The following is a 61,470-nucleotide window of genomic DNA, read 5'->3' on the forward strand; positions in this document are numbered from 1 at the left end:
TTGTTTTAGTGTGCTTACACTCTACACAGCATCCAGTGGAGCTGAATTTAGAAATAAAGGAAACTTTAAAACCATTTAAATGACAAACGTTTTGACTATGAGTCTTTTTTCAATGTCTTTAACCGACGGCATTTTGAAAGACTTCTGGTCGGAAACGTTTCTCGTCGAATCTGTTTCATTTCAGTAGTAGTGAAGCCGTGTGTTTGGTGTTTGACAGAGAGATACGAGAGACAGATACACGGCTGTTCTCAAGGTAATAAAAATCGGTTACACCCCAGCCTGAGTTGTATTTATTATTATTATTTATTTATTTTTTTGCCTGTGATGCAGCCGACCGCTTTTTGAAACAAACGCGGAGCTGGAGTCTCAGCAGAGTGACGAGCCCGAGGCGAAGGTAAGAGAGTAAGCGACGTCATCATTCATCCATCCATCTATCTATCTATCTCTCTATCTATCTATCTATCTATCTATCTATCTATCTATCTATCTATCTATCTATCTATCTATCTATCTATCTATCTTTACATCCCTTTTGTGTTGACGTCCTTTTCCAGGGGGGTATGTGGTTGTCACCGCGGTGTGGTTCAGGGGGCAGGAGCAGCACGTCCCCTCCTCCCTTTTCAAATCTTCAAGCAGCTTGCTATTTAAATCCCTAGTCAAGCCCCCTATCCCCGCCCACCTGACGAGAGAGACAGAGGGGACCCCCCCCCCCCCCCCCACTCATACAAACCCCTCTCTTCGCAGGCAAAATGATCCCCCATTGCTATAGCCAGCTTCCCTAGAATGAACCCTGTAAAGGGGCTGAACAGCAGTTCAGTCAAACTCATGCAGTGGATGATGTATTAAACACACGAAACAACATTGCTGCATTGGACATATTTTACTCAGCATTCTTTGGCCTAAATGAACTCATAGATAAGTGGAGAGGCTGAAAGTAGGGAAGTACTGGTACCTTTAATGAGCAATGAACTGTGTAACCACAATAGTAACGAGATATGCAACTTTTCAGTGTGGTTGTTATGGCAATGGCTGTGAAAGATGCAGCCGGTAGCATAGGTAACGGCAGCTGCACGGGGAGCAGTATGGGGGCACTATCTGGCTTCAGCAACCCTGCTTCTGTGATTCTTCCTTCAGCCCACACTCTGCTTGTAACTGAGGTGACAATAAGGCCTATCTGCTCACATGTATTGTAATCTGATTACTGCCTCCCTAGCAGCAGCTCAAGGGAATATGAGCAACAGCACAGAGGTAAGACTCACACTGTAGCTCTCACACACACACACACACACTTTCTCTCTCACACACACACACACACTCACACACACACTCTCACACAAACATTCACACACACTCACATACCCTCACACAAACACATACCCTCACACATACTCACACTCACACACACACTCTCTCTCTCACACTCACAGACACACCCTCTCTCACACACACACTGTCTCACACACACTCACACTCACACACACACACACACACTCTCACACACACTCACATACCCTCACACAAACACATACCCTCACACATACTCACACTCACACACTCACACACACACTCTCTCTCTCACACTCACAGACACACCCTCTCTCACACACACACTGTCTCACACACACTCACACTCACACACACACACACACTCTCACACACACTCACATACCCTCACACAAACACATACCCTCACACATACTCACACTCACACACACACTCTCTCTCTCTCACACTCACAGACACACCCTCTCTCACACACACACTGTCTCACACACACTCACACTCACACACACACACACACACTCTCACACACACTCACATACCCTCACACAAACACATACCCTCACACACACTCACACTCACACACACACTCTCTCTCTCTCACACTCACAGACACACCCTCTCTCACACACACACTGTCTCACACACACTCTCTCACACACACACACTCACACTCTCACACACACTGTCTCACACACACACACACACACTGTCTCACACACTCTCTCTCACACACACACACACACTCTGCACTGCAGAATCTCATCACATCGAAGGTGAAAGGCGCTTCGGCTTCTGCCCTCCTTTAACCCTCCTTTGTTTTCTCTTTTTTTTTTTTATCGAACTCTTTCTCTCAGACACGACTTTAAGTTGACCCCTGAAACGAACATATCAGCAATGGGAGGGTGTTGAGAAGTCTGATATGCCCGGAACAATTTCATGTATTTATTCTGCAGCTTGGGGCATTATACTCCCCTGTCGGTAACTATAGTTGTTCCCTTGGGGGCCATAGTTTCCCACTAGGAGCCTCCTCTCCAGTCCATATTTACTATATAAAAAGCTTTTGAGTGAATAGGGAGAAAAAGCAGTCTCTACAGAATTATGGGTAATCGGGATATGCAAATTCAAGCATTACAAGAGCCAATCAAATATATGTCCTTCAGGGGTTAAAAAAATTCAAGCTCCCAGTGTAATGCTGCATCTACAGTCCCAGAGAAAGAGTTAATCCCCAGGCTGCATGCTGGAAGGGGGGTGGGGTGCAGCAGATATGTTTACCTCACAGGTTATTTACAGTAGCAGATTGCTCTTGTTAAAATCTTGCTGTTTGCCTGTTAATTATCACCATGGATTGCAAACAGGAACATCTGCATCGCTAAAGAGAAAGAAAAGAAAAGGCTGGCCCAACCCAGGGGCTCCGTTTAGCACCGGCAGAACTAGCTGATCATTTTATTTCTCTAATTGCCTCAGCTGCCGAGGTGGAGAGAGGGAGGAGGGAGGAGGGAGGAGAGGTGGAGAGAGGGAGGAGGGAGGAGGGAGGAGAGGTGGAGAGAAGGAGGAGGGATACAGTCAGTCCCTAGCATTCGAAATCAAAGCCCTGGCAATGAGCATGAAGTGATTGCAGAGAACAACACACCTTTTCGAATCACTGTTTAACTCATTCAAGTAAATGTAGCTAACAAAACAGATCCAGATCCTTTCTTAAGAGTCATTTTCTGCTTCCCCTAATGACTGAAATGCTTTTAGCCAGTAACATGCAATGACCCTGAAGAATCTACTAACGCAGAAATGACCCAGGAAGCGTCACAGATATTCTGAAAGCAAGGCATAGAAACTGATAACTTAATATAAAGTAATACCAGATCTCGTGTTTTAAATATTGAAATGTATTCAAATGAAGAAAAGAGCATGGAATTTGGCGGGCGCAAACATTCTAATGAGATGTAAGGATTTTGTCTTGCACTTCGGCAATTGCTGACCCCTCCAAAAACTTTGCTCCTCCTCTGACAAGGTGCAAACCATTGTAGAAGCAAGTAATTCAGTCTTGAACAAAGAAGATGACGCGGCGATCTGATTCAAGCATTCGAAATTCTAAAAGGTATTGACAATGTCGACCCAGGGGACTTTTTCGACCTGAAAAAAGAAACAAGGACCAGGGGTCACAAATGGAGATTCGATAAAGGGGCATTCAGAACAGAAAATAGGAGGCACTTTTTTTACATAGAGAATTGTGAGGGTCTGGAACCAACTCCCCAGTTATGTTGTTGAAGCCGACACCCTGGGATCCTTCAAGAAGCTGCTTGATGAGATTCTGGGATCAATAAGCTACTAACAACCAGATGGGCCTCCTCTCGTTTGTAAACTTTCTTATGTTCTTCTTATGTTCTTAATTAAGAGCTGTGTAAAAGCACACACCTTCAGAGACCTGTCATTGGCTTCAGGATGGTTTCTGTGGGACACTTCCTGATGCGGCGACGCTTGGCTCTGGTTGAGGAGAGGCAGAAAAACTTTTGGAGGAGAAAGACAAGACAGAGAAGACCCTGCATATTCAAACCCAGGGTCACTTTGTTTGGGATGCCGGAGGAGGCGGTGGTAAGGCGTCATCGTCTAACTCCGTAGGTCATGCTAGACCGAATAGTTGAATTTCACCTTTTCATCACCTGCTTGACCTCCTGGTAACACCGCCAGCATTGACTCTCTCCACTATAGAGGACCACATGGCCTCTTTGGTAGCATAACTGATGTTGGCTGAGGCTTTTCCAAATAACTCAGCTTCATGCTGAGTGACCTCAGCCGTAAGGACTCTCAGCTCATCCTCAGAAAACGTTTCTTTCCCATGCGTCAAGAGGACTTTGCAGCCCTTCCTCGGACATATTTGACTGGTTTGGTTTGATTCTTGTGCTCCACAAATCTCTGCACTCCTAACTCGCCTCACCTTTGGGCTGTAAGTGCATGCACAGACGGCCCTCATTATCATGATGGCAGCTCATTATATCTGTGTGTTTGAGTAATTTGCATGGCTCTTCTGCTTACATAGGGCGCAGTGCAAAATAATTGCCTGGCCACTAAGCAATTTGGATTTTGCAGCCGCAGTCGTTTGCACTGCTCCTATCCTTACATCAGCAGAAGAAGGATATCTCGGCTTTTATGTATTAAATTTCAGCTCCTGTGACAGTTAAGGAAATTCTGTAAGGATCTGCAGCTTTCAAGTGAAGGCAGGAACAAAACGACTCCACAGCAAGCGAGAAAATGAACGTTTGAGCACAGAGAACAGATGCGTAAAATTTTTTAAAAAAAAACTCAATAAAACTTTTAAAAACTGGTCCTGGTAGGCAGATATCAGCTTACTTCTTGGTTATGGTTATGACAAAAGTTAAAGAGCAAATACAACATTTAAAAATCAAGAAATACAAATTCCCTGAGGAAATAAGGAATAATTCAAAGCCGAGTTAATTTTCACACACAGCTCCAGTGCCTAGACGGATCACGGAAGGTCGCTGAAACATACCCAGCCATTAAACACCTCCTACTGCATGTAGCTATCATTCAGAACCATCATTAACCTCTTTCACCAACCAGCTTCCTCCAACACCCCAAACACAGCCAATCAGAGAGGGGATATTTAACAGGTGATCAGCTATGGCCAAAAGTTCTGCATCACCTAGAATTTTAGAATTGAGACACAATAAAAATAAAAAATAAAACTATATGAACATAATTGAGATATTTTATTCAACATCATGTAATCCAAGAAACTACAAAATGATGTCGCAAAAGTCTATCATAGTAGTACGGTAGTATTTCATGTGAGATTTCGAAATCTTTCAATTTTAAGTATGTGGGAAAACTCCAAAGCGGTGTGCAGTTCAATATGTTAGCGTAGCATTATTCAGCAGGTTTCAGTCGACTTTGTGAAGCTCAGTTAGTTAATTCTAGAGGGTGAGGCAAAGCTTTTTGCCCGCAGCTGTACTTCCGTCAGACGTTAGTTTATCCAAACTGTCCTGCCTTGTTTTTATCGCAGGATCACTTGGATTCCCAGTGAAAGGGAACAGCAGAGAGATTGTCATATAATGTGTGTTTAAACCGCTGGTATGCATGAAAATGACAATGAACTGCAGCCCTCTTAGCAATGGCTCACATCACTGTAGCTCCCCTTAATACAGACCCGCGAGTAATAACCTGAATAAACGTCTTTATAGAGACTGTGAGCACAGCGGAAAAGTTTTAGATCAAAACAGCAGCTCTTTGCACAAACTGTCCTCGTTGTTTGTGAAGAAGCTGTGTGATCAAACAGCCATGTCATTTTGAATTTGTACATGTCCAGTTTTTGTCCGGCGTTGCTTCAGTGTGACAGCTGTCCCATCAGGAGCCCTTCATGTGCCAATAGAATTGCAGGGCTTTGTATTATAACAGCTTCATCGCAACTAAATCTATTGGTGTTTCTGAAAGGAAGCTAGGTCACACTTTCCATTGTGTCTCTAAGTACTGTGTATTTACATGGTAGTTACATATTAAATCCATGTTCACTTACACAGAATTACAATGTTATTATTATTATTTATTTCTTGGCAGACGCCCTTATCCAGGGCGACTTACAATTGTTACAAGATATCACATTATTTGTACATACAATTACCCATTTATACAGTTGGGTTTTTACTGGAGCAATCTAGGTAAAGTACCTTGCTCAAGGGTACAGCAGCAGAGTCCCCCACCTGAGATTGAACCCACGACCCTCCGGTCAAGAGTCCAGAGCCCTAACCACTACTCCACACTGCTGCCTATGTTATTATGCATAGTTACAATGTACTTAAAGTGTGAATCTTTTTGTAAATGTAAAACGTTAAGCATGCCATACCTACAGTGCATACCGTTGTAAAAGTTTATCACACTCATTTTGAAGTTTTCCCCTGCTTTTCCCATTGCTATACTGTGCATTTATCATAGTTTGCCATGTTTTTAATATGCTTTATCATTCCTCTCTGGGCTTTACAGTGCTTATCAATGCTTTTCTATGCTTTCACTGTGATTTAATACACTTTGCAATGCTTTTTTTATGGGAAACTTTTATAAGGTACATCCCAAACTGGGGGTACAGAATTATAGCAGCTGATTAAGAAATATTTCAAAAGCCTTTACCAGGTTTGCTATGCATTATTTTCCCTACAAAATTCAGCCTTAAAAACACATCTATTCAAATATGTCCATGTAATGCAACAGATGTGAAAAACGACAGTAGCTCCATAACTTTTCTGCAGCCGTCAAGTTAAATTACTCCCACAAAATCTGGTCAGTAATTTGAATGTTATTTTTGAACTGTTTGGAATGCATTAATTAGTACATTTCCAGGCCTCGTTCCATGTTCCAACCATCGTTGCTATCAGAGTCCATTTTGTCATGGAAACCATCTGCAGTCAACCAATCAAAATCCTGCATCACTTTGCGGTGCAAATATGCTGCTGAACATCTAACTGATCTGCGTGTGAATGTGTGAATGCACACAGTGATGCTGGGTAGAGGCAATTCCTTCTCTAACCAGACACAGACCCTGTGTATCCTTCATGCTATTTATTAACGCTGTCTCTATATATTGCTTTAACTATTTTAAATAAGTCAAGCTCTTCTTTTCCACTGGAATGTAAAGCTGTGCAAGTTTCAGATAGGAAACTCTCCTGTTCTGTTGTGTCGATCTGAGAGCCAGCTAATTCAATACAGTCTAGTATAGAGAACTCAGTGCTGTACTGTGGATCTGAGAGCCAGCTAATTCAATACAGTCTAGTATAGAGAACTCAGTGCTGTACTGTGGATCTGAGAGCCAGCTAATTCAATACAGTCTAGTATAGAGAACTCAGTGCTGTACTGTGGATCTGAGAGCCAGCTAATTCAATACAGTCTAGTATAGAGAACTCAGTGCTGTACTGGGGATCTGAGAGCCAGCTAATTCAATACAGTCTAGTATAGAGAACTCAGTGCTGTACTGGGGATCTGAGAGCCAGCTAATTCAATACAGTCTAGTATAGAGAACTCAGTGCTGTACTGGGGATCTGAGAGCCAGCTAATTCAATACAGTCTAGTATAGAGAACTCACTGCTGTACTGGGGATCTGAGAGCCAGCTAATTCAATACAGTCTAGTATAGAGAACTCAGTGCTGTACTGTGGATCTGAGAGCCAGCTAATTCAATACAGTCTAGTATAGAGAACTCAGTGCTGTACTGGGGATCTGAGAGCCAGCTAATTCAATACAGTCTAGTATAGGGAACTCAGTGCTGTACTGGGGATCTGAGAGCCAGCTAATTCAATACAGTCTAGTATAGAGAACTCAGTGCTGTACTGGGGATCTGAGAGTCAGCTAATTCAATACAGTCTAGTATAGAGAACTCAGTGCTGTACTGGGGATCTGAGAGCCAGCTAATTCAATACAGTCTAGTATAGAGAACTCAGTGCTGTACTGGGGATCTGAGAGCCAGCTAATTCAATACAGTCTAGTGTAGAGAACTCAGTGCTGTACTGGGGATCTGAGAGCCAGCTAATTCAATACAGTCTAGTATAGAGAACTCAGTGCTGTACTGGGGATCTGAGAGCCAGCTAATTCAATACAGTCTAGTATAGAGAACTCAGTGCTGTACTGGGGATCTGAGAGCCAGCTAATTCAATACAGACTAGTATAGAGAACTCAGTGCTGTACTGGAGATCGGAGAGCCAGCTAATTCAATACAGTCTAGTATAGAGAACTCAGTGCTGTACTGGGGATCTGAGAGCCAGCTAATTCAATACAGTCTAGTATAGAGAACTCAGTGCTGTACTGGGGATCTGAGAGCCAGCTAATTCAATACAGTCTAGTATAGAGAACTCAGTGCTGTACTGGGGATCTGAGAGCCAGCTAATTCAATACCGTCTAGTATAGAGAACTCAGTGCTGTACTGGGGATCTGAGAGCCAGCTAATTCAATACAGTCTAGTATAGAGAACTCAGTGCTGTACTGGGGATCTGAGAGCCAGCTAATTCAATACAGTCTAGTATAGAGAACTCAGTGCTGTACTGGAGATCTGAGAGCCAGCTAATTCAATACAGTCTAGTATAGAGAACTCAGTGCTGTACTGGGGATCTGAGAGCAGCTAATTCAATACAGTCTAGTATAGAGAACTCAGTGCTGTACTGGGGATCTGAGAGCCAGCTAATTCAATACAGTCTAGTATAGAGAACTCAGTGCTGTACTGGGGATCTGAGAGCCAGCTAATTCAATACAGTCTAGTATAGAGAACTCAGTGCTGTACTGGGGATCTGAGAGCCAGCTAATTCAATACAGTCTAGTATAGAGAACTCAGTGCTGTACTGTGGATCTGAGAGCCAGCTAATTCAATAAAGTCTAGTGTAGAGAACTCAGTGCTGTACTGGGGATCTGAGAGCCAGCTAATTCAATACAGTCTAGTATAGAGAACTCAGTGCTGTACTGTGGATCTGAGAGCCAGCTAATTCAATACAGTCTAGTGTAGAGAACTCAGTGCTGTACTGGGGATCTGAGAGCCAGCTAATTCAATACAGTCTAGTGTAGAGAACTCAGTGCTGTACTGTGGATCTGAGAGCCAGCTAATTCAATACAGTCTAGTATAGAGAACTCAGTGCTGTACTGTGGATCTGAGAGCCAGCTAATTCAATAAAGTCTAGTATAGAGAACTCAGTGCTGTACTGGGGATCTGAGAGCCAGCTAATTCAATACAGTCTAGTATAGAGAACTCGGTGCTGTACTGGAGATCTGAGAGTCAGCTAATTCAATACAGTCTAGTATAGAGAACTCAGTGCTGTACTGGGGATCTGAGAGCCAGCTAATTCAATACAGTCTAGTGTAGAGAACTCAGTGCTGTACTGGGGATCTGAGAGCCAGCTAATTCAATACAGTCTAGTATAGAGAACTCGGTGCTGTACTGGAGATCTGAGAGTCAGCTAATTCAATACAGTCTAGTATAGAGAACTCAGTGCTGTACTGGGGATCTGAGAGCCAGCTAATTCAATACAGTCTAGTATAGAGAACTCAGTGCTGTACTGTGGATCTGAGAGCCAGCTAATTCAATACAGTCTAGTATAGAGAACTCAGTGCTGTGCTGTGGATCTGAGAGCAGCTAATTCAATAAAGTCTAGTGTAGAGAACTCAGTGCTGTACTGGGGATCTGAGAGCCAGCTAATTCAATATAGTCCAGAGTACAGAGAACTCAGTTTTGAATTTGCTTTACCATACATTGCTTGCTTATGCTTTCTTTCACTATGCTTTATTACACTTTGCCATGCTTTTACTGTGGTAAACTTTTATAAGGGTGGTGCGGCAGCATAAACAGGTAACAAAAGCAGCCCTAGGCCTGGGAAGCACACGAGCGCGCAGTCCGTGATGGCGCAGTAATTGGCGCTTTGACAGATGGGAATATATTTCTCCCAGTCTGCGATATTACATGAGCAGATTGAAGCAATGTGAGTGCAGATTCTCTCCCCTGTCGCTGGCGTGCTGCCTGAAATCTGCCAGACCATATGATGGCTTTCTTATTTTACACATTCCCAGTGAAGCGAAGGCACAGAGACATCACGCACACAGCCAGGCAGGGCAGACTTGGCTCGGTCAGCCTTTGTGTGGAGTTTTTGATACAGCATTTGAAATGTGTGCAGTCTGTACTGACTGGTGTGTCCACAGCAACGAGGATTCAACGGGACAGTGTGAGGGACCAAGAGCAACCAATTAATCACTCTTTAACTCATTAAAGTCATTGTAGCGAACAAACTATACCCATTCAGTTTTCTCCGCAATGCACATCCATTCAATATTTAAGTCTCACACATGTGCTGTTTTGAAAAAGACTTTCATTTTAAAACATTGTACAACACCAGGTCAAAAAGACATGCTTTTAGACCGCCTTTAAACTTCCTGGAGGATGAAACTGTCCCCACCCCTTCACTGGATTTTTCCTATCAGTAACCAATCAGCTGCTTCCCCTATTGACTGACATGCTTTCAGCCAATAACATGCTTTGACCCAGACCCAGATCCGGTACCATTTTCTCTGAGGTGAGAATTATACAGTATTGCAAATTAACTCAATACATAACATGTACAATAAAGAAAAATGTTTCTTGTTCCATGGATTCAATGACAAAAGTGCACTGTGACGATTGTAAGCTGCAAAGTCTCTGAGTAAGAAATGTATCTGTTCATCAGATTAGTTGGTATTGTTCAAACCTGAAGATTATGTTAAAGCACATGTTAAAGCATGCAGCTACCTACACCAGCCATAAGAAACCCCGATCCACAAACATGAAGTACGTATGGGCGCTAAATCAAGGTCACTACATTATAAACAACACTGATAAGCATAAGTATCAATAAACACTGTAGCCCGCCTGTTCAGTTCAGTCTTCAAGTCTAAGCAAGCTTGTGAGCCTGCAGCTGAATCTACCTGCAGGGAATAGAAACCGCACCTCCACGCAGTGCGCTTGGGTTTCTCATGAAGCTGTTTGCACAGAAGGGGACAGCTGTGGAGCGTGTAGGAAACATTGACCCAGAGGTCTTCATGTAATCAGCTGGATTAGGACATGTATTAATTGCTTGAGATGTTTGAGGAGATGCCAGTGGCAGTGCTGAACTGTCCAGGTTAATGCCGGGTGATATTCGGTTCTGGTGTTTAAGAAATATTGTTAGGGATTGCAATAGGATCCCATTGGTATTTTTTTTAACTGTGATAACAGTCATTTATTTTATAACTCAGCAGGAAAACTCTACGGCCAGGTTTCACAGATCCCTGTTAGCTCTAATCGTGGGCCACGTGGTCTAAGGTAACATTCGGTAACCCATGGTTAGGGCTAATCAGGGTCTGAGTTATAGCTCTGAGCGGGTAGAATGAGCAATGAATGCCCCATCTTAGTCGCATGTCCAGTGGCACCAAAAAATGATTCAGACAGTTACCCACGTTTTAATGTTGATAGTTTTGTACAAAAGAAAATGTCAGATTACATCACTAAACGTGATTGCTTGTAATTACCTTTCAATAGCTTTCGATCCAGGGGACTTTTTTGACCTGAAAAAAAGAAACAAGGACCAGGGGTCACAAATGGAGATTAGATAAAGGGGCATTCAGAACAGAAAATAAGAGGCACTTTTTTACACAGAGAACTGTGAGGGTCTGGAGCCAACTCCCCAGTAATGTTGTTAAAGCTGACACCCTGGGATCCTTCAAGAAGCTGCTTGATGAGATTCTGGGATCAATAAGCGACTAACAACCAAACGAGCAAGATGGGGTGAATGGCCTCCTCTCGTTTGTAAACTTTATTATGTTCTTATGTTCTTAATACAATTTCATAGCAAACAGGCGTGATTAATCGATCGTAAATTGGATGATTAATCGATCAATAGAAAATGTCAAGATTAAAACCCCTAATTTATATAGATAGATAGAATGATAGATAGATAGATAGATAGATAGATAGATAGATAGATAGATAGATAGATAGATAGATAGAGTCTTTGCTCAAAAGAGCTAACTTCCCAACGCTCAGGATTTCAGCGGTGTCTGATTAATTTGCAGCAGTTCTGATTAACAGCTGTGCGTTGCTCCTGCCTGTTTCGTGCTGGCATCCCAGCTGGTGAGCCTCTCCACAGTGAAGACGGAGAGCTCCTCTTCACACATTCTCTCACACAGCCGCGCTTCCAACGGCCATCTGTCACAGCGCACAGTAATTGCAACCAACACCATCCGTGCACTGCAGACAGGCTCCAGGGACCGGCTTTATATTTATATTTATATATATATATATATATATTTTTGCTTTGCTAATTTATATAATCGTGTTTATTTGTTTTGCAGTATAGCCAGGCACACGCTTGTGAGCAAAGATATGAGGCAGACAGAAAACAGTTTAGCGGCTACTGTTTCTCATATCCTGCTTGTAGTCTTAGTAGGAGAATATGCTTCAGTTTTGTGTTTTTATGATTAAATAATTAAAGTAAAGCTTTTTTTAATGAATCCAAAGCTATAAATGCACATCTCTTTTAAATGCATGTTATTTGGACTGATGAGAGCCGCCTTGGCCATGACAGGAAGTAGCGTCAGTGCTAGTGTGACATCACTTCCTTTTTTACAAACCCTTTGCCAAGGGCCCTGTCTGCCTAGTTTTTTTCTTGCCCGTCTTTGGCGAGTGTAAAATAAGGGTGAGATTCCAGCTGGCTGTTGTGATCACAGTCTGGGGGTGGAGAGGTGGATCATTTCGTGGTGCTGGTTTTAAATATGTTTCACGAAAATCAACTCTGACAGCGAAGTGTCTTGGACCCTTCCCTCGACAAAGGCTGGTGGGAGACAAAGCCACAGGGCTGTTCTTCTGTCAATGGAGCGAGGTGTTTAAAATGTTAAAATGTGTTTAAGGTCTGTTTCGGTGCAGCCCAGGGTCCGTTGAGGAAATTGATCACTCTGTATGATTTATACGGAAAACTCCAGAGCCGTTGCATCCTGTAGGATCACCTGTGAAGATTGTTCACTTCGCACAGCCAGGATGTGAACCTGCGCTCCCCTGACTGTACGACTCACCCTGCACACCACGCGGCTGTGCTTTTACCAGGAGGGCCATCAATAGCTTTGCGTTTTTATTTGATAAAAGGCAAATTAGCTTTAAAATGCGCATCGAAAAAGGATCCTTATGAATAAGTTGAGACTTAACAAATTTGACGGAGAACCACATTGATAATCAAGGGGGTCTGGAGAACTTTGAATCCGAGTCAGTTTAGAAGGTCGATGCGAACGTTTTGACTAGAAGTCATTCTCAAGGAGCTCTCTTGAAGACACAGAGAAAGACTTATTATTATTATTATTATTATTATTATTATTATTATTATTATTATTATTATTATTTATTTCTTAGCAGACACCCTTATCCAGGGCGACTTACAATTGTTACAAGATATCACATTATTTTTACATACAATTACCCATGTATACAGTTGGGTTTTTACTGGAGCAATCTAGGTAAAGTACCTTACTCAAGGGTACAGCAGCAGCGTCCCCCACCTGGGATTGAACCCACGACCCTCTGGTCAAGAGTCCAGAGCCCTAACCACTACTCCACACTGCTGCCCTCTCATACTATTGAGTATGAGAAACAAAGCCTGACCAGTCCTGTGGTCACACTATACGCACTAGATGTGTAGCACCATATAAAGAGTACAAGTGCACAGCAGGTAAGGTTCATAGAATTATAATGTTAGCTAATGTTAATGCTGATTTCATTACTGCCTACTCTGTGAACTATGATTAACAGCCCTGCTTCTCAGCTGAAAGGTTCTGAAAGGATTACGTTGTGAACTGCCTTGCATCAGCCTTGCATCTATAGATAATAACATTGTAATAAGTGCACGTGTATCTGCTTTGTTCATGTAAAGTGTGATGTAATAGCAACATGACCTGCAACTGAATGAAGTGAATGTGTGCATGATCAATGAAGTCTGAAGGGAGTGTGTGTCTGTGTGAATCAGCGCCTGTGTAAATGCTTGTCAATATAACCCATGCACAGCGGCTTGCCCATCCTGACTTCACTGTTTAAATCATTAGACAATCCGGCTCTATTTGTTTTCTGTTCATAACTGAACTTTATTCAGTCCATTGTCATTGTCATTAATAAGAGGGAGAAGGGTGAGGAAGAGGCTGCTTATTATAAACCCGGATCTCGCTGGTGTCATGAAGGACGTTTGCTGTCAGGTAACAGCGTGGTTATTATCGGCTGATGAACAAATTCAAGAATTGAATTCAAATCAAATACCTGCTGTGTTTTTTTTTCTCTTTTTTAAAAAAGGTAAAACTACCAAAAAAAAAACAAAACACATTTCAGCTCGTGTCTTCTTTATTGCTCTGTATCTCATAAATTTTTTACCAGATTCTTATCGAGCATTTTAAAGCTGTGCATCTTAAAAAAAAAAAAAAAAAAAAAAAAAACACATCAATGATTTACTTTTTGGAATAATAATTAAAAAAAGAAAATCATTTTCATTTTTATTTGAATTGTAATGCTGGTGCTGCAGCTAGGAAAGCTGAGAGCTGGCAATGGCATTGAGATTCTTGGCTGTTTATCTTGCATATAAAGGATAGCTGATTCCTGTCCATTACATTTGAATCTAATAAGAGACAGTAGTGCAGAATCCCTAGGACAAGCACAGCATGCAGCGTGGCTATCCAGTAATGATGGAACAAATCGCATAAGTATTGTACCTTTTGCCCTGCAATTAGCTACCCTATTTATAGAGAATTTTATAGATATCAAAAATGTTTTAATATATTTTGCAGCCGTTATGATTAACTGTAACTTAGCAACCACCAAGAGATCTCACTGATGAGGTGAAGTTGAGGAAGAAACGAATACAAAAAATAGTTTCATGGAAGGAGCCCGGCTCCTTTGCACAGTGGTTAAGGTGTTCGTTTGCACAGTGGTTAAGGTGCTGGTTTGCACAGTGGTTAAGATGCTCGTTTACACAGTGGTTAAGATGCTGGTTTGCACCAGTTCAGTCTCCAGCTTTGACCCGGATCTCATAGATCGCCAGGGTTAAAGAGGGAAGAGTATTGTCTGATGTTGTGATTCTCTCTTCATTTCCGTTGTAGCGATTTCTTGAAATATCCCGGTCCTGCAGGTCAAAGTTCACATCCATCGTGTAAATGTAAAACAAGTAACGTTAAAAAAAAAAACACTGCTGCTAATCTAACGAGTGTTTAGCAACACTTAGATAACATATTAGATAACATCTTTAGCTAAGCTATCAAGCGGTGTGAGGTATTCCCCACCCCTTCCAGACTCACACAAGCAGAAGCCCATTGAGATAACAGCCAAGCTGTCTAACCCATTGAACCAGATTTACAGCTCTCAAGATGAATGTCGAGCACTGTGCCGGTTCATTCTTATAAGCACGGTATCTCAAAGCCGGGTCCCCGTCTCAGGGCAGTAAATCTCGACACGGCGCTCTTACGAAAGCGCTTCGATCTTCTGAATGTGTTCCGGCATCCGGAGATATTGCTGGCAAACAAAGACGGAGCTCCTCTTCCATTGAAGACGGGTTGCGTCACTGCGTTTGCTGTTATCTGTTCCAGAGGGGGCTGTCTCACCTTGGATGTCTTAGTGATGTTATTCGTGAGTGAATGGAAGGGATCCTGGGGAGGGACGGGGAGGGGAGGGGAGGGGGGTAATCCTGATGGCCTAACTCTGCTTGGCCTGAGATCTGACCATTGTAGATCACAGTGGTTTATTTTAACAATACAGACTGATAAATTCATCTAAAGTCATTCCTTTAAGACTCAGAGACACTGACTAGCTGTACCGCAAACCTTGATCAAGGTGATTTATTCAGGCTCTAAACAACATGGTGTAAGTGGCAAGCCTGGCAAACCAGATAACGATCCAGACTTCCTGGCCCCTAATAGGTTCTGGAAGGACTGATATAAGAGTGAAAAAAAACAAACACATAATGAATCATAAAAATGTAACCCGATTTAGCAGGCACGGGTGTCAGTTAGCAATGAGTCGACCCTACGGCTCAAAGCAACCTCAGATATGAACCGTTTTGGGGTTCCCGAGTGGCGCATCCAGTAAAGGCGCTCCGCGCGGAGTGCAGGATGTGCCCTATAGCCTGGAAATCCAGGCTATGTCACAGCCGACCTTGACAGGGAGTTCCTAGGGGGCGGCGCACAATTGGCTGAGCGCTGCCCGGGTAGGGAGGGCTTAGGGCGGCAGGGGAATCCACGGCTTACCCCGTTTTAATTTGAAACTCATTCCAGTCACTGGCTGCAGCAAACTGAAACGAGCGACGACCGAAAAACCGACGCTACCCACGGGGAACAAGCAGTTTAATAAAATAAACGAAATCTTATCCTGAAGTGCAGTATTGGAAGCAGACGATTCCTGAGGTAGTGACGTGAGCAAATCGGAAGCAGAGAGGTTAAAAGAAAAAATTCCAAAGAAAGCTCTTTTAATAGCCTCTCTCTGCCCGAGACAGGAGGGATGAAGGCTGCGTCTCGCGGGAGAGTGGGCAGCAGTGTAGCAGAGGTTACAGCGGGAACAGTAATTGAATCCTGTCTGTTAAAAGCCGGCCCATCTGATCCTGTGATTAAATGAAGTGGAAATGTCATTTTCTGTGTTGTTCTGACATTAGCAGAGACAGCCGCTGTCATCGCTTTTGGAAGTGACCTCTGACCCCCCCATCCCGTTTGACCTGCACTGTGTTAAGGGGGCACCCTGCCGATTAGATTCTTAAGAAAGAAGCCCCCCCTTTCCCCCCGCCTCTCTTCACAGCTAATGACAGAAAAGGCTGTCAGCGTGCAGTTGAAATAATCATTTGTAACAAATCCAGATTGGAGATGATGTTGCAGTCGCCGCAAGCAGTCTCTTTCTTTTGAGACGTGATTCTTGAACGGTTTAAACTACTGGGTTTTAAAAGTCCCTATTCCAACCCCTCTATAAAATAAAACCTCAACAGTACAGCCCAGGGCCACTTGTTTATAACACTGCAGCCAGGAACCATTGATAAGAGATGAGTGCTCTGTATTACAAGGAGACTTCAAGTGCTACTGGCATTGTGGAGCCATGACTAGGGAAATCTGCAGGAAAATATGCAAAAAATAAACTGTGGAGATTTTCATCTGCGGAGTGTTCTGTTGAGCATCTCGTGTGTTTAGTGTTTGTATAAATGATGTCTTATAAAAAGTAAACATAATCATATCACACAATGCACGGGTTAAATAGTTTCAGTTTAATATCTCAAGCATTTCTGTCAGTTAAATCATTAGAAACATCACATCACATGACACAAGGCTCCTTATTGGGTCGCATTTTCAAAGCCTCGACTCCAGTCTTTGATTAGCTCCTACTCTGAATGGTGAGGTACCCTCTACAATCCAGAACCTGTCTCACCTGGAATCCAGGCCTGGTTTCTCATCAGAAACAATAATTCCAATGAAATCCTTGTGTCAGGACTGTGTCACTTTTACACAAGACTCAGATCTCACATGATTATAAATCGCGTTTCAGAAACCCTTAATGATTTGTCAGAACTCCAGAACCTCTCGTCTCGCTTGTTGAATTGTAATTTGGCGTACTGAACAAAATCCAACGGAACAAAAAATGGACAAATAAATTGAAACACGCGGCAGACGTCAACTGCTGTCAATTTGCAGAATCAGTCCTGGGCATGCATGATTAACTGGGTAAGACAGGTCTCACGAAACCGTACTGAAAACTCACTCGCTGAGCAATGAACAGCATTCTTCCACTTAAAGGGAGTGTGGTGGTATGGGAACTACCTTCTTAAAGAGAGAGTGCCTCATTTTCCCAGCAATTTATACTAACGCCGCAGCATTATGCAGTAAATGAGGTTTCAAATAATCCTTTTACCTCTCAGTAGAACCTGTCTTTTCAAAATCTAGAAGTATGGTACGCGGACGGTATGACGGCATCAGAATTCTAGAAGAGGAACGTTCCGTTCTAGATGCCAAAAGACGTTCTCCAGTTTTATTGTTTACAGACAGCTTATGTTTGTCCTGTCATTAATTTGCCTTGTTTCAGATAAGGGTCAAAAACAAAACGATAAGAGGCTTGTGAGAAAGATGCTACCAGGTAAGAACATGTTTTTTTTTTTATTTAAAATTAAACATTACATCTTTAAAAGCTATTTGGCATCCAGACACCTCCCTTGTACATGACCACAGGGCAGCAGTGTGGAGTAGTGGTCAGGGCTCTGGACTCTTGACCGGAGGGTCGTGGGTTCAATCCCAGGTGGGGGACACTGCTGCTGTACCCTTGAGCAAGGTACTTTACACCTAGATTGCTCCAGTAAAAACCCAACTGTATAAATGGGTAATTGTATGTAAAAAATAATGTGATATCTGTATAATGTGAAATAATGTATAATGTGATATCTTGTAACAATTGTAAGTCACCCTGGATAAGAAACAAATAATAATAACAGTGTGCATACTATTAAGAATTTGCAGCTCTTGTCTCCCTGTGCTTATTGAATTATATATTCATTTGTCAATGTTGTTTAGTTCCTAAGTTGAGCTTGTGAAATTTCTCGTGGAGATGAAGCTGACTCATTTTCAGTGTGACCTTGGGGCTGCAGGTAAAGATAGTCTTGTAAAAACAAGCACACATTAGCTTCAACACCATTGCACATAATTCATGTGTCATTACTGTCTAGTTTAAGCTTGTCTGATTCTGTGAAAAGCTCTGTGCTGCTGGATCACAATAAGAAAGTAAAAGGGAGGCTCTTCTACTCTCTGAACAGCCTCCCTCTGCTCTGTGCTGGTGGATCACAATAAGAAAGTGAAAGGGAGGCTCTTCTACTCTCTGAACAGCCTCCCTCTGCTCTGTGCTGGTGGAGCAGAGTAAGAAAGTGAAAGGGAGGCTCTTATACTCTCTGAACAGCCTCCCTCTGCTCGGTGCTGGTGGAGCAGAGAAAGTGAAAGGGAGGCTCTTCTACTCTCTGAACAGCCTCCCTCTGCTCCGTGCTGGTGGAGCAGAGTAAGAAAGTGAAAGGGAGGCTCTTCTACTCTCTGAACAGCCTCCCTCTGCTCTGTGCTGGTGGAGCAGAGAAAGAAAGTGAAAGGGAGGCTCTTATACTCTCTGAACAGCCTCCCTCTGCTCTGTGCTGATGGAGCAGAGAAAGAGAAAGGGAGGCTCTTATACTCTCTGAACAGCCTCCCTCTGCTCTGTGCTGATGGAGCAGAGAAAGAGAAAGGGAGGCTCTTATACTCTCTGAACAGCCTCCCTCTGCTCTGTGCTGGTGGAGCAGAGAAAGAGAAAGAGAAAGGGAGGCTCTTATACTCTCTGAACAGCCTCCCTCTGCTCTGTGCTGATGGAGCAGAGAAAGAGAAAGGGAGGCTCTTATACTCTCTGAACAGCCTCCCTCTGCTCTGTGCTGATGGAGCAGAGAAAGAGAAAGGGAGGCTCTTATACTCTCTGAACAGGAGATGTAGAACAGAGTAGAATGCATCTTTTAAGACTTCTCATCCTTCTATTTTTAACAGCGCCTCACACCCACACAGAGAGAGAGAGAGAGAGAGAGAGAGAGAGAGAGAGAGAGAGAGAGAGAGAGATGGGGGCTCACGGGACCACACTGCCAGCAAAAAGCATGGAGCCCGGAGTGACATTACAGCAACAAAATCTGATTACCGACAGCTTGACAAGACCCTCTTCTTACCCGCTGACATGAGTGTAAACTGTCTTACAGACTCCACGCTGCTTGCAACGAATGGCTTAAAGAAAGCATTGCCTAAGGATGTCCGTGACTTACTGTACACATTGCTCAATTACAATGCCTTCTAACTAAAATGTTCACTTAGTTCTAGGCAAAGTTCCTTCAACTGTACTTGGAAATCCATATTCTGCGTTATCATTTGCATTAGTATATATTGCATTTGCATGGGCAGTCCAATGTAGCCTCCGCCTATTACACTGGTACATCCTGTACAGCTGTGGGCAAAAGTTTTGCATCCCATCCCCCTATAGAATGAACACATTTTGCTTCATAAAGTCGAATGAAACCTGCGTTAACATATTGAATTGCACAACGCTTTGTAGTTTTCCCCAGATACTTAACGAAAAATGCGACATGGGATGCTAAACTTTTGACCGTAGCTGTACAAACAGTTGTTACACCCCAAGAACAAACCCATGTTCCCAGCAGATGCTGAAAATAGCCCCTACAAATGCCTCTTGGATGTTCTATGCCATCTCTCGGCTGCTATAAGGTTACTATAGTGACTGTCTTTGTATTGTGGTTTGCGAGGGAGAGCGTCCAACCTAAAGGCTTATCCCATGAAAGATGCTTTTGCAAATGCGTAATTCCAATCATTTAGGGTACAGCTGGAATAAAAATCCAGGAGGGACAGCGGCCCCCCAGGAACAGGACTGGAGACCCCTGGTCTAGAGTACGGCGTCGGGTGCGCCCACGTCGACAGGGAGCCCCGGTTTCAGCGGTGTGAGCTGCGTGAGAGGGTGGGTGGAGGGGAAGGCACCTGACGATTTATCAGCCTCAGAGCAGGGCCCTGTTCGCAAAACAAACGCTGGCTGGGCAATTAAACCCTGAAAGCTGTTCCCCTGCCTGTCTGTCACCACGCAGAGATAAGGATGAAGGGGCAACACAAAACAAAGCGAAAGGGCTTCTGTTGAAGGAATAATTCATGTTTTGTTTTTTTTTGTTTTTATCTGTATAGGGTTTGTTAGTAAGCTGTGCTTTTTTTTGTGATTTATATTTTCAGTGGGGAGGGGCAGTTTGTTTCTGTGTAAAAATACACAGCCCAGTTAGAAGAAATTGTAACTGAGAAATGTGTACAGTAAGTCATGGACCTCCTTAGGCAATGCTTTCTTTAAGCCTCTCTCTCTCTCTCTCTCTCTCTCTCTCTCTCTCTCTCTCTCTCTCTCTCTCTCTTCCTCCCGCTCTCTCTCTCTCTCTCTCTCTCTCTCTCTCCCTCTCTCTCTCTCTCTCTCTCTCTCTGTTCCTCTCTCTCTCTCTCTCTCTCTCTCTCTCTCTCTCTCTCTCTCTCTCTCTCTCTCTCTCTCTCTCTCTCTCAGGATATGTTCCTGAGGGTGTATCAGATTTGAGCTCCGTGACAATCCACCCTCGAAATACTAATCGCAGTGTTACAGAGGTTGGACAGTGCATCAGGTAAAGACATATTTTTCCAAATCGTCCGTTTCCCTCCTCGTGATGCTTGAGTCACTCTCAAATGTGTTGTAAGAAGAAAGCTTTTCAACAAAGCGCTCAATCCCTCGTGTTCCTCCAGGGGTTAAATCAACGCCACCTGGGTGGATTGTCATTATTTTGTCTCCACAAATCCTCTTGAAAATCTACACATTAGCTGGAAGCTGCGTTTCTGGGCTGGCCTACTCTGCCTGTATCAGTTCTGTGCAGGAAGCCCTGGAAGGCACAGTTTGACAGGTAGAGCGCATTTCCAAACACATCGTGTACAGAACCCCCCCAGAGAAACTCCTCTGGAGAACTATGATCCTTTTTCTTCATGAAATCTTTGAATTGCAACGACTCCCTGCCAGCTGCACATGTAATGGCTCGGCGTCGCAGCCTATTAAATTGAACGGAGAGCCGTGAGCTGGACGCGAACCGCTAACCTCACGGTTCACGTCTTGCCACTCCACTGAAGCTCATTTTAATCCCAATCTTCCCCGTTTCTTTAACCCAGTTTGAAATGCCCGCTTTGCTCTCTCATCGATGCAACTTATTTATTAACCATGAGGCCGCACAGACCCGCCTTCCCAATTCCATTCAGATCACGTGACGGCGTGGGCGTTGCACTCTGCAAGCCCCGCCTACTCTGCATGTCTATCAACAGGGAGGTGGGTGGGGCTGGCAGGGTTGCAGGTCACATTAGCACAGGTCAGTTCTGTTCCGCCAGGATTCTAGAAGCACTGAGAATGAGATCTGAACCTAGAGCAGTATAGGGAAATGTAACAAACCAATTTCAATGAGATCTGAAGCTACTTCAACATAAGGGAGGATTTAATGTCAACAAATTAATCACCTTGGCAACTGCTGTCCAAGCATTATTATTATTATTTCTTAGCAGATGCCCTTATCCAGGGCGACTTACAATTGTTACAAGATATCACATTATTTTTACATACAATTACCCATTTATACAGTTAGGTTTTTACTGGAGCAATCTAGGTAAAGTACCTTGCTCAAGGGTACAGCAGCAGTGTCCCCCACCTGGGATTGAACCCACGACCCTTCGGTCAAGAGTCCAGAGCCCTAACCACTACTCCACACTGCTGTCCGTAAATATAACCCGCAGCTGTACGTGCCAAAAAAAAAAAAAAATTCTCACCTTCAGTCGAAAGCAGAATTCAAAACGCTCTGATACAGATTAAAATAATAGACACAATTATGATAATTTGAAAGCTGTAATTACTCTTGATGCGTGGCTGAGCTAATTATTCCAGATTCTGGGTATAAATACTCCTGTCAGTCACAGCAGGTGCCTGGTTCACGCACAGCTGAAGGTACAGTAGCCAGCTCGGCTGCAAGGCTGTCTTTGTAATTGAATACAACTTTGTTTAATTATGCTAAATGAATTCCATGCGGCTCTCAATTCCAAAGTAAAGTGATCCAATTTGTTTCAGTAATTGGGTAATTCCACAGTGAGTGAAATCCATCGTGCTTCGGAGTTCAGAGCAGTTGAGCGTTTTAAACCCTGCCTGAAAGCATGTGCGATATCTACCCAAATTACCGTTCAGGTTAGGATTGTAGGTTAAAAGGTTGAATCTTAGTAATAGACAGTATCTGGACAGTTTTACCAAGCCTGAGCTGTTCAGTATATATATGTTTTTATATGGCAGGTGCAGTTAGGCATTCTTCATGTATTGTGTTTTTAAATGTATGCCATCCCTTTTCAGCCTGACAAAGGATTTCTCAGTAAACACAAACAACGTCAAGTCCACAGAATTCTCCATAGGTCACGAAAACTGGTAGGTGTCTTTATATATATATATATATATATATATATATATATATATAGTTATATTAATAACATATAATATAATACAAACATATTCTCAAATATATAACTTTAACATTCCTACATATATAAAACCTTCAGTGATAATTATTACATCATAATAAGAATAATTTGATAGCAAATGTTACAACATTTTTTAAAAGTCACTATATTAAGCCGACAGTAATATATGTATATCATAGATCTGTTTTTAGAATTAATATATAAATGCCCCCCCCCCCCCATTTTAAGAAGTCATTACATTTTCCTGCCTCTCCAGCTGTAATAAATATAGCATTAGATGTTTTTCTGTCTAAATAGGATTTAATTCAAGACTGGAGTAATCGCTATACAATTTTTGCTTTGGTAATGTAGCATCTTTGAATAAACCTGACCTTGTGTTTTTTTGTGCACCTTCACAGATTAACCCCACCACAGATAATGCAAACTGCAAGTCTTGTCAGAAAGTGAACAGCATTTCAGTGTTTGGAGTTTCTGTGGACGGGACTCTAGACCCCTGGTATAATGGGAAAGGCAGAGCGATAGTGAAACCTCACGGAGAGAGGCAGCTTCAGCCTCAATCTCAGAGAGCTTCATCACGTTGCACACGGAGCAGCTGAACCTGAGGCAGGGCCGAGGAGTTAGAGACGTATTTTAGCAGGCTTGTTTCACCCCCAGAGATGAGAAGCCAGGAGCAGAGCCCCCAGGCGGGTGAAGCGTCTCAGCCGAGCCCTAGAGGGGCATCTTCATGTACGTACTGATCTGCAGCCCAGAAACAGAGAGGCAATCTGAGTGGGAAACTCTCGCAGAGATCCAGGGATTCACAGCATCCCAGGGCTAATCAGGGCACATTTTAGCAACATTTTAATCAGGGATGAGTTTAGGTGCAACGTGTTGGAAATAAATTGTAATTGTTTTTTCGTATGAAAGATGGTCCAGTACAGTGGTTTAATGCAATTGGCCGGTGGTTGCCTTCAAGTATAGTCTACTGTTTTTGTTTCTATCATATCCAACAGTATTTTGTAACTCTCCCTCAATCTGTACCCCTCTATACTGTAACACAGCCCCCAACTCTCCCTCAATCTGTACCCCTCTATACTGTAACACAGCACCCGACTCTCCCTCAATCTATAGCCCTCTATACTGTAACAGAGCCCCCAACTCTCCCTCAATCTGTACCCCTCTATACTGTAACAGAGCCCCCAACTCTCCCTCAATCTGTACCCCTCTATACTGTAACAGAGCCCCCAACTCTCCCTCAATCTGTACCCCTCTATACTGTAACAGAGCCCCCAACTCTCCCTCAATCTGTACCCCTCTATACTGTAACACAGCCCCCAACTCTCCCTCAATCTGTACCCCTCTATACTGTAACACAGCACCCGACTCTCCCTCAATCTATAGCCCTCTATACTGTAACAGAGCCCCCAACTCTCCCTCAATCTGTACCCCTCTATACTGTAACAGAGCCCCCAACTCTCCCTCAATCTGTACCCCTCTATACTGTAACAGAGCCCCCAACTCTCCCTCAATCTGTACCCCTCTATACTGTAACAGAGCCCCCAACTCTCCCTCAATCTGCACCCCTCTATACTGTAACACAGCCCCCAACTCTCCCTCAATCTGTACCCCTCTATACTGTAACACAGCCCCCAACTCTCCCTCAAGATGTACCCCTCTATACTGTAACACAGCCCCCAACTCTCCCTCAATCTGTACCCCTCTATACTGTAACAGAGCCCCCAACACTCCCTCAATCTGTACCCCTCTATACTGTAACAGAGCCCCCAACTCTCCCTCAATCTGTACCCCTCTATACTGTAACAGAGCCCCCAACTCTCCCTCAATCTGTACCCCTCTATACTGTAACAGAGCCCCAACTCTCCCTCAATCTGTACCTCTCTATACTGTAACACAGCCCCTGACTCTCCCTCAATCTGTACCCCTCTATACTGTAACAGAGCCCCCAACTCTCCCTCAATCTGTACCCCTCTATACTGTAACAGAGCCCCCAACTCTCCCTCAATCTGTACCCCTCTATACTGTAACAGAGCCCCCAACACTCCCTCAATCTGTACCCCTCTATACTGTAACAGAGCCCCCAACTCTCCCTCAATCTGTACCCCTCTATACTGTAACAGAGCCCCCAACTCTCCCTCAATCTGTACCCCTCTATACTGTAACAGAGCCCCCAACTCTCCCTCAATCTGTACCCCTCTATACTGTAACAGAGCCCCCAACTCTCCCTCAATCTGCACCCCTCTATACTGTAACACAGCCCCCAACTCTCCCTCAATCTGTACCCCTCTATACTGTAACACAGCCCCCAACTCTCCCTCAAGATGTACCCCTCTATACTGTAACACAGCCCCCAACTCTCCCTCAATCTGTACCCCTCTATACTGTAACAGAGCCCCCAACACTCCCTCAATCTGTACCCCTCTATACTGTAACAGAGCCCCCAACTCTCCCTCAATCTGTACCCCTCTATACTGTAACAGAGCCCCCAACTCTCCCTCAATCTGTACCCCTCTATACTGTAACAGAGCCCCCAACACTCCCTCAATCTGTACCCCTCTATACTGTAACAGAGCCCCCAACTCTCCCTCAATCTGTACCCCTCTATACTGTAACAGAGCCCCCAACTCTCCCTCAATCTGTACCCCTCTATACTGTAACAGAGCCCCAACTCTCCCTCAATCTGTACCTCTCTATACTGTAACACAGCCCCTGACTCTCCCTCAATCTGTACCCCTCTATACTGTAACAGAGCCCCCAACTCTCCCTCAATCTGTACCCCTCTATACTGTAACAGAGCCCCAACTCTCCCTCAATCTGTACCTCTCTATACTGTAACAGAGCCCCCAACTCTCCCTCAATCTGTACCCCTCTATACTGTAACACAGCCCCCGACTCTCCCTCAATCTGTACCCCTCTATACTGTAACACAGCCCCCAACTCTCCCTCAATCTGTACCCCTCTATACTGTAACAGAGCCCCCAACTCTCCCTCAATCTGTACCCCTCTATACTGTAACACAGCCCCCGACTCTCCCTCAATCTGTACCCCTCTATACTGTAACACAGCCCCCGACTCTCCCTCAATCTGTACCCCTCTATACTGTAACACAGCCCCCGACTCTCCCTCAATCTGTACCCCTCTATACTGTAACACAGCCCCCAACTCTCCCTCAATCTGTACCCCTCTATACTGTAACACAGCCCCCAACTCTCCCTCAATCTGTACCCCTCTATACTGTAACAGAGCCCCCAACTCTCCCTCAATCTGTACCCCTCTATACTGTAACACAGCCCCCAACTCTCCCTCAATATGTACCCCTCTATACTGTAACACAGCCCCCAACCCTCAATCTGTACCCCTCTATACTGTAACACAGCCCCCAACTCTCCCTCAATCTGTACCCCTCTATACTGTAACAGAGCCCCCAACTCTCCCTCAATCTGTACCCCTCTATACTGTAACAGAACCCCCAACTCTCCCTCAATAGGTACCCCTCTATACTGTAACAGAGCCCCCAACTCTCCCTCAATCTGTACCCCTCTATACTGTAACAGAACCCCCAACTCTCCCTCAATCTGTACCCTTATATAGCTCACTGTAACACTGTTTTAAAATTGCTAAACTTTTTTTTTCTGTCAGTGTAGAAATCCTTACAAATATTTAAAAGAAAGAAAAGTAATGGAGAATACTCCTCTATGAATATGAAGGCTTGGGTTAATCTTGTGCAAATTTTTGAGGTTGGATTTGAGTTGTAATAAAGTGGTTGGAGACTGCTGTGCACCCAGTCCAATATCCAGACACACACACACGCACACGCACGCACACGCCTTAATAAAACAGACTGCACCATCTTCACTGCCCCCTATTCCTAAACCACAGCGTGACGAAGTTTAATTTCTGTGGCTGTTTTTATCCCTTAGCAGTCTACTGCGTGGCCCTCCTTGGATGAGCATTTCAGCTCGCTTTTATGAGCTGGGACTATGCCAGGGAGAACACGGCTACATTTTTAATGAATATTATAATTGACAGTGTTCTGTGATAATCAGGATTTCTTTTGATTCTTGCAATTTCATTGTAATCTTCAGAGTGCAGAGTGCAATGCAGTGAAAGAGAGATACACATAGATCCCAAGTTTCATCAAATTGAATGCTGGTCCAGTCTGCAGTCCTTTATTGATGCATCTGTTTTTCTTCTCCAGGATAGATCTCTTGTGTAGAAGACCCATGAGAGATGCGGACAGTTTGTTACACATTCAGGATGTTTGTTGAACAGCTCTGGCCAACATTTTTGCATTACATAAGAACATCAGAAAGTTTACAGACGAGAGGAGGCCATTCGGCCCATCTTGCTCGTTTGGTTGTTAGTAGCTTATTGATCCCAGAATCTCATCAAGCAGCTTCTTGAAGGATCCCAGGGTGTCAGCTTCAACAACATTACTGGGGAGTTGGTTCCAGACCCTCACAATTCTCTGTGTAAAAAAGCGCCTCCTATTTTCTGTTCTGAATGCCCCTTTATCTAATCTCCATTTGCGACCCCTGGTCCTTGTTTCTTTTTTCAGGTCGAAAAAGTCCCCTGGGTCGACATTGTCAGTACCTTTTAGGATTTTGAATGCTTGAATCAAATTACCTAAAATTTTAGGATTGAGACACCATTTTAAAAAAGAAAACTATATGAACATAATTGAGATATTTTAATCAAAGAAACTACAAAATGATGTCGCTAAAATTCTACCGGAAGCCATAATAGCAGTACAGTAGTATTCAGTGTTAGATTTCGAATGGTCACATTGTCCGTTTAGTATATGGAAAACTACAAAGCGGTGTGCAATTCAATATGTTAACATAGTCAGATCTCTTTACAGCTAACATCACTCTCAGTGTCTCTTAACTATTACACCTGTGTCGTGCATTAGGGAGCTGATGAAATATCCATGGTGTAAACAGTCAGGTGATCTATTTGTCTCAGGTCTGGGCCAAAGCCTGTCTTCCAAAGAGCCCAGTTTTCTCAGCATGCCACGATGATCTTGTTGAACACATCAGAGCAAATCTGAAGAAGAGATTGGTTAATAACACCTGCAACTTATTTAAAAGAGTACCTGATCCAGTCTTCAACCGGACATTACCCAAAAGTCAAACAATCGCCCAAATGCATCTTTTTCTTTTTTTCAATTCCTGTTTTAAAATGTATTCACTGACCCCCATTATTTCCTTGACAGTATAAATAATTCTACAGACTGACTCCAGCGATCCTCGGACAGGACACTCATTAAGATTCTCTATCAGCGCGACTTGGACAGACGATCTAGCCGTGATCTTAAAATAATAACAGGTATAAAAAATAATAACAAGACGATTTCAAAGACAAAGGAAAAAATCATTCTGAATTAAGTGTGAAAAGTCTTAATGAGTTACATTTTCATCAACTGCTTACCTTTTTTTGTATATCAAATTTGTGCTTTTCCTGTCCCGTTTCTGAAAATATTTTGAATTTTTCACATCTTTGTCTCTTTTGCAATTAATCGCTTGCTTTGTTTTTGTCAAGACTGTATCTAAAACCTTCAAACGGTGTTTCCATGGTAGCAGTGTGCAACATAGAGGGCTTGAGTAGCTCAGTGGTTAGAGTGCTGGGCTGCAGTGTGGAAGACAGTGGGTTTGAGTAGCTCAGTGGTTAGAGTCCTGGGCTGCAGTGTGGAAGGCAGTAGGTTTGAGTAGCTCAGTGGTTAGAGTGCTGGGCTGCAGCGTGGAAGGCAGTGGGTTTGAGTAGCTCAGTAGTTAGAGTGCTGGGCTGCAGTGTGGAAGGCAGTGGGTTTGAGTAGCTCAGTAGTTAGAGTGCTGGGCTGCAGTGTGGAAGGCAGTGGGTTTGAGTAGCTCAGTGGTTAGAGTGCTGGGCTGCAGTGTGGAAGGCAGTGGGTTTGATTAGCTCAGTGGTTAGAGTGTTGGGCTGCAGCGTGGAAGGCAGTGGGTTTGAGTAGCTCAGTAGTTAGAGTGCTGGGCTGCAGTGTGGAAGGCAGTGGGTTTGAGTAGCTCAGTAGTTAGAGTGCTGGGCTGCAGTGTGGAAGGCAGTGGGTTTGAGTAGCTCAGTGGTTAGAGTGCTGGGCTGCAGTGTGGAAGGCAGTGGGTTTGATTAGCTCAGTGGTTAGAGTGTTGGGCTGCAGTGTGGAAGGCAGTGGGTTCGAGTAGCTCAGTGGTTAATTCCAGGACAGCAAAGATATCGCAAAAGTCTACCGGAAGCCATAATATAGTATTTCATGTTAGATTTTTAAATGTCACATTTTTCAATTTTTGTCAGGTTTTTGTGAAGTATATGGAAAACTACAAAGCGGTGTGTAATTCAATATTTTTCTCAGCATATTCAATATTCAAGGTAGCACACACACACACAATCTCTCTCTCTCACACACACACAGACGCTCATGGGAAAACAGACTGCAGTAAATTGAAACAGGAGAGCGTCGAACCCAGGCCCCTCCCTCAGGGGGCGCAGGGAATCCCCTCAGAGACTCCAGGGTGAGAGCGCCACCAAAGAGATTTCATTCCAGCTCTCGAAGCCTCCGAGATTCATCAGACATCTATCCAGCTTCCAATACTCCTGCCTGCCTACGTCCCGCCCCGGAGCCGATGAGACTGGCTGGCTATCTCCTTCTATCAATAATAACCCCCTTACTGCTGATAAAATATACTTTCACGGTAATTGAACCCATATTTCACTCTCCCACGGCAGCACTCGTCACCGGTTTTATATCCTGAGCTCTTCCCACTCCTGTGAGCGTGATCCTTCAGGCTTATAACTGCTTGTTTAGTGTCTTTGTGTGGAGGGTTTTTCCCTCTCATGACAGCTTTCCTTTTAAACACTGGTTACTTTATAAAGCCAGCTTGTCTTGCAGGCTTCATGAAACACTGGGACCTGCTCACAAGACATTTAACTCTGGAGTTATTTAAATCTTTTTTTTTTTTTTTACAAAATTAAGACATTTACCTTGGCCAAAAATCGCTCTGCATGTCATTTTCAGTTTCAGTCATTCTGACTTTATCAGAAGTTTAAAACACCTTTAAACGCACGGTACAGCTGGCACACCAGCGTGTACCCGTTAACCCGTCCCCCTGCAACGCTCTCCCAGTATGTAGTGTTCCTTCCTGAAGTATTTCCTCCATCCTGTTTCATCGTCACTGTAGCTCATGTATTAGAACGCCCCTTTGGTTCTGTAGTTCTGATTTGTTGTGCGTATGAAATCAAACCGCTGGAACTGGAAGATCTTGGAAGATTGTCAAAATAGGCAAATTAGTGCGATTGTCTAATTTAATCAACGACTTTAATAGGCCACACATGCAATTAATTTAAAATAGTCAGAGAAAGGGAACACACAGCCTACACATGGTAAAATGGAGGAGACTCTTTAGAAATTGTTTAAGACGCCTGATTGAAGCACAAAGTGGTCGAACATTTTCACACGAGGCCCTATTGTTTCTACATCACTGATTACTAAGTGGAAATTGAAATTCTCACACCCAGAGGTTTTCATGCAGGCGGGTATATAAAGGATATCAATGACACATCTTGAGATGTTTTAATAGATGTGCACACTGCTGGAAATCTGTGTGTTCAATTGTATATAAATTAACTTAGAAAAGGGGATATTACTGTGTGATAAAGGCTTTGTAATGTGGTTTAATCACCTAGTTGATGACCCAATTGGTTGCATATGTCACAATGTTTGTAATTAATGTTAATGAATTAAGTAATGAAGTAATTAGGCAAGTCGGTTTGGTAAATCGCTTGTGTAACGTTGTTTAGGAGGGAAAAGGCAGTTTGTCTCCAAGTCTGACTCCGTTTGTCTTTGTTAAATGAAAGTATGACTGGATGAAACGCAGGCAGTGTGTGAATTTTATTGATGTGTTTGTTTATTTATTGATGTATTGTTTGTTTTGTTTTGTTTTTGTTTGTGGCTTGGACTTCAGGCCCCGCTGGCTGGATTATCATTTGTATTTTTTCTCCAGGATTTAGGAAATAAGGACAGATTTTATAAAAAAAAATTTAAAAAATCCTCCAGATGGTAAGTTCTGCCCATGTGTTTTACGTTTTTTTTTCCATGTTTGAAATTCTAAGAGAAGAACTAAAAACAGTACCTGAGAGTCATTTGGTTTGAGTTTAGTAAAGATTCAATTATTTTGACAGAAATGTTCAGTTCTGTTGGTTTCTCAGTTAGTCATCTCTCAGCCATGCTTTATTTGCAGATTTATAAATCCCTGTTGTGTTTTTTTAATGTCAGGTTAGGTCCTGGTTTAGTGGCCGCTGCTAATCTTTTTCTGTATTGCTCTGTTGTGGAGTTGCATGCGAGGTGGAGCCCTCTCACTAGCGATATTTCATTCAGAAAGTCACCTGGGAGGCTGCCTCTCACACAGTGACTGTGTGAGACCACTCAAAGTGAACATACTAGAAATGATGAGCTGAACCACACAAGGGGTGAAACGACTGGATAACATCTTATAAAAACAACCCAACACTGGAGGCAGATTGGGTCTTTGTCGACCGGAGTACATCTGCATTTACCATTGTTTGCCATTTTTTTTTAAAAATATGCTTTACCATACTGTGTTGACTCTCTGCTCTACCATGCGTTCCCTTTGCTTCATCAGATTGCTGTGCTCTGACTATGATTATTTATTTCTTAGCAGACGCCCTTATCTAGGGAAACTTACAATTGTTACAAGATATCACATTATTTTTTACATACAATTACCCATTTATACAGTTGGGTTTTTACTGGAGCAATCTAGGTAAAGTACCTTGCTCAAGGGTACAGCAGCAGCGTCCCCCACCTGGGATTGAACCCACGACCCTCCTGTCAAGAATCCAGAGCCCTAACCACTACGCCACACTGCTGCCCCTGCTGCTATGATAAACTACAATGTGTTCCCTTTGCTTCAATAGTGCTGTGCTTTGACACTGGTAAACTTGTACAAGTAAAAAAATACTCAAGTCTTGGTGGATCCTCCTTAAGAGCTTTCTGAGGGAAACGTTTCAGCCTCACGGTGTCTCTTTTGTTGCATCTCCCTCCGCCTCGGCGAAACTGGCTGCGGAGACACTCCGTGGGAGAAAACCTGGAGGCTTCCCTCAAAGTGACAGGGCCGATCCGGCTCGAAATCTCTTCCCCCGTAAGGAGAGGCAGCTCGGTACAAACAAAGGCAAGGAGCGCTCTGCCCAGAGAGAGTGGGCTGCAGAGAGAGCCCTTGCTCCCGTGGGCTGTGCTAGCTTATCAACGCTGTTTCATCAGCAGCCGCTCGTAGGAAGGGAAAAGGGGTCACATTTAAATCTCTCTCTCTCTCGCGCTCTCTCTCTCTCTCCACCCCCAGACGTTTCACTAAACCATACAAATCACTGAAAGAGAGTGAGGCACAGAGAGAGAGAGAAAGCTATTAGCAGCCTTTATCTGTGCAGCGTAGAAGAGTTTGACAGAGATCAAGGTAGAAGTAGATCTAATCTCAATAATGGTTTAATCCCCTCTCCCCTTGCCCACAGGCTCATCACCGCTTTAGACAAACACTGCGGCTTATTCCTAATCCGATAGGAATATCTGAGGAGGTGTTTCAACAGGTCCGGGATCCAAACTTCCCGTGGCTTATAATTCTGCTGCAGGATATTGATTGATTTCCAGGACTGCCACCCTCACAGCAAACCCCTGTTCATTGCAACAATAGCAAAGCAAGGCAAGGCCAATTAGACATTGCATTTGTTTTCTGACTAACTGTTCCTGTTTAAAAAGCAGCTAGGAAACTCCAGCTATTTGAACTATACTATAACTTTGTTATTTTCTTCTTCTTTAGAAACACTCGGTTATATTATTTTCTGTTTCAGTCATCCCGTAAACATTCAGAAGTTTCCCAGATTTCTAACATGTGATCTCTCTAGGTACAGCTGGCACACCGGAGTGTAACCCGCTAAACTGCTCCCCCCTGCAACACTCTGCCCCCAGCGGATGGAAGAAATACATCAGTAAGTAAGACCACGTAGAGCAGTGATGATATTTTCATGCATTCTCGGAGTTGCAGGGGGGGAGCAGTTTAGCGGTTACACTCTGGTGTGCCAGCTGTACCGCGAGAGAAGACGTGTTTGAGATCACTGTTTATTTATTTATTTATTTCTTAGCAGACGCCCTTATCCAGGGCAACTTACAATTGTTACAAGATATCACATTATTTTTACATACAATCACCCATTTATACAGTTGTTTTTTTACTGGAGCAATCTAGGTAAAGTACCTTGCTCAAGGGTACAGCAGCAGTGTCCCCCACTTGGGATTGAACCCACGACCCTCCGGTCAAGCTTGGATACCGCAACCCCCGCTGCATGTGGTCACTGCTGGTCAGAAGCAAGGAATACATTGCAATTGATTGCTTTGGATAGCAGTTAACAGGTTTCAACAGAGAACTCAGTTGGCTCAAAGATATTTCCCACACAGCTGGAAAGGAAGTGGAGAGTGGATATAGTGTAGGAGACGCTTCTTCACACACAGAGTGGTGAGGGGCTGGAACCTGGTTAGGAGGCTCACGCTGAATCACTGGGATCCTTTAAGATTCGACTCAGCTACTCAGAACCGGACGAGGGCAGATGGGCTGAAGGACTTCCTCTCGCTGGGAAAGGTTCTTCTGTTTCTACAGGATGTTTGTGTAAATCAGGGGTGTAAGTGGTCCACTTGAGCTGCAGTGACGTGGTTTGTAACCTGAAAAGACCCAACGTGACTAATATTCAGCCAGGGAGGAAAGCTTTTTATTAAGATATCAAAGGCACTTACAAAGCAAAATGATGCAACGCTCGTTAACAAGACATTGTAAAAAAGAAAATCACTGTCACAATACAGTGGAAATATGTAAATCAGAAGGCTATGAACCACAAGCAAGTAACAAAAACATGGCAGCCATTCCTCTGGGGAATTCGCTCTGCTATACAAACGTGTCTTCACAGGAATTCATACAGAGAGGTTCATAACACAAGCCAGAGCTAATCTGCAGGTTTAAACGGGATTCAAAGAATGGCTGTGTAAGTGTTTAGCAATGACTAACACAGGTGTTGCCTCAGTGACACCAGCAGCCTTATCGCCGGACCCCCTTTCGCTGTGATGCGTTGAAATTGCATCGTGGTTTGAACTGGATAGGTGCCGTGGTAACCTTCTGTATATAAAAGCAAAGGAGTTTTTCAGCCAAGCCGTACTGACAGAGAGACGGACTCCAAATACCTTGAGAGGAATCATTTGTGCTAAAAAAAAAAAAAAAACGGTCACACAGATGCAGTGGCAGGCCTGCCCCAAATATGATCTCTTTACTACCAGTGAAAAACGACTGTATTTTTAATGATAGTATTGTAAAGTAACATGCAGCAGTATAATAAAAGCCAATTAAAATGCCCTAATAATAATAATAATAATAATAATAATAATAATAATAATAATAATGCATCATGTATTTGATCACGTCTGGTGCTTACAAATGCTGTTAAGTAACAGTTTTGTGTTTTGGACTTTTAAATAGAATCTGAATTAATGTTCTAAAATGTTATTTATGGACCGTTCTGTCCACCTGAAAAGCCCACGCTTCACGTTGACCCCACAATCGCGTGACGTGCGATTAGTCGACTGTCAGTTTCTGAGGTCGGTTGTCACTTTTCTATCGGACTGGTCGACAGTTCAGTGTTTCTCTTAATGGACAGCGAACAGAACCTGAGAGAGAGAGAGAGAGAGAGAGAGAGAGAGAGAGAGAGAGAGAGAGAGAGAGAGAGAGAGAGAGAGAGAGAGAGAGAGAGAGGGAGGGGGGGGGGGGGGGATAATAATAAAACTACTTTGATCGGAACGAATGCATCGCCTCAGCAATACCTATGTTGTTAGAAACCGCAATGTTGTTTGAAACTCCAAATATATAAGTCCCATTGTGTTTCAGAGGCGAGTAAATAAAGTTCCTATTGATTTTGATCCGAAGCGTAATCTGTTTTTCTGTCTGCCAACAACTTTGGCAATAACAGAGGATAATGCGCGACGGCACTGCAGATAATTCGACTATATATCACGCCACGGTTAGGACTGGAAGCCTCCAAAGCGATAGATCATGTTTCACCCAGATTGCTTAGCGATGGAATTCAGAGACCGGCTCCCAAATTCAACTAGCTTTCAATTTTAGTTTTCATTTTTATATACAGTATATATATTATTTTTTTTTTTAGCTTACTGAAGCAATTTTAAGGGCCACTGTTGGCCGATCTTTCTCTCATTTTAAAGGGTTTCTACACCGCTTATCGGCCGTGCTTCTCGCATTGAATTCATCCAAGGCTTAATGGAATCCATCCTGTTGTTCTGTTTCTGGAACTGAAGTATCTGAATAATTGGTTCCATGCATTTACTGAAAATACACGTGTTAAGAAGCGGATAGATGAGAGACCTGTGCGGGCTAATGGAGGTGTAAAATGGGTCAGGTTTACATAAAGACGTGTTTGCTACAGTTACTTTAAAAGACCACAATGGGGATTAAAAAAATAAATAAATCAATCAAAAATATATATATTTTTTCTTTTAGATTATCAACCGCACAATATATATATATATATATATATATATATATATATATATATATATATATATATATATATATATATATATATATATATATCTCCGTTATTTGTAACACATAAATAAACATGTTATTGATTATGCTGTTAAGTTACAGATCATTATAACATAATAAGACTACCATGATACACTTTTGACATGGTTTGTAATCAGTTATAACGGATATAGTCGGTCTGCCTGTCTCTGTCTGTCTCACGGTACACACTCTTGCCATTAAATTAAATGTTAAATTCGCGGAAAACGTAGTGCAATGGCGCCATCTTGTGGCTAGTCTGAAGTGCAACAGCCACTGCGTTCAGCGCTAGTTAATAGAATGACTCTATCAGTGATGCAGTGCGGGTCCGGTGCTTGAGGTCTGGTCCCCGCGGCTTTGTAGATATTATAGAATTAACTCCCAATTCTGCATTACAGATAATTGAGACAATAACAATAATAATAACAATAATAATAATAATAATAATAATAATAATAATAATAATAATAATAATAATAATAATAATAATAATAATACTGCGAACATGCGAAAACTACAAAGAGGCTGTAATTCAATATGTTAACAGAACATTATTCAGCAGGTTTCATTCATAAGAAGAACATAAGAAAGTTTTCAAACGAGAGGAGGCCCCATTCAGCCCATCTTGCTTTGGTTGTTAGTAGCTTATTGATCCCAGAATCTCATCAAGCAGCTTCTTGAAGGATCCCAGGGTGTCAGCTTCAACAACTGACACCCTGGGAAGCAGAATTAATTCATTCTATCGGGCGACGCAATCTAATGATCGCTGCTGATGGGCTTTTTTTGAATGCAAATGCTCCAGGCTTCAGCGGTCAGAGCTCTGTGTTTGCTGGGATAGCGAGTAAACCTGGGGATTGACAATCTGTTCGGAAACCACAGCAGACCGTTCTGGAGAAAAACACGCAAGATAATGTTAAGCAGGAGAGTCAAGACATCTTACGAGCATGCAGACGTGTTAAAGTCGATCTTTAACTAGCCTTTCGTTGCATGGTGTTGCTGTGTGCGCTCTGAGCTGTTAAATGTAAATATTATTTGCAAATTTGCAGCAGGATTTGCAATGGCTGTGTCAGCCTGTTCTCTCTGGCTGCTAACCTTTTGTAAAACCAGTGAACTGTGCGAAATCATTTTACAAGGAACACATCTTGAGACGCTACACAGATGCGCAGTACTGGAGCGCCCTCTCGTGGTGTTTAAGTTACAGTGGTTTGTTTTTTTAGCATCAAAATCTGATTGCAAACATTTTAAATATTGCATAACTAAATGCATATAAATCATAATAAGGTAAGGGGCATAAAAAAACAAATTGAACCTAGTTAGTCTTTAAAAAAAAAAAAATCCTAGGGTGGCAGTATTAAGATCCGCCACTGTTTAGAGCATTAAAATAGAGCCCAGTGCAGCATGTGTACAGTGTAAGACTTTTGGAAATCATGGTGCACGTGAACACATCAGCATTGTACTAATTTATAGAGTAACAGTGCTTTATGGGACGGCTTCTCAAGATGTCTGCTAAATAAAAATATAAAAGAAATGCATTTAATTTAGACAGACTCTACAAGCAATCAAATCCATCCGTGTTTTTGTGCGCGCGTGCGGTTAGAATCGAGCTTGACTCTGAATAAGCGGGACGTCTAGTGAAAAATAATGAAAACGCTGCTTAAAAATGTAATGAGCCGCCTTGATAAACGACTGGACCAAAACCATGCAAGGAAAACCAACGCACCAGCGAGGTCTCAAATAAGCGCACTTTGCAGGTGATGGGGATCTCGCGTTTATGTCACTCCTGAGAGATTACTGTAATGCTGAAATGAAAGGATATTCCCTCCCATTTGGACAGAATGTTCAACCATGAAAAGCTCACTGCGTCAATAAAACAGCCAGGCAGACAGTTTCTCTCTAACCCTATTTATTACATAAACATTACAACTCCAGTACAACGCAGACAAAACATTCCATTTTTTTTGTATTTTTAATTTGAATTCACAGTTCATTTATCATCACAATGTTAATACAGTATTGTGACTGTTTAGCTAAAGCGTGTCCCGTCTCTCTGCGTATCTGTTTTCTCTACAGCAGTGTACCGTGAATCTTTAACACACACACACACTGATCATAGACACGCAGAACCAGCTCCTAAGCTTCTGAGCGTCTTATTTTTTTGTAGTTATATACCTGGATACTAGACCTGGTTTGTGGTTTGCACTGAAAGTTGCCCTGTCTAGCTAACAATCCTACCTCTAACGCATCTCAGAAGAAGGAGCTACCAAACAGGTAACATATCATGCTTAAAGCACTGACAGGAAATGCAGCGTTTTCCTATACCTGAGCGAGAGAGCACCCAAAAACGAACAGATAACTAAATAAATGAGCTCAAGTTGTCTGTTTTGATGTCGTCATTAGGTGACTTGTTTATTTTTTTAAATAAGAATGTTATGTGCTTCCTGTGCTCTGGGTCTCATCACGGAATCGGTCGTCCAGGCGGTGCGGTGCTGTGCATGGGAGCCTTGGTGATGTTTATCCAAACCGTACCAGGGGTGGTTTATCGCGGGGTAACAGGATTTGGAAAGAGAATGGGAGAGATTCCTCTCTTTCAGTAATAAACTCTAATAAGTTTTACCCCAAACCCCCTTTTTTATACAAAGCTTCTATTCATGGCAATGTTTGTCATTGTGTTTTTACATATTTCTTTTAGTGTTTCTGAATCACTATTAAAGTCAGCGGGTGGGTTTGTTGGCTGTTTTGGGTGACCAGTTTGTTACATAAATCTACGACCCTGTCTGTCTGTTTTCCCTACCGTTGCGAAGCTCTGTATACGTTTTCAGATCAGTCCGACAGCGTTTAGGAGTTAGAAGCCTCACAAGCGTTCACTGAAGCAAAGATCCACACAAGAGAACGCATATAAAAACAGCACAAGAGCAACACAAGCAAGTCTGAGCTGCACTGCACCCTGAGGAGGGCGTTCTCAAAGCATGGGACCTTACGCTGTCCACGAAATCAAGATCTGGACCTCAATGAAGCAGATCACACCCTGCTCATAATCAAAGCGTATCTTAAAGTAAAACATGAAATACATTCAAATAAAAAGTAGATTTATACTTTTGAAATTTGTAAAAGCGAGTACATTTACTCAAAAAACATTTTGAAAACAACATTGTGACAGACTGACACATCTGACTAGCATGTTATTTTACAGTACCACTGTACAGTATAGCACGACTCTGGTTAGCTAAAATAATAATAATAATAATAATAATAATAATAATAATAATAATAATAATCATCATTTTATAAAGCACCTTTCATGACAAGTCATCACAAAGCACTATAGATAAGAACACAAATAAAAATAGACAATCAGAAAATATCAAACATTAAATTAAAAAAAGCCAGTTTAAACAAATACGTTTTTAAGGCGAGATTTAAAAACACCCCAGGATTGAGAGTCCCTCATTTCATTGGGAAAGGCGTGCCACAACCTCAGGGCACCGGAACAGAAGCCCGATCACCCACAGTTCAGAGTCGGGTCGTGGGGGGGCACATAAGAGTCCGACATCAGTGGACCGCAAGTTGAGCCAATGAAAGGATCCCAGAACAGGGGTCATAGTGAAAACCCTGGCCGACACTGTGCTCCAATCACAGCAGGGGTCATAGTGAAAACCCTGGCCGATGCTGTGCTCCAATCACAGCAGGGGTCATAGTGAAAACCCTGGCCGACGCTGTGCTCCAATCACAGCAGGGGTCATAGTGAAAACCCTGGCCGATGCTGTGCTCCAATCACAGCAGGGGTCATAGTGAAAACCCTGGCCGACGCTGTGCTCCAATCACAGCAGGGGTCATAGTGAAAACCCTGGCCGATGCTGTGCTCCAATCACAGCAGGGGTCATAGTGAAAACCCTGGCCGACGCTGTGCTCCAATCACAGCAGGGGTCATAGTGAAAACCCTGGCTGACGCTGTGCTCCAATCACAGCAGGGGTCATAGTGAAAACCCTGGCCGACGCTGTTCTCCAATCACAGCAGGGGTCATAGTGAAAACCCTGGCCGACGCTGTGCTCCAATCACAGCAGGGGTCATAGTGAAAACCCTGGCCGACGCTGTGCTCCAATCACAGCAGTGACAGCACTGGGTCCATTCAGTGAACTCTTTCGGAATCCGTGCATTCCGACTGAGCATTCTGTCACATGTCTGGGGGGTGTGATGTAGAAATGGCATAAGCATGCTGCTCTGGAAAGGCTCCTGAGAGTTACTGGACCTGTAATAACTCTGAGCAAACATTTCTAACTGATACTGGTGGCGCACATGTTCAAGTTCACTCTTAACAGACTTCAGAAATGTTTGGTTGAAGCAACATTAAATGGATACTCTATACAATGTAAATGTTTCTGATATTGAATTTCTTACCTGTGTAATATTCAATGATATGTGTTCTGTGTAAATATCTAGTGTGGATTTTGCTTATTTGCCATGCATATTAACCAGTCCAAAAAATGAGCCAAGGTGCTGCTTCTGAAAAGACTCCTTAAGGGTGCATGGGGAAGCATACCAGTGCTGCACAGGATTTAGGGGACAGTGCTTCACCTATGGGGTTCAGCGTAAAGCGCAACGCTAATATGCTTCCCCAATCTCACCTCAGAAAATCAGCTTTGAGGAGTTTTTTTTTTTTTTTTTTTTTCTGAAACAGAACCAGCGGTTGAAAAAAAGGAAAATGATTTCTGGAATAGTCCGAAAGCATGCAAAATACCGACGTCCCAAAACGTGAGTGTAATTCTCTTTCTCTGTTTCTCCTTAGATTGTGTGCCAAGTTCACGAATGTCCTTTCTCCATTTCTGTCCAGCCACCTCACTTCAGTTTTAAAAACAGCCTCGCTGGTTAAAAAAAAAAACCTCCCAGGGATTGCTAGTAAGCCTGGTCAGCAAAGAACTACAATAGAGAAGCGTGGAGAACACACACGTGTGTGTGAAATGAATTAGGACGTGCAGTGCCCTGTAACTGCAATTCAAGATGCTTAAAAACATGGCATAAAGCCACCATTAAATACAAGATTTCAGTGTTTGATGCGCTACACACTGTGGGAAACACCAGAAAACACCTAAACTCGCATGCAAGCCACACAAGACCTGACTTAGCAGACAACCCTGACTTCTCACGGGCACAGAAAGTGTACCGACATCGTGCTGCACGTCAACAGGATTCGAAATACAAAGCTGCGCAACTACCGTGAATTTACAATGCAGGTGACAGTCCCCAAGCCGAGATAATATTTCAGTTCACTGCCCCAGGTATCTCATCTTCATTTAGCACTTCAGTTTAATTAAGGCTTTCAAATTGAGCGTGGTACTGTGTAGTCAAAACATTTGCAAAAGATAGCAGGTGCTGTCCAAGTCTGGCATTTTAATGAAATCTCATTCGTTTCAGAATCTCCCACTGCCTTGTCCTTAACTCTAACAGCTGAGCTAGGTTCAGGTGGCTCAGTTTTTCACATTCACAGCTTTGTAAACATGAACTTCAATACCCTGTAAAGTCTAGATATATTCACACTTTTCCCCTGGGGCTGGCCGTTCCATGAACATTTTACATTTGGTTAAATTGTTTAAGTCAATATCAGCCCACTGGTAAGACTTTATGATGATCAAACTTCTGTGTCTTATAATAGAGCCCTCGCCACAAAGACCTTTAGCAAGATACTCACAATATATCACCAACTGCCTAGCATAGACAGGAAACTGAACAATTCTACACGCAGTGATCAATAGGGGATGAGGCTTCCCTTCCCAAACGATGTTCAGTGGCAAGGCAGTATTGACCTGACGACAGCTCCAGCACTGGGGCAGCTACTGTGGGATGATGCTGCCATTGGTGGAATGGCTTCCTATTTTAGCATGCTACTGCTCTCACAATAGCATGAACACAAACACACTCCAGTCTACTCCATGCCACCTCTGCAGGAGCCCCGCCCATTGTGTCGCCATGGTAGTATTTGAAATTCTAATGGCCACGCCTCCACACTGTGATGTTCCATGTGACTCCATGGCTTGTATTTTGGCTGGCGGCGTTGGAGCAAGGCAGCGGTGACTGCGTACGGCTAGACAGGAAACGGCAAACAACCCAGAATCCGGGGGAATACATCCAGCGAGGGTCAGCCATCCAGCTGTGTTCAAATCCAGCGCGTGATAATTCAGATCAAACGTTACTGTGGGCGGTCCCATAGCTTGCCCCCTTCAGGGTGGTGCAGAAGGCAGTGGACCATGAGAAGGGGCAGCTTGGCGTGGGTATGAACTATCCCAGTGATCTCAACTAACGCATTCTTTTTCTTGTTTAGAATCGCTCTGGATCTCATTTTCTGTTTAATCGCATCCCGGTGACTTTGTTTTAAAACCTAAAGCTTCCTTTGTTTGGCCTCTATGGTGCTCTGAAACCTGTATCCTGTCTTGGTTCAGCCGGCACACCAGAGTGTAACCATTAACCTGTCCCCCTCCCGCCTGCGACACTCTGCCCCTAGATGATGTAAGACGTGATATTTCTTACTGACTGATTTGGGGGTCAACTCAAGGCTGCGCCCCCTGATAAAAGGAGCAAACTGATCCCTACTATCCTCTTCCCCGTAGTCTACTAACACTGCATAACTGGCAAAGAGTTCTTCCAATTGTCCAACGCGCCAGCACTGTCTAAATAGAGGCCCTGGAGTAGAATGGAACTAGCTGGCCTTCTGAAAGCTATTGGTTTGGAAAATCGAATTACTATCAAACTGTTAATATAATTACAATCACAACAACCCCCTCCCTAGAATTGAACTGATATAATTAAACAGTTAAGAATGCCCTTTCTCTATGACAAAGGGGGAGCCAATGAGTATTTCGCACAAAAGGACAGGTCACCAGAAGCTGTCGACGGAAACGCTTAGAGAAATAATGGTCGTGCTGTAATCCCAACACTGGCTGACACACTGACACTGGCACAGTGGGACCCAGATACAAATGTTTCAGGCTTGGGGGTCCAAAGAGTGTCAGGGTGACGATGTGGAGGTGGGATGGGGGGGTTTTGGGGGTATGGTAAGGCTTGGAGTTTTATTATGATGTATCTCCACAACTTGGAGAGCACTGTACATTATCAGGATGTCGTTCTTGAAGAAATCCTTTCCAGTAACCAGGGCTCCTGTTACCCCAGTACACAAACCTCCAACAACACAGACCAGCTGCACGGACTCTCTTTCTGAAGAGTGAGAAACACCGGCCACAGTCACGCATTCGCCACAGATCTCAAAGCCCAGGCCCTGTGAGCGGCATTATCGCCATGGCTACCAACACGCCCCCCCCATCCCCCACCCCCTTTGGAACGTCTACCGGGAGAAGGCGGAGCTTCTGAGAGTCAATCAAACGACGGCAGAGGAGCTGTGGGAGGAGGAAGAGGAGGAGGAGGCGGGGGAAGGAGAGCTCCAGAAGAGCCACTTGCGCTTGGACTGCCGTTTCTGACAGAGGTAGTCCTCTTTCTCGCGCTCCCGGCGGGCGCGCTGGTAATGGTCATCTTCCTTCAGGTACCAGACCGGCGGCCAGCGGTGCTTCTCAAAGTGCTCCTGGTTCTCTGGAAGACAAAGACGTAGAGATGTGCTATGAAAACGACCAGGCTAGGCGTCCGAGTCGTGACGGGTCTATCCTTATACAGTGTGATCATCACACAAGTCCTGAGCTCGCTGCCAGCCTTATACTTGGACCAAGGAATATGAAATTATTATTATTATTTATTTCTTAGCAGACACCCTTATCCAGGGCGACTTACAAGATATCACATTATTTTTTACATACAATTACCCATTTATACAGTTGGGTTTTTACTGGAGCAATCTAGGTAAAGTACCTTGCTCAAGAGTACAGCAGCAGTGTCCCCCACCTGGGATTGAACCCACGACCCTCCGGTCAAGAGTCCAGAGCCCTAACCACTACTCCACACTGCTGCCCCTGCTATATAAGGATTTCCACCTAAACCTATTAAAACCAACATATCTCTTTGGTAATGTCTTTCAGCTATTATAAATCTATTAGCTGATGATTACAGTAGCTTAAAAGTTGTGCCAACTTGAAATAGGAATTAAGAATAATTAAAACCGATTAAAAATCACATGCAATTCTCTTGATTGTTGAAATAAAGCCTGGTTTGAACATCAGCTTAAAAATGACAAACTCTCACACAGTAAGCATTACCACAAATCAACGCGCGGTACGTACCGGACGATTTGGCCTTCATCTCTCTTGGAAACTTGCGGCAGACGTTGTTGTAGTTGGTGCAGATGTGATGGAGGCACCAGTCTGTGAGCTGGTGGGCACAGTGAAACTGATGAGGCAGAGAAAGAGAGGGCGGGATGAAACGACTACAACTGTTGAATCGGCCCCCCAAAAAAACGAACAATCCCACTAGTCATGTGACAGCCGGTCACGCAAATAAATCAAAACAACACATCAAGGCACAGGCACGTTCCACGTACCCAAAATAGCATGCCTGGACATTTTAGTGTATGTATAGCAAATAAGGGCTGTGCTTCAGTGCATATATCGGTTCAAATCATTTTGCTCGATGCATCTTGAGAAAGTTGGTTGCAGCAGGAGCCCTGTGATTGAATTCAGTTCAATGTAGTTTCTCGTCCTGACGATGGGATGAAATATGCTGCACTCCTATCTAAACTGCATGCGTGTCCCTTAACGTTTCCCCCAGGATCAACCCCACTGTGCTGATACAGGCCGAGCCCCTCCACCCGCTCCCTCCCCCGAGACACAGCACCCCCTACCTGTGCCATCTCCAGGTACACCAGCACATCTCCATCGACGTCGGCTCCCATCAGCGCTGACTCCATCAGCACTGTCACTGTGTACAGCTCTGCAACATTACAAAAACCACTGTGAGGCTGCACACAGGTCTCCAGCACAAATCACACACCATCACAAGCACAGCACAGAGATCTGCAACACAAGACCCGCACACATCACACACGCCACCACAAGACGCTGTACCTGTGAGCGCAACGAGGTGCGGCAGACACAGGCGGTTTGCCAGCACTATGAGCTCCATGGCATCGAGGTCGGGCCGCGAGCAGAACTGCCCCGTGTACAGATACTCCAGCACGGCCCGCATGCAGCTCTGAGTGGTGTTGGGGAACAGCACCTGCAACACAAACAACAGCATCACACTGTCCCTCTATCACAGACTCACACGTTTAGCAGAACACAACTTTAATGAACAGTTGTGAATACAATTGACGATGGGAAAATGTTGAAATGACCGCAGTGGACGGATTCGATTTGTGGCGTCTTGCCCACCGGGCTTAGTGAGACGGTCGCCTAAGAGATATTTTAAGGGCAACAGGAATTTATACCATGAGAGAAGTGACATAGCCCTAGGGCTCTCTCCTCCACCTCTATTATTATTATTATTATTATTATTATTATTATTATTATTATTTATTTCTTAGCAGATGCCCTTATCCAGAGCGACTTACAATTGTTACAAGTTATCACATTATTTTTACATACAATTACCCATTTATATAGTTGGGTTTTTTACTGGAGCAATCTAGGTAAAGTGCCTTGCTCAAGGGTACAGCAGCAGTGTCCCCCATCTGGGGCTGAACCCACGACCCTCCAGTCAAGAGTCCAGAGCCCTAAACACTACTGTGTTATTTCTTAGGACCGGGTGTATTATCGTATGGAGTCAGTGACCCGCCACAATAGAGCACAAACTGTACTGAAAACCTTTAGATAGAAGAAAAAGGCTTAACACAAGAAATGTATTGAAATGCAAGCCTGGTGGTTATTATTGAACTGTCAATACATAACCACTGATGCATTATTTTCCTTTCTTTTTGATACAGCCGTTTATAAATTCTGGAAATGCTGAAAAGAAAGTTAATGAGTTTGGGGGTCGGGACTCACCTCCTTCGTGGAGCTCTCCATGAAGGGACCCCCGAACATGGCAGCCATCCAATCGCAGCTGGAGATTAACAGGGGTTTGTGAGCGAGGATCGTCCCGTCATCCAACTTGAACACCACGTCTGAGGAGAGGGGAGCAGCGAATCAATGCTGCCATTCCACAACACACAACGAGCGCCAGGGCTGCTGGTTTGAGTTTAATTTCAACGTTTTAAATGTTTTAAACTTTTTAAGGAATGTCTGTAACCAATCAGAAAAATCATTTTAAGAAGCCTTTTTGCAGCATGTATCTGTGTGTGTGTAAGACTATACAGCTCTGGACAAAAGTTTTGCATCCCCCTCTATATAGAATGAACTCTTTTTGCTTCATAAAGTCGAATGAAACCTGCTGAATAATGTTAATATATTGAATCACACACCGCTTTGTAGTTTTCCATATACTTTTAAAATTTGACATTTCGAAACCTAACATGAAATACTGTACTACTATTATGGCTTCCGGTAGACTTTTGCAAAATCATTTTGTAGTTTCTTTCTTTACATGATGTTAAATAAAAGACCAAAATGATGTTCATATAGTTGTTAAATGTTCTCAATCCTAAAGTTGTAGGTGATGCTAAACTTCTGATCATAGCTGTACATACCCCCACCAAGGATTTATATATAACATTTCCATCAATGAGCATCAAGCAGCTCTCTAGCTATGCATGTAAAATGTAACCACCTCCATACATGTCAAGCAGACAATGTGCTATCAATGTATCCATCACAGTAATGACTTTTCTAGACCGCAATTTAAATACAACAAGGATTTTTCTGTTTGTTTGTTTTAAGCAAAGTAAGCATCGCTTCTGTATAAATTGTGATTGGTAGCCCAAGGGGCAGCTACAATGGCACAATTGTACCACAGTGGTAGCATTCAGATATTTTGACGTGGCATCAGAATTGTAGCAGTGCCTGTGTTCTGCAATATTTCTCCTAAACCCACTGCATTGCCTTTGCTGGCAAGGTCTGCTGGTGGGCGTGCTAGCTAGGGTTTCTCCAGCGATCCCGGTGGGGTTGGTGCCTCACCGGAGAAGGTTCCCTTGGCCAGGCACTCCTTGACCCGGTTGGTGCGGCGCACGTGGAAGGCCTTGGTGATCTCCTGGTTCATGAAGCCCTCGTTGTTGAGGATGTTGGCCACCATCATGCGCAGGTCAAACACTTCCAGCAGCTCTGCGATGTGCGCGATGTGCATCAGCCTCTTCTCGCGCTCGTCCAGCTGGCCCGTGTACAGGTAGCGCAGGACGGCACGGAACGGGGCCAGCTGCACCGAGGGGTCCATCTTTACCACCGTCATCAGACGCGGGCTGTAGGTCACGGGATCGTCCACCAGCTCCTCCTGGATGCTCACGAAAGCCCGGCTCCAGGAGGAAAGCAGTCGGCCCCTCCTGCCGCTCTCGCGGCCGTCCCCGATCAGCGTCCCGTCGCTGGTGGAAATCCTCAGGTTGGAGCGGTCTCCTTCGTCGCTGCTCTCGCACACGTCGAAGCTGGCGGCCCTCATGAGAAGATCCCTGCCAGTCAGGGTCTGGTTCTGTAGCTGGGTTTGGAGACACCCCCTATTGGGAGAGCTCGTGGCCCCTGGGCTCAGGTCCATGAGGAACAGGTCGTAGAACTTGGAGGAGGAGGTGGAGAGGTAGATCTTGTGTGCGAAGATGCGCTGCTGGTCCTGCAGGATGAGGATGACGTCGGCGCAGAGAGGGTCTTCCAGCAGCCTGGCCGGGTGCTCCTCGCTGGTGGAGGGAGGCTTGGGCACGGTGATCACGGGCGGAGGGGGCTTGGGCGGCAGGAAGGGGGCTTGCAGCAGGGGCCGCTGGACGTTGCGCAGGTGGGACTTCCAGAACTGCAGGTGGCGGCGGGAGATGAGAGCGGCGCGGATGGCGTTATCGAAAACGTCCTTCACCCCGAACTGCGCCACCACGCTGGTCTCGTAGTAGGGCACCCCCAGCTCCTTCGCCACCTCTCGTCCCTTCTCCGGGGCTAGGATCTCGTTGGACTTGATGGGTCTGGGGTGGGGCGACACACCCGATTTCATTATAAGAATACATTTACACAACACATCCATATTACAACCGAGCATCATTTTTTGCAGTAAAGAATAGGAGGAACAGAGAATCTGTTTTAAGACTGGACGGCATTTCAAATTCCATTCAGTGCATATGCTGTCATTGTTTTGTGAGTGGGAATGTGCAGTGGAGGGTTGGCATGTGGTAAAGATGTGATAGTCGTAGCTTAACGCCATGTGCGACTAGCTCAGGTGACCCTTTACAGGTGCACCTTCTATTGCGTTTGGCTGAGGGCCAATGCACTTGGAACGGTTTTTATCAGATTTGTTCAGGTCTGTCCACTCTCATGAAACAACGTCTTTAGCGGCTCCCAGGGAACCCATGACTGAATGCAATACCAGCCCACCTGGCTAGGGGGCGTCGTGCCCGGTTGACGGCCTCCAGGTCTGCGTAGCGGAGATCCAGTTGGCAGCCCACCAGGATGACAGGCGCTCGGGGGCAGAAGTGCTTGATCTCGGGGTACCACATGGTCTTGACGTGGTGTAGGGAGTTGGGGTTCGCGATTGAGAAACACAACACCACAACATCAGACCTGGGGGGAGACGGAGCTAGATGAATGGGAAGCTCAAGAGCTCTTACAACCCCTTCATTTTTATAGACTTTTAAAACTATTATTTAAAATCTTACAGCAAAATATGAGCAATGGGAGTTCTCCATTAAAATGTCAAAAGCACAACATGCAAATGCAACATTCATAACAAAATACTCCCAGTGGAAATTAGAGACTTATTTCTTTAGTTTTACCGTTTCAATACTCTCCCGAATTCCCAGTACTTAATCCTTTATCATTTGTAATATATTGAGTGGGCTTCAAAACTCCAAGAAAAGAAAAAAAAATGTAGTTCTCAACACATCATTTACTTCCCGGACCACGTCAAAATATAATTTAAGAGCTGCTTACAATTTGAATCACCCCCCCCCACCCCCCCCTCCTTTATTCTCACTCCATCACCACCCCAAAAACATTTTCGGAGAGCCGGCAATACCTTCCGTAAGCGAAGCGCCGGTCCTTGTGGTGATCCCCGAACGTGTCCCAGAGACGTAGGGACACGCTGACTTCATCAACCACGTCACGGGACCGCTCCAGGACCTGGCGAACGCAAAAAAAAAAAACGATTTAACATCCCCAGTTCGAATGTCATTGAAAGTCACCCCAATTTGATCGAAGGTCACCTCTTTACACCTAACTTTACCAGGCTCCTCGACGCTGGAGTCAAGGCCCAGGCTGGACTCGATGGGCATTTCACCAGCAGGGGTCGCTGTAGTGAACAATCCCCAGCCGGTTCTCCTCCCTAACCCTCAGAGCGTACCAGGCCAACGCAGAGCCAAGATTGTCAACTTGTATCTGTTTATTTGTTTTCAGATGTACGGACTTCAAAGATATACATCTTTTTAATGGCTTATAAACTTTTTCTAATCCCTGATCCATAACTATGAAACACTCAATAGTGCTGAATTTAGAAATACCTGACGGACGTTTCAACTAGATTGAGGGACTACAGTGACGGACTCCGCCCGATTGAGAAAGTGTGACAGGTCTCTTAATGGTCACATTAGGATAGGTGGGCAGCAGTGTGGAGTAGTGGTTAAGGCTCTGGACTCTTGACCGGAGGGTCGTGGGTTCAATCCCAGGTGTGGGACACTGCTGCTGTACCCTTGAGCAAGGTACTTTACCTAGATTGCTCCAGTAAAAACCCAACTGTATAAATGGGTAATTGTATGTAAAAATAATGTGAGATCTTGTAACAATTGTAAGTTGCCCTGGATAAGGGCGTCTGCTAAGAAATAAAAAATAATAATAGATGAGCATGTGCTAATTATCAAGGAATGGGACATTAAGCTTTCAGAGGTGTGAGGGGTTAATCAGTTAAGTTCTTGGTACATGTAATGAGTCTCAAACCATTCCAACATTTGAAGACATTGAAAACGCCTTCTAGTCAAAATGTTTGTCATTATTTTTTAGCCTACAGATCAGTGCCACAGTCTGTGAGGTAACAAGCAGGCGACCAATGGGAGGGTTGTGGGCGGGATACTGACCTCTTGGCAGACGCGGTATTGGTCGATGGCCCAGACCGTGGGCACGTGCGTGGCGAGCATTTGGTACTGAGTCAGCGTGGCGTTACACGCCCGGGCACAGATGAGGCGGGTCTTTCCGACGGCGTTGTCTCCGACCACCACGCACTTGATAGTTTCAACGTTTGGCCTTTCATAGTCCATGTTAGAATCCATCAATTGGGACCTGAAGGTTGAAAAACAGGAGTGGAAACCGTCAACAGCAGCAGAAACGCCCTCTGAAGAACTATAAAGAAAACAGACATCCGTGACACTCTTCTGTGCCGTTAGTGGCTTCACTAACAAGCGTCTTGGGGATATTAAAGTCAAAGAAAACCCGAAGTAAAATTTAAGAAAGGCTTTTGAATATTGATGGTAAAAGGTAAGAGAAGATTTTCTGTAATAGTGGTCTTTCTGTCTTTCTCCCTGTCTGTCTCACTCTACATGGTGCTCACAATAACTGCCTTGATTTTCCAGGCTTCACCGCACTTTGATCGCCCCTCCTAGCCTCGGACCGACATTGCGGACGCATTTGGCTTTAATCTGCAAAACTGTTGCTTTTCTACACCCGGTGTATTTGTACCTTTCACATACCGTGCGATTGTTACGCGGTTTCGAGAGCCCTCTGCATGGGCGTGCTTTGTTGTTTTGTTTTTAATTCTGTGTCTGATGTCTGAGTTTAGTTCTCTCTAGCCTTTTCAGTTTAGCGAGAGGGAAAAAAAAAAAATCCAATCTTCAGTGTCCGTTTTGGTTTCTATTGCTGCAGTTAAACTGCTGCTGCTATCTCTCTGTGCGCTCTGCAGGGATAAACTGAAATCCCTCGTGCCTCCTCCCACTCACTGCAGTTCAGTGCTGTGTCTCCCCCGGAAGGGAAGAGCCATGCATTATTCAGCAGGCTTGAACAGTCTGTGCTCAACGCTGAGCAGTGCTGCCAACCGCAAAGGGGAACTGAAAAAACAAAAACCATGCACTTCCAATGCTGCCTAGCAACAGCGTGCCATTGGCCGGAATTAAAAGCAGGCTCGTTCCCATCACAGGAGGCCTTTTTATTGTATTTCAGGTGTCACCCTGGCAACTATCCTTTCTCTTCTCAGGGACAAAAGCCCCTGCATAATTATAATGATCCTGATTCCCAGCTATCCATAAAGCAAACACCGTCCCTCAAAAGAATGGTAGGGTGTGGCGGCCTGTTGGTTATGAACCTCTCTCTACAGTAATGAAGATACCAAGACGTGGGGTAGACCCTTATCACAGCGGCAGCCCATTCAGACTCGAAACACATTGTTCTCGTTCGAAAGTAACGTCTGCGTGGGTTTGCAAGGACCGCCAGCCTGACCAAGCTGAAGCTTCATTGCTTTGCAGCACTGTGAAACTTTTACATGATTGTATTCTGGACAGACACGTTCTTTAAATGATTTCCTTCTGAATCTCGTTGTGAAACATCAGTAACTTGCGTCGGATTAGATTACGGGCAGCAGTGTGGAGTAGTGGTCAGGGCTCTGGACTCTTGACTGGAGGGTCGTGGGTTCAATCCCAGGTGGGGGGGGGGACACTGCTGCTGTACCCTTGAGCAAGGTACTTTACCTAGATTGCTCCAGTAAAAACCCAACTGTATAAATGGGTAATTGTATGTGATATCTTATAACAATTGTAAGTTGCCCTGGATAAGGGCGTCTGCTAAGAAATAAATAATAATGTGGAAACACCTGCCAGCCAAGCACCTGCTATCGAAGTCTGTCAGATTTACAGTTGTGATTAAAACAGGGAGATTTGTCCATCAGGGTTTCCGACTAACAGAAGACTCAAAATGCTGCTTGTTCAGGTTTGCCAGACTTCATTACTGAGCCCTGCTTACTTGGTTCTTAAGAATTATCTTGAGGATGCTGTTTGAAAGAGGAAGGTTCAGCTAATGGTTTCTCCGCTCGGGGCAGTTGTTTTAATAATCACCCGCTTTTAATTAACACCCGTTCTACTGTCCTTTCTTTAACTGGGAATTTGGTGGGTAATTTCTCGTGTAATAGAGTAGGATTTATACTTTTGCTTTCCAGCTAATTCAAAATGAAATAATATTTCACTATTTAATTTTGAAATCCAATCTAAAAAGCCATGCTTGTCCCAGCACTGTTCATTTAATGGGTGCAGGTAGGAATTTAACCCCTGGATAAGCCATGCAATGGGATAACTGATACCTGCACAAGAAGTCACTACAGACATGTGTTCAAGGGGATTATAAACCCAGGCTGGCATTTAACAAGCCCATGTGCCAATCCAGTTTACTGCTGATTTTAAATTATTAAAATGTATTTATTGACTGGACCTTTCTTGCACCCCAATGGAACTGGATAAGGGCGTCTGCTAAGAAATAAATAATAATACAAATAATAATACTGGTATTTAGCACTGAACTCACACGTGGAAAGAAAATACTTTTTTTTTTTTTTTTTTTTAGAAATATATTTTAAAGATAAATGCGTACGTTATGCAGAATATCTATGTTTATGTTGATTTCACATTGTTTAAATTCACCTATTGTAAAGCTATAAATATATACACCCTATACAACATAATGAAAATATATTTTCTTTTAAAAAAAATAATAGGTCAACAATACAATATTGTCCTTCTGGACGTTTCCCTTAGTAAAAGCATTGCACGGAGGAATAAATAAATCACTGAGAAAGCAAGAGCAAGGGGTAGGTAAGCATTGTAAAGCACAGCGAGGTATGGTTAAGCATATTACCTGGCAGATCAGTGTAAACTAAATGCATACTATAGCATCCACCGTACGTAAATACTGCGGTAAACCTGCAGAAACGTCATTCCGTTGTTATATAAGGAGGCTGTGTGGTCCAGTGGTTAAAGAAAGGGGCTTGTAACCAGGAGGACCCGGGTTCAAATCCCACCTCAGCCACTCATTGTGTGACCCTAAACAAGTCACTTAATCTCCTTGTGCTCCGTCTTTCGGGTGAGACGTAATTGTAAGTCGTCTTGGATAAAGGCGTCTGCTAAATAAACAAATAATAATATATACAAAATTCTATTGCTCTTTTTTTAAACCCGGGTTTAATAGATAAGAAAACTGAGCAATACTTGAGTCTATAGCCCTAATAATATATGTGCCGACTATGCTGTAGTTTTCACTCCACTACAGAATTATGACGCCGGCTTTATATAACACCGCCTTATTTATTCTCTCCTAATTTAATTATATTGTTGTTGTTTTTAAATAAAATGGCAGACTGAAAAAAAACAAAACAAACGGCGTTTGCTTACCTCGTCCCGGTGAAGAAAATGGTGGTGGTTTTCTGTTCGTTTTTGATGTCAATATTATTCCAATATCTGGAGTTTCCAAGGAAACGGATTTTATTTCCTTTCTTTAGATGGTCGCTTAGCAACCACGAATAAACCGCTGTATTATAATATTTAGCATTCTGTGCACAGCGGCGGGATAATCTTAGTCAAAGAACAAAGATTGCTGCTTCCTTCAGCCAGTTAAAATAGTTATTTCTATAATTTGCAAAATTTAAACACAAGCCAGTACCTATAATAATAATAATAATAATAATAATAATAATAATAAGCTATGTTGCTAGGAGCCTCTTTTTTTTAATCCAATCTGTAACCGATATTGCTTTAGATCAGCGGCCAAAAATCCAAACATGCATTTGCAAAGTGATCCTCTGGTGTTTGTTGAGAGCGAGTCTGTTTGCCAAGGTGACAAACGCCATTCTGTTATTTAAAATAATTGTATTTGAAGCAACACTGTTCCCGACAACTATCTATAATAGCGCAATTCATAAAACCACGACAGTAAACGAAATGCCGTCCGAGCAGACACAGTAATAATTTAATTGGTTATTAATAACTGTCGCGTTCTGGTCTTTGAACGGAAGGATTTAGCATAATAATTGTTTTTCAATAAATCATACATCTTATTTTTTTTTATTTTAGCGAAAATAAATAAAATAATTTCTGAATCTCCCTCCGTCTACCTCGCCTAGCTGCTGTAAAAGCTCTGTATTGCTGCAGAGGGACGCCACTGTTCATTCATAAAATATATATATACATATTCCCCGCCCCTTTAGAATCCAAGCGCACCGATTAGTTGAAATGAGCCCCCAGTCTGCCACTGATTGGCTTCCGTGGTTGTCCGTCACGGGCGGTGTGACAGGTGTAAGTGAAGGTGACGCGGGCTGGTCAGTTCAGCTGCAGATGATGTCGTTTTAAAATGAAATCATTCGGTGACCATCATCGTGTCGGATATTTTTGGTCAATGCAGAATCGTTTCCGATGCTGTTATTAGATACTTTAAAACGCACTATTTATTATATAGAATATAATTAGAAAGGAGACAGAGCTTAGACTAGTGTTCACTATTAAAATAATTGAGTACTCTATTATTATTATTATTATTATTATTATTATTATTATTATTATTATTATTATTATTATGTGGTTTGATTAAAAAGATGTGTTGTTGTTGTTTTTTTGACTAGGCTTTGGGACCAAGGTGATGTCTGTGGTTCTAGCTGTCAGTCTGTCCGTCCTGTTTGTCCCCCGAGCCAGCCTTTAGTGCGGACAGCAGCAATTTCCAACGGCAAGCACTTTGACTTAATGTGACAGGAAAATCCTTTCCCAGAACAACTCCGTCTCCGTACCAGCCGGCTGACTCAGCGTTTCCCATCACGCGTGATCTTCATTGCCCGTGTATATGAAGAGCCCTTTTTACCCTCCTTCTTCAGTCTCTCTCCGCTTCACCTGCATGCCTTCTCATCCGGATATCTGCGCTGCCGCTTAAAGTATTCGCTTAGACTTGAACGCTTCTTTACTGTAAAGACCCACTCTCTGCCGTCAGCGCTGGTTCTAATTCTGCTGTTGCTGGGTTACTGGTGAGCTAACGTCACCTCTGGAACCCTTTTTAAATTGGGGTGGCTGGTCAATAGGGGTGCATTGATTCCTTGCTGTGCGGATGAGTGGAGACGCTTTCTTTACAAGACACGTGGTCTCATCAGAGGGGTCTGTATCGCGGAAAACAAGTGTGAACACTCTTCTCTCACTCATTAAATACGGTCTAGTAACAAAATAATCCTGCATTAAACGATCATTTGATCTAATTTTACCGCATTTAATCCTGTACTTTAGAGTATTGTAATCTGTCAAGTGTTATTTAATCGGTAGTGTATTTAATTATATCCTGGTGTAGCTATCACTGACACTGTTATCTGCTCCGTTATTGAATCGTATTTTGTCATATTCTTGTACTTGCTAGAACCAAAGTCATTGTATTTATCTTGCTCTTAATTGTATTATTACTTGTACTGTGATTCTTGAAATGTATTTTTGTTTACGACTGTAAGTCGCCCTGGATAAGAAATAATAATAATAATAATAATAATAATAATAATAATAATAATAATAATAATAATAATAATAATAATAATAATAATGCTAGCAGCCCATCAGCGCCCTCTCCTGTATAGTGACACATACTGCATCTCAACCTGCATATCGCGATGCACATCGAATCGGGACAGAAACGTATCGCTCCAGCCCTATAGCTCAATATAAGGAAGAGACTGGCCCTCCATACTGTGTCTCCACCCCAGCTCTCTGTGTTGGGTTCTCTATCCCCCAGCCGCACACAGACATCAAATAAGCCAGTGGAGCTGTCTAATCTCCTGACCACAGCAGAACGCATTCCCCCGTCAATCGATACTGGCTGAAGCTGCAGGCAGCCTTGCCCATTTCCTGAAGTCCGGAGTCTCACCCTTATCATAGAATAACAGCTGCAGCACAATTCAGGAGCTCAGGGAATGCATCACTTTTAATGGGAAATAATCATGTGACTGTTACAAGATGAAAAACTAAACACCGTCAGCGTGCTCAAGAGAACTCGAAATACTTAGTTGTGGTTTTGTGAAATGGACAACAACAAAAAAAAGAGTTTAAACTGAAGAAAACACTTTGGAAATACAGTATCCAGGCGTGTTACCATTACCAGCAATGAGAGCAAAATGTTGCATTGCCCAGACAGCGGTTCTGGTCCGTCAGCACACTGAGATTGAACAGCGGGTAGAAGTCTGTCTGGCTTGCTTGTGGCACTGTGTTTCAGCCTGGCCTCCCGTATACACACCCCTGACCCAGGTGAGTAGTGAGAGAGAGGACGCTGTCAGAGTGATCCCTCCAAAAACATTAATGTGTAGCGTCTTCATAAGGTCAAATGAAACCTGCTGAAAATCTCTCACATACACACCTGTACATACATGCATATAGCTACAGAGAGGCCCCCACGCCTGGACTGTACACCTTTCCAATCTATCCTTCACACAAAGACCTCTGGAAAGCCCTCTTTGTGAGGACTCCTTCACAGCATACTGCTTGCAGCCCTGTATGCTTTGCATAGCGCATTTTCATAATGCTAATAAATCTGGCACTCTAAACACCGACACAGGCCAGGGTTTCCAGGTGCTACCTGAGAGAGATCCCCAAGATGAAGCAAAGCCGACGGAGAGGAGAGATATGAGCATCACGTACCGTGCCGTTGTGAAGGGCTGCATTGGGCTGACTGGAGAAGCGAAGCGAGACAGACCCCTCCGGCGCGGCGCGGGGATCAACACAGAGCCTCGTTTCCCCGGCAGGCGGTTATATAAGCAGGAAGTGACTGATGTCAGGACCGAGGTTACAGATTAACAGCAGCTCATGTCAAACTGCTGAGGCCTGTGAAAGAGCAGAGAGCCACACAGCTTTGTGCTGTGCAGAGCAGAGTCTCTCTCTCTCTCTCTCTCTCTCTCTCTCTCTCTCTCTCTCTCTCTCTCTCTCTCTCTCTCCTCTCTCTCCGTCTCTCTCACACTCTCACTCTCTGTGTCTCTCTCCCTCTCGCACTCTCGCTCTCTGTCTGTGTCTCTCTCTCCCCCTCTTCCTCCCCCTCTCTCTCCCCCTCTGTCTCTCTCTCTCTCTCTCTCTCGCAATCTCGCTCTCTCTGTGTCTCTCTCTCTCCCCCTCTCACTCCCCCTCTCTCTCTCTCTCTCACCCCCCTTCTTTCCCCCTCTGTCTCTCTCTCTCTCCCTCTCTCTCTCGCACTCTCACTCTCTCTCTCTCACACACACACACCCACCACCCCCCCCCTCTCTCTCTCTCTCGCTCTCTCTCTCTCTCTCTCTCTCTCTCTCTCTCTCTCTCTCTCTCTCTCTCTCTCTCTCACACACACACACACACACACCTTGTGGAATCACACTGGTTTGATGCAGTACAGGAAAGCAAAGCCGGAACCAGCCTACTCCATAGAGACAGCCCAGACGGATTCAGAACAGGTATGATCATCTTAGGGGTTTCTTTAAAGACTGCAGGGATAGACACAGAGAGAGCATGACACCCGAATGCTTAACTTGAAATCAGTGTGAATAGGAGATAGTGCATGCATGTGGATACATAACTGGTTAAAACTTAGAAAGCAGAGAGCAGGGTGAGGTCAAATTCGAGTTGGGTATTTCAAATATTAAAAAAAAAAGTTACAAGTAAATAGCATGTGGCTATAAGGGGTTCAGGACTTTACTAAAAGACTGATTAGATGCCATCTTAACTGAATGTCTCTTAGCTCAGAGTATTGATCCAGTAAGAGCCTTACAGTTTCCTGGCTTGATCTGCCAAGAAAAGCATTTTCAATTGGATTGATATCAGGTGAATTGGGGTGGCCGAACCTTCACTGAATTCGAGTGAGTCTGCCAAGAAATCCCTTGATGGTGGTAATACCATCTCCTCCCAAGCAAAACTATCTACCGCTATTTAAACAGGACAGCCCTGCACTCTCCAGATGAGCTCCTCAACCACAGAAGAGCCAAACAGCAATAGAGCTTTTACCGTCACTGAGGACATGCAAACATGTACACGACTCCTCTGATAGATTCACATAGTCCAGCCAGCCTCTCCAAGCCCAGTGACTGTTCATTCGACTCATCAAACAGTTAAAACCGAGGAGGCAGATCGGTCTAGACTAACTATAATCATTTATTTGTGACTTGCCATCACGCAGCGTTGCGATCTTGTGAACCTATAAACTGTAAATCCAATAAGCAGGAGTTAACAGGTCTTAGTGAGCTCACAGTTCCATTATATCAGGAACTCCCGCTGTGTCTGTAAATCAGTTACCTCTCAGCTTTGACACACACCAGCCAGCGCGTAAATGTCACACGATGAAGGACCCTCGGTTTGTATAAAGATTAACCCCGAGTAAAGCCCTGCTCCTCTCCCTCCCTCGCTCTCATCTCCACCTCCCTCAGTTAATGACGCAATGCACAAAGTCTGACACATGGAGATAGCCCACTTCTGTGCTCCGTCCTTTTAAAGAAATCAGCAACATTATCACTGACCTTTACCCCCTCGTGACTGTCATCTTGCTTTTTGCTTCCTGATCTCCAGAAATCACGTGACCGCATAGAGTCGAGTTGAAAGGTCATAACATCACGTGATTTCTCAAAATCAGGAAGCGATCAAAAAAAAAAAGTTCCAGGTGTATTTGGACTTACCTGAGCAAGCCAGTGGCCAGGAACATGACTGATCTGCTTTCAAAAGCCCAGTCGATGTGATTAATCAGTGGCTGGGTGGTCTGCCTGCGTTCAGGGCTCTGAAAAACCAAACGCATGCAGCCATTTCACAAACTGAACAGTACGTTATGAACAGAGGCTTTCCTTTATCACCGGCACAGCCTTAAAACACAATACCTGCTGATATTTACTGTAAACAAACAGCAGATTAAAAAGAATACCAAACACAGTGTGGGGAACAAAGACCAAACTAATCACATCACCAGTGTGCATAACTAACCCTTGCTGAAGATTACTGTGGTAAAGTGTAGTACAGCCTGGGCAGGTCAAAACCACGATAAAGGAACAGCTGCATAGCAAGGGAACAGCGCAATGAAAACTCAAACTAGGTCACAACACACTTTGAATTGGAAAGCTGCAGTTTCCCACAATCCTGTGCAAGTGCACGCTGTGGGCTGGTTTCACAGGCCCCCGGTTGACACTGATCTGGGATGGCCCAATGTTATTTTAGGTTTAACCAGTCATGAATTAGAATTCCCTTCTCCCTCCCCTCCCTTTTGTGAAACTGCTTTGTATTGCAAAGCTGAGATTTTCATCACAGGCTTATAAGGTTACAACCTTCTCAAGTCTGTGAAATATTTTAACCTTTTCAACAGCTCACCTGCTCCCTGTAAAATGTTGTCAAAAAAACACCTTGTGAAAAACAAGTTTCACTTTAATACCCTTTTAAAGTTTACCAGCGTAAAAAAAAAAAAACATGGCACACCAAGTTAAAAGAAAAAACTAGGGAACGCTGCAAAATGTGCAAATTTAGCATGGTAAACTTTTACCAACCTTTTCAGAGTTGAAATCTTGCCTGCAGTTGTTCTCTACAGGATTCGTTGTTGAGCAGCAAGCTGGTCTTTCTATGTTTCCATGTACAACAGGTGCATTCCTGTACTGTTCATGTGACCTGGGCAGCTCAGCCACCCTATGCACACTCACACACACACACACAGGCACGCACACACACGCAGGCACGCACAACCACATTGCCTTAAGGATGTGAAACTCAGAAGCTGCTGATGGAAATGCTGCTGCCTGTGAGGTAACAAACCACACCTAGTGCATCAGCAAACACAAGTTGTTTAACTCGTTAGTGCAGATAATTATATATATAAAACACATACCTATAATGACATTAATATTCTTTATATATATATATTAATGTCGTTATAGGCATGTGTTGTTACCTTACCTAGGCATTGCAGCCTAGACTGAAGTCTGTTTGCAAAATGCTCAAGCCGTTTCTAGTTGTGGCTTACAAGACATTTTTTTACAGAATAGGAGATTAAGATTGTACAAATGAATTAGGCTATACCAAGTCTGCACTACGTAGACCTACACTGGCAATTTTCAAAAAGAAATTAAAACATACGTTTTATATCTTTATAATATTTTTTTTATATAGTTTTATTCCTATTTAGTCGGTTTGAGTTCCTCATGTGTTGCTTTTCTTTGCTTTTGTCCCCCCATGGTTATAGTTTATCTTTCGTGAGATTCAGATAGCTACAGGCGCTGTGGTATTTATACAACTTGTCAGCCTATAAAACTGATGTGATAACTCATGCAATCTCAAGCTATGGAGATAACAGCATGTCCAAGGTAAACTTGCACAGGGGTTTCACAGCTTTCCAGAGGTTTTACGATGCATATTCTCTACCATGGTTTGCCCTGTTTTGTTTATTTTTTAATATGCTATACCACACCTCTCTGGGCTTTACTGCCTGCCTGTGCTTTACCATGCTTTTACTACACTTAAATAAGGGAAGTGATGAGTGCATGGACAAGGCAGCAGTGTGGAGTAGTGGTTAGGGCTCTGGGACTCGTGACCGGAGGGTCGTGGGTTCAATCCCAGGTGGGGGGACACTGCTGCTGTACCCTTGAGCAAGGTACTTTACCTAGATTGCTCCAGTAAAAACCCAACTGTATAAATGGGTAATTGTATGTAAAAATAATGTGGTATCTTGTAACAGTTGTAAGTCGCCCTGGATAAGGGCGTCTGCTAAGAAATTAATAATATTCTGGGGAGCGGATTTCAAAGTCCTCTTTCAGATGATCGTTGACACTGTTATGGCAGGTGTTTTATTCCAACCCCTCTGTGTTCTAGTGAACTGAAGCACAGATCTGCGCATTTATTAGCTCCCATGACTGTTAAGTAACTCTTTGTTTTGATGAATATTTCAGTGAGCTCTTTCTGAGTTACGAAACAGTGTCTCTGCATGCTCCTAGTGTTCACTCCAATGCAGTGGAAGAGAGGTCGTTTTGGAAGTTTCCACGGCAACACAACACCGAGAGAAGAAAGATCTCTCACCGCCTTATTAGTGGAATGGCCTTAATGCTGACGGGACATAGTCAAAAAACTTTGTTTAAGAATGTTATTTATTTTAGTTTTGCTCTATATAATTTATTTTAATATATTGTTTTGGTTTCTAATATATAAATATTGAAATGATTGCAAAATTCATATAGTAAGCTGATCCATAAAGAAACAGGTGTATTAAAAATGAATTGTCAAGCTCTCCGGTAACTGTCTGGCGTCCACACAAATTTAATCTATTTGTTGTGCGTCTTGTCTGGGATTTGATACAGAAGCAGCAGATTGCCCAGTAAGAGGCTAATCAATATCTGATCCAATTCCCAGCTGGTCACCGGCTCACTGGGGCTGTCAGCGAGGAGGTGTTGATTTCCAGGGCCAGTGAGCGAGTCAGCCACGGCACTCAGCGCTCCTGGTGTCCGTGTCCGTGTGCAGGTGTGTGTTATTAAGGGAAAAGCAGTCGTGCGCAAAGTCTTCAGTCACATGCTTTAGTTTCTGCAGGGTCAGTTTTTTTTTTTTTTTTTGCATGCCGAAGAACAGTTACTCAGTTACTGCAGAAAGCCTGCTGAAGCATTTAACCAGGACAGGAGAACTGAAGAGAAGTTTGTGTGTTTGAGATTGATCCGCTGTAAGGGGGGGTCACGGTGGTTTAAAGGGGGTACTCTCTTGCTAAAACCTCCGCTGATTAAACCCCATTTTCTACTTCGAAAGCGTTGCCTGGGATGCAGTGTCTCCAGTTTAGTATCGGATCTCAAGGGCAATGGGTTGTGAATGGAGGGTTTCCGTTATTTCAGATGCAGGGTTACCCCTGTTGATTTTTCCTATGATCGTTATGGTGGTATAAACATTTTCCACAATAAAAGCATAGCGCAATAATAAGTCGCAGTGAAAGCATGATAAAGCATAGATAAGCCTTGTAAAGCCCAGAGAGCTACGGGAAAGCATATTAAAACATGACAAACCGGGGTAAACTATGGTAAATACATAGTATATCTACGGGAAAACGCATTTAATGTGGGGTGGTGACAAAGAGATAGTGCTTGAATATATATTTCGCATCTAAATCCATTC

General features: G+C 43.7%; 1 protein-coding gene and 1 long non-coding RNA gene across 7 annotated transcripts; one reads left to right on the forward strand and one right to left on the reverse strand.

The window, feature by feature from the left end:
• The first annotated feature begins 30,057 nt into the window (after positions 1-30,057).
• LOC131706793 (uncharacterized) lies at positions 30,058-45,353 on the forward strand. The gene is made up of 3 exons (XR_009310805.1): positions 30,058-30,864; positions 40,114-40,187; positions 45,289-45,353. It is a non-coding gene; the product is annotated as an uncharacterized LOC131706793 (long non-coding RNA).
• Positions 37,324-58,954, reverse strand: LOC117397851 (rho-related BTB domain-containing protein 2-like). 6 transcript variants are annotated; one of them, XM_033996765.3, is made up of 12 exons: positions 58,026-58,125; positions 56,723-56,843; positions 56,038-56,220; positions 49,489-49,690; positions 48,438-48,541; positions 47,798-47,983; positions 46,418-47,391; positions 45,350-45,468; positions 44,432-44,582; positions 44,209-44,297; positions 43,652-43,757; positions 37,324-43,010 (listed from the first exon to the last, which is right to left on the reverse strand). In XM_033996765.3, the coding sequence occupies exons 3-12, from the start codon at positions 56,058-56,060 to the stop codon at positions 42,802-42,804; spliced, it is 2,163 nt and encodes a 720-aa protein (XP_033852656.3). In that variant the 5' UTR covers positions 56,061-56,220; positions 56,723-56,843; positions 58,026-58,125; the 3' UTR covers positions 37,324-42,801. The 6 variants fall into 6 exon arrangements, 5 of the variants coding, with proteins under 5 accessions (XP_033852656.3, XP_034767428.2, XP_034767427.2 ...); XR_009310804.1 differs by lacking the exons at positions 56,038-56,220; positions 56,723-56,843 and having other exon boundaries at positions 37,324-41,896; positions 41,944-43,010; positions 58,026-58,562; XM_034911537.2 differs by lacking the exons at positions 56,038-56,220; positions 56,723-56,843 and adding an exon at positions 58,878-58,954 and having other exon boundaries at positions 58,026-58,123.
• Between the last annotated feature and the right edge of the window lie 2,516 nt (positions 58,955-61,470).

The sequence above is a fragment of the Acipenser ruthenus genome, chromosome 37 (genome assembly GCF_902713425.1).
Source record: "Acipenser ruthenus chromosome 37, fAciRut3.2 maternal haplotype, whole genome shotgun sequence".
Taxonomy (NCBI): Eukaryota; Metazoa; Chordata; class Actinopteri; order Acipenseriformes; family Acipenseridae; genus Acipenser; species Acipenser ruthenus.

What these genes read in the sequence shown, in the direction of transcription:
- LOC117397851 (XM_034911536.2), bottom strand. Translation starts at nt 58,141, where the DNA reads ATGCGTTTGGTTTTTCAGAGCCCTGAACGCAGGCAGACCACCCAGCCA. An exon ending in CTGGCCACTGGCTTGCTCAG is followed by an intron (nt 49,691 to 58,025) that starts GTAAGTCCAAAT and finishes TTCAACCTTCAG; the next exon opens with GTCCCAATTGATGGATTCTA. An exon ending in GCACGACGCCCCCTAGCCAG is followed by an intron (nt 47,392 to 47,797) that starts GTGGGCTGGTAT and finishes GCCCCACCCCAG; the next exon opens with ACCCATCAAGTCCAACGAGA.